The 61,878-nt window shown below is 38.7% G+C and overlaps 4 protein-coding genes across 6 annotated transcripts in view; 3 read left to right on the forward strand and 1 right to left on the reverse strand.

Annotated features, from left to right (window-relative positions):
* The window catches only part of dennd1c (DENN domain containing 1C), a 14,145-nt gene extending 13,432 nt beyond the window's left edge, over positions 1-713 (forward strand). The window contains 1 exon segment of the mRNA XM_056765876.1: positions 1-713. This exon segment is cut by the window's left edge and continues 416 nt beyond it. Within this exon segment, the coding sequence (XP_056621854.1) occupies positions 1-409 (409 nt within the window). The 3' untranslated portion in view covers positions 410-713.
* A 4,095-nt stretch (positions 714-4,808) lies between these two features.
* Positions 4,809-16,939, forward strand: LOC130435236 (complement C3-like). 2 transcript variants are annotated; one of them, XM_056765689.1, is made up of 41 exons: positions 4,809-4,967; positions 5,044-5,239; positions 5,377-5,545; positions 5,651-5,724; positions 5,818-5,906; positions 6,118-6,200; positions 6,295-6,382; positions 7,252-7,354; positions 7,469-7,589; positions 7,685-7,800; positions 7,914-8,060; positions 8,162-8,365; positions 8,759-8,950; positions 9,402-9,554; positions 9,651-9,780; positions 9,988-10,059; positions 10,177-10,374; positions 10,466-10,577; positions 10,645-10,727; positions 10,819-10,958; positions 11,111-11,323; positions 11,489-11,549; positions 11,754-11,840; positions 12,033-12,236; positions 12,322-12,397; positions 12,501-12,660; positions 12,802-12,897; positions 12,990-13,146; positions 13,806-13,969; positions 14,147-14,305; positions 14,401-14,460; positions 14,543-14,633; positions 14,711-14,759; positions 14,953-15,043; positions 15,207-15,296; positions 15,419-15,524; positions 15,614-15,703; positions 15,792-15,872; positions 16,008-16,091; positions 16,182-16,317; positions 16,431-16,939. In XM_056765689.1, exons 1-41 carry the CDS (start codon positions 4,897-4,899, stop codon positions 16,570-16,572), a joined length of 4,938 nt encoding a protein of 1,645 aa, XP_056621667.1. In that variant the 5' UTR covers positions 4,809-4,896; the 3' UTR covers positions 16,573-16,939. The 2 variants fall into 2 exon arrangements, with proteins under 2 accessions (XP_056621667.1, XP_056621658.1); XM_056765680.1 differs by having other exon boundaries at positions 9,651-10,059.
* On the reverse strand, positions 16,741-39,127 carry LOC130435230 (complement C3-like). Its single transcript, XM_056765668.1, is given in 42 exon segments — positions 16,741-17,479; positions 18,079-18,214; positions 18,294-18,377; positions 18,464-18,544; positions 18,638-18,727; positions 19,601-19,706; positions 21,850-21,939; positions 22,039-22,126; positions 22,517-22,565; positions 22,647-22,737; positions 22,815-22,874; positions 22,989-23,147; positions 25,141-25,304; positions 25,420-25,576; positions 25,675-25,770; positions 26,082-26,122; positions 26,125-26,240; positions 26,425-26,503; positions 26,611-26,814; positions 28,573-28,659; positions 28,844-28,904; positions 28,991-29,212; positions 29,315-29,454; positions 31,877-31,959; positions 32,258-32,372; positions 32,698-32,892; positions 33,269-33,340; positions 33,471-33,600; positions 33,679-33,840; positions 34,435-34,626; positions 34,723-34,926; positions 35,009-35,155; positions 35,270-35,385; positions 35,476-35,596; positions 36,140-36,242; positions 36,332-36,419; positions 36,508-36,590; positions 36,670-36,758; positions 37,176-37,246; positions 37,399-37,564; positions 38,065-38,260; positions 38,336-39,127. Coding segments are annotated over 42 exon segments (5,163 nt in total). The 5' UTR covers positions 38,407-39,127; the 3' UTR covers positions 16,741-17,121.
* Positions 37,168-60,682, forward strand: LOC130435256 (complement C3-like). 2 transcript variants are annotated; one of them, XM_056765744.1, is made up of 41 exons: positions 37,168-37,258; positions 43,008-43,203; positions 43,415-43,583; positions 43,757-43,830; positions 43,955-44,043; positions 44,153-44,235; positions 44,315-44,402; positions 44,493-44,595; positions 44,834-44,954; positions 45,060-45,175; positions 45,681-45,827; positions 45,937-46,140; positions 46,296-46,487; positions 47,257-47,409; positions 47,485-47,614; positions 48,197-48,268; positions 48,352-48,546; positions 48,666-48,780; positions 49,398-49,489; positions 49,575-49,714; positions 49,795-50,004; positions 51,547-51,610; positions 51,696-51,782; positions 51,872-52,075; positions 52,156-52,231; positions 52,317-52,473; positions 53,662-53,757; positions 54,323-54,479; positions 55,436-55,599; positions 57,598-57,753; positions 57,833-57,892; positions 57,975-58,065; positions 58,240-58,288; positions 58,453-58,543; positions 58,638-58,727; positions 58,854-58,959; positions 59,618-59,707; positions 59,801-59,881; positions 59,982-60,065; positions 60,179-60,314; positions 60,403-60,682. In XM_056765744.1, exons 3-41 carry the CDS (start codon positions 43,514-43,516, stop codon positions 60,542-60,544), a joined length of 4,575 nt encoding a protein of 1,524 aa, XP_056621722.1. In that variant the 5' UTR covers positions 37,168-37,258; positions 43,008-43,203; positions 43,415-43,513; the 3' UTR covers positions 60,545-60,682. The 2 variants fall into 2 exon arrangements, with proteins under 2 accessions (XP_056621722.1, XP_056621714.1); XM_056765736.1 differs by lacking the exon at positions 37,168-37,258 and adding an exon at positions 41,797-42,927.
* Positions 60,683-61,878: the final 1,196 nt, after the last annotated feature.

Here is a 61,878-nt window from a genome sequence, read left to right on the forward strand (position 1 = left end):
CTCAGAGCACACTGAGGCGAAACAAAAGCTGTTTCAAGAAGCCACAACTGAAAGATACTCCCCCGTATCTGTCATTGTAGAGGAGAGGTCAGATAAAACGGCAGATGATGTGAAGGTCGAACGTCCATCACCTAGCACGTCAGCTACCGTAGCTCTGTTCCAGCCGCAAGTCTCACAGTCCAGGTCCTCGACTGACTCTTCAGTGCTCCGCACTAGTTTCAGAGGACAAGATTCTTCACGAGAAACTGCTTTGAGAAGTCACAAGGTCCATGTGGCATCCAGAATGCCAGCAGCGGGCACGCACACAGATGAACAAAGTTCAAGACCACCTCCAATACAGTTGCTAGATGAAGAGCAGGACAAGGCGCCAGTTAAAGTCTCAGAGTTGAAGAAGAGATTTGAATATTAACACAACAATAAACCAAGTGTATTCGAGTGTAACGATACCACAATATAAAAAAATCTGTCATCGTTTGTTCACCCTTGTGTGGTTGAAAACCTGCAAGGGACCCTTGCTTCAGATGAAGATCAAAGAAGATATTTTGAGAAACGTCTTCAAACGTCTTTGTGTTCTGCAGCTTATGATGACGTTTCATGTTTTTCTTTGGATCAGCTTGAAGTTATGAATTGTGTGCAACTATTGGGCCGATTTTGATTTCATGCTGACATACGTTTTAAATAAACCCTGCACAAATAAAATGCGTCTAACCCCATCTGACATCGGTAATCATTTATAGAACATTTATCGGAGAGGGCAAAGCTCTCTCTATCAAAGACCGAAAACATGAAACAAACATTGACACAACAAAATCATGAGTCTGAACATTCAATCCATCCAGAAAATATAGGTCATGTACCCCAAGATGCATTTTAATGAATTATCCATTATTACACGTGACTTCACATTATCTTGATCAACATAAGCTCATAACATCACAGAAAAAAATGTATTATAGACATTACAACAACACAAACCTAATACACAACAATTTATATTCAGGAAAAGTGCAAAGCATGTATTTGTGTGTCAGTGTACTGTTTTCATCTCCATGCAGCGGTCTTTAACTTCAACATAACTGTTGACATTGAAAGAATTCAGTAAGATATATGTAAACTCTTGGAGAAGTGACACCATCAGCTGGAGGTAAAGCTGCCATGTGTGATGTGCAGACTCCTTCCAAATCCCTCTCACGTAAATTCATTAAACCAAAAAATATATACAACAAAAGTGGAAGTGGTTCTCACACAGCTGTCAGCATTCATCATATCAATGCAAACCATTTGCATTTGCCAGTAGCTTCTGGTATCTTTAGCACGTTCATGAGTTCCTTCTTTAATTCATTTTTCAGTTGGTAACTGGGTGAATGTGCAGTATTCCTTCATCTCGGTCAAAAATGCTAAATAAATACCAACCACCCTTTAAATTGTTCTCCAAGACATCCACATGAAAATCACATGACTGTTTGGTGCGTCTGCCAAAGGGATAAAGTTGTCCAGGGATTCAGAAGTGATTCACTGATTCGATCAGGTTTTAGATGTAATTCACAGGTTCAACCAGGTTCCATTTGATTCACTAATTCAGTCAGGCTTTGGATCCGATTAGTTGATCCAGACCCTTTTCAGACCTGATTCTCCGATTCTATCAGGTTTCATGTCTGATTCACTGATTCAACAAACATGTTCACGGTGATTCTGATTCAGTTATTCAATCAGGTTTCAGGTCTGATCCACTGATTCAATAAAGTTTTAGATCTATTCACTAACTCAATCGAGATTTGCCTCTAATTCACTGATTCAGCCAGGTTTCATATCCGATTCACTGATCCAATCGGGTTTAGATGTAATTCACTGATTCATCCAGATGTAACTTTTGATTTACTGATTCAGCCAGGCTTCGGATCTGATTCACTGATTCAGACGGTTTTCAGATCTGAATCACTTATTTATCCAGGTTTCAGACCCGATTAACTGATTCCGCCAGACTTCAGATATGATTCACTGATTCAACCAGGTTTCAAATTAGACTCAGTTATTCAACAGAGTTTTAGATTTAGTTCACTGATTCAGCCAGGTTTCATATCTGATTCACTGATTCAGTTAGGTTTCAGACCCGATTTACTGATTCACCCAGACTTCAGATCCAGTTCACTGATTCAAGGTTTCAAACATGAGTCACTGATTTAGGTTTTAGATCAGTCTCCCCTCTTGTGCGGTGTGGTTTTACATCAGCAGCATTCAGATCAGTCTCTCCTCTTTAGGCAGGGGCAGGGCAAGTCCAGGCTTCTCTGGTCTTTGGTTTCTGGCTTGCTTTTGCTCTGCCGCACTGGGCTGGTAGCTCCCCTCCATCTGCCTCCTCTTACGGAAAATACACGAGAACACAGCTACGACCAGAACCAGCAGAGCCACCACCGCCGCCAGCAGCGGGCTTGACGCGCTCTCCAAAGACATGATGCGCCGCTGCAGACACACAAACACAGGGCGAGAATGTCTGTGTTATTGTTTGTTCTCAGGGTGTGTTCATTAAATAGGACATGACATGTGAGCAAACACACAGGTATGAGAGGAAAGTTACCTGATTACATGCGATTACACCGATCCGTGTGCCTTTGTGTGCTCATTCTTTTACATTTTGGAAGAAAACTTTAACCTAGGCAGGAAGACATCAAGTTAGACATGCCGAACACACACAGAGATGAGAAGATAAACTGAAAGGCTTTATTGTTTCAGCTGTGCACCCAAGGGGGTTAATTATTAGTTTGGAGAAATGCCGCTGATAGAGAACTGTGGGTATTTCTCTCCAGTTTCCTCTTTACACCGTGAAACACAGCTCCCTCTCTTTAAAGCACAACACACTGTCACTATAAGACATTTTACACATGACTATAGTTATACCATAGTATCGTCTGACATGCACCACTGGTAAAAGTGTACAGATTTGTTCTTTTTAATGACACAAATGAAAGTATGAAAATTAGTATTGACCAAAAGGTCAAAAACCAGGTAAAAACTGAAAACCGACTTGTTGATGTGCAAAATGGGATGATTTAAACAGGCCACATTTACTACAGTAAACTGTAAGTCGCCTGGATACTATGGTGTCTTTAAAACTTACTACAGCAAATATTATTGTATAAGATTATTTACTACACTTACTATCAATAGTTATGAGTAGAATACTGTAGTAAACAGTGAAGTTATATATATAAATAAAGAGAAGTTATAAAGTTTCCTACAAATTTCTAAAATACTTTTTTAAAGAGTTTCTTTCCTAAAAATCACGAAAATCATTCAGTGAGATGACACAGGCCCTCTCATCTAAACACATTAAACAAGGTTTAAATCCTGGTTTTTAAAAACGTTCACGTCGAAAGCCGGTTTATCACAGGCAACAGGTGAAACTCTGCCCTGGAATGCCGGTTGTGGTGAAGCCGGTTTAGTGAGCTCCTCCGAACACCCAAAAACATTGTAAAACCATCCGATTCATCGTCTCACCTGAGAAACTGTCCTGACATCCGCGGTGGAGACGCTGGAACTGATTCTTTCATTCACAATCGATCACAACCTGAGCGTCCAAAAGACTAAACCTCGTTTCATCCGCGCGTTCATGTCGGCGACTCTCTCGCACCTGCGTCCGGTGGCGCGTGAACTCCCCGTACCTGTTCCACTCAGTGAGGCGCGCCGAAAGATCTCAACGCCCACTTTTATTTAAGTGCACATTTCAGGAGGCGTTACGGGCGTTCACACGACGCATTGTTGCGTTGCATCTGTGCGTTTTTTATGTAAAGATTTTCCTGCAAATATGAATTATCTTAAAGGCTGCATTACTCAACCCAACATCCTAGATGTTTGACTAATTTCATTCAATTATATTTGTCTGTTTTTAAGCTTTGTAATGCCATTAAAATGGGGGACATTTTTTGAAGCTCCAAAAAACTGAAACATACAACGTCATCTACAGACCTCCGGTTCAAATATGGCGGCACGTAGGCTACTTGAATGAAACTCAATGATTTTCTAAAGCACATTATTTATTTTCTATATGGTTTTGAATCTTGGTCATAAACACCTGGAATATACATTGTGTGAATTTTCTGCACTTAAAAATGTCAATATTATACACAATTGTAAATGTTAACGGAGCTCTTTTAGGATGTAAATGTAAGGTTTTTCATATGTATCTGCAACCACAGCAATATGTTTTAGCCATATTACTGTTTAATTAATCATACATTTGTCAAATTTGTATAGTAACAATATTTATAATAATATTAGTCCCAAGCCAAGACTTTACACAGAAAACATGTGTCTATACGTTCTGTGTTTAATTTATATTTTGAGCGCATTGTACGTATAAATAGAACACTATGGCCCAGATTGCATTATGGAGTACTGCGAAATACATGGATATTTTACTGATCAATAATTCTCCTGACCCCTAAAAGATCAACACAACAGCTGTCAATATCTCAAAGGTTGAATTTACACAACGGGCCATTTACTGGAAATCAGACCTGGATTTGATTTAACTCTTCACACTCCCGTGAGATGTTTTGGGTGAATGTGAAGCACAAATGTGACTTCTTTGTGTTTATTATGGAGATATTTTGTAACTGTGTGCATTATAAAATGCACTATACAAATTAAACCAAGTTAACTTTTAAATAAAAGAGTTATATAACTGTGCATTTAAACCCCTAATATTATGATAATCGTATGTCCCAAATTCAGAAATTCCAGATCCTTCCATTCCCGAAAGTGTTACCTAATCACTATGATGGGAAGGGGGCTGTCAGAAAAAGAGAGAGAAAGAGAGGGGGGACGCTGTGGTCATAGTGAGGCTGAGTATAAATTGGACAGGCAGTAGGTTACAGAAGCACACAGTCACAGACAGTCAGGATGAAGGTTCACCTGTTGTGGTCGACTGTTGTTCTTCTCTCTTCTCCGCTCCTCACATTATGTGACCCACTGTGAGTATTCAAAACACTATCAACTTATACGTTCAGTTAGATATCTGTGTCTAAAACTGTGATTTTATCTTCTCAGATTCGTTGTGTCGGCTCCTAATTTGCTGAGGGTTGGTTCCACAGAGAACGTGTTCGTGGAAGCTCAGGATTATAATGGAGGAGACCTGATAGTGAGGATCTTGGTGAAGAACCACCCGCGCAAAAATTTGGAATTTGTTTCAGAATCGGTGACACTGACAGCGGCCAACAAATACCAGTTGGTTGCAAAGATAAAGGTGATGCAAATGTGAAGAACAAGTGTGTGATTCGTTTGTTTCCAGCAACTCGTTTCAAAATGATTTCTCCTTCATTCAACATAAGAACATGAATGTGTGATTGGATCTCTCAAAATTGTGTTTTTGTTGGTGTTTAGATTCCCGATGATAAAAACTACTTCATTGATGATCCTCTGGAGAAGCAGTATGTGTATTTACAGGCTGTATTTCCGTCTAAAACCCTGGAGAAAGTGGTCATGGTGTCATTTCAGTCGGGATATATATTTGTACAAACAGACAAACCCATCTACACACCTGCTAGCACAGGTAAGATCATGACATCATTTACAACCAGATTTGATCATTCTGAACATTTGAAATAAACTAAATACAGTTGATAGTGATGAATGAATCTCATAATCCTGTCTGTAGTTCAGTACCGGGTTTTCTCTCTGACTCCAAACCTTCATCCACACAGTCAGTCTGGAGTCTCAGTGGATATCATGGTACACGCTTCAATAAGAACACGCTGTTATTCTAGACACAAATACATCACATTTTATCAATATCTCATAAGACTTCTTCTAATGTTTTTTAAGAATCCACAAGGCATCACGGTTTTATCAGAGAAGGTTTTTCCAAGTCAAGGAATGAAATCTGGAAAGTACAATATTCCTGAGGTTGCCAGGTGTGTTGATATTAATATCCTATTCACGCAACTTCATTTTTAACTGTCTATGGTGTCTACATCAGGACACCGTAGATGTATGTTCATGAAAATAGCCCCTCACTTCATCACTGTATATAGCAGTGGATGTGAAATCAGTTTTTATTTTAACTCTATTCATGATCTGACGTTTGTTTGAATGTTATCAAATCTGACATGTTTGTGTTTGAAGTCCTGGGATCTGGAAGGTGGTCACACGGTACGCAAACACCCCGCAGACGACGTTCACTTCAGACTTTGAGGTCAAAGAATATGGTGAGACGTGTGTCAACAAAGCCAGCATGTTGTGCAATATGGAGATAACTCTGAAGCCCAAAGTATGTGTTTATATGTTTGTTTTGGTTTGCAGTGCTTCCAACTTTTGAAGTCATATTAACCCCCAGCAAGTCCTTCTTTCATGTTGATGATAAGTCTCTAACAGTCGACATCACTGCCGAGTAAGAATCATTATTTTTACTTTTACATTTATACATTTGCCGGCTTTTATCCGAAGCGACTTGCAATAGTTGTGAAACAATAAAGCTTTATTCCGATCTAAAAGCAACAAAATACTGCTGTATGAGCAAGCAAAACTCTTTCAAGCTGACGTTCCTGCTTTTTTATCCGTGAGCTTTTGTATAGCAACAACCCAGCTTATAAAAATATATATAAAAATAAGAATATTTTCCCAGTGAAAATCGGGTGTCCGATTTCTGAATTGTGCATGTTTAGACAAAGTCGGACCGAATACCAAAAAAACCTTGTAGACAATCAGCAGTAAGGTGCACAGGATGGACATTAGTCGAGCCGAGCGCTGACGAAAGCGAAAGATGGGGTAGGGGTGTGTTTGTTTTGGTGATTTGAACACCAACAACAGCTATGAGAAATCGAAAGCCCCACCTTTAAGTGTTCCACCAACCATGTAAGAGTTACACTTTTGGTTGCACATTTTTTGGACGTTTACCAAAAACGTATAATGTTAATTATGTTGTTTCTGTAAGAATTTATTTTTATTTTTAAGAAAACATAAGACAGACATTTCAAGTTAACATTTTACATTAACATTATACATTTATCAGAAGCTTTTAACCAAAGCAACATTCAAAGAAGGACGCATCTCATATTTCATGAAGTAACTGCACATATGCATTTTCGAGCAGATAAGCTAAACATGTGCATCAAGTAGCATCTAATGCTATTTTACTCAATGGAATTATTTTTCAATTTCACTGTATTAACCTTGACAGCATTGTTTTACCAGCCCAGGCATTTTTTATGCTGTGAATGATGAGGAAAAGCTTACTTTCAGTCATTAAAAATGTTTTAGGTATCTGTTTGGGAAGAAGGTTGAGGGACAAGCGTTTGTGGTGTTTGGTGTGATGGATGGTGAGAGTAAAACAAGTATCGCCGCCTCTCTACAAAGAATCACAGTGAGCATTACAGCCGAGCGCACAAACCTGATCTTACAAATTGAACTGTACTAAAATAAATTTAGATTACATTATACACATATTAATAAAATTCTGTGTCTGATATATAAACAGATAGAAGAAGGAAAGGGTTCAGCTGAACTGACCAGGGACATGATCATTCAGACCTTTCCAAACATCCTCCAGCTGGTTGGGAAATCACTCTTTGTTTCAGTCAGTGTTTTAACAGAGACCGGTGAGATCAACACACGCTGTTTATCTGTTGTTTATTATGTTTATCTGTTGTTTGTGTCTATATACTGTTGACATAATGGTGTGTGTGTGTTTCAGGCAGTGAAATGGTGGAAGCACAAAAGAGAGGCCTTCAGATTGTGACGTCACCGTACACCATCCACTTCAAGAGAACACCTCAATTCTTCAAACCTGGAATGCCCTTTGACGTCTCGGTATGAATCTAGACTAAGAGGGTTCAACCGTGAAGACCTTGATTATAATTCTGTGAAGATACATCACAGATATTGGATGTGTTATTTTTTCTTTTGTCTTGCTTTTCGAAAAGGTTTATGTGACAAATCCTGACCAGACGCCTGCTAAAAATGTGGCAGTTGAGGTCAACCCTGGAGGGGTCAGAGGTCAAACAAGAGCCAATGGCATTGCAAAGGTCACCGTCAATTCTCAGGGAGATTCTCCATCACTGCAGATCGACGTAAGACCTGTTTGTCATTGCTGATCTGGGATATTCCGTTAAAATGGTTGATATTTATTTATATCTGTATATACACTCTTACAGTTTTTATATATTTTCAGGCAAAGACCATAGATCCACGATTACAAGATGAACAGCAGGCAGTGAAGACGATGAAAGCTCAAGCGTACGTTCCCAAAAGCAACTCCCAAAACTACCTGCACGTCGGCATTGATGCTGCCGAGCTCGAGATCGGTGATCAGATGAAAGTCAATCTGAACACAGGAAAAAGTCCAGGAGCCAAAGATCAAGATTACACGTACATGGTGAGAGAAGTTAATGACCGTCTGTATAAGTCACATGACACAGACCACTGCTTCTGGGTTTGATCACACAATTTTTACAGATAAGTTTTTACTACTTTGGCAGTTCTGAGGTCAGTACAGACCATATCAAATTCAGCTTTTGAACACTTATAATTATAATAAATCCTAATTCCTACACTATACAGTTAGAGCCCGAAGGCTTTTAATAGTTCACAAGTGTACAGTGACTGCCTCATTTGATAGGTTGGCAAAACAAAGTAACAGATCAATTAAAAAAAACATTATGCTCGAATGAGTCATTTAATACAATAAATATACATGACAGAATAAGCTTTCTGTCGACACTGAATAAACACTCAAGTGTCTTGTTAATCATTTGTCTGTTATTTTCAGATCATCAGTAAAGGGCAGATCGTGATGGTGGACAGGTATAAGAGAAGAGGACAGTCTTTAGTCACTCTCTCTCTACCTGTGACTAAAGACATGGTGCCATCTTTCCGCTTCGTGGCATATTATCATGTGGGATCAGATGAAGTTGTGTCTGACTCCGTCTGGGTTGATGTGAAGGACACGTGCACGGGAACGGTGAGTAAACCATCACAAGAAATAATCAGCACAAAACATTCAATGATATGTAGTTTTCCACAGTTATTAAATGTTACATATTCTATATTGTATAAAACTATACTTCTTCATACACTATGTCTAGTTATGTAAAAACATGCTTAGGCATTATGGTTAGCAAAACATGCAATAGTATTGAGATATTTAGACTGTTATGGTAATGAAATTTATAAGATCTTGTTATAAAAAAATGTTTAAAGTTTGAAATGAATACTTTTAAACATGTCAGACCTTGTTATTATGTGTTCATTTGGCCACGGCAATTGCATAGTGAAAGTAATATTGTAACAGCACAAGTCATAAATGAGTTAAGGTAATGATGCGGTTTAGGGCTCTTGAATGGAACATAAAGTTATTGCTGACATGACATGACCATATTCAACACGTCTGTGTTTATTCTTTCATTCAACAGCTCAGTCTTGAGGTAAAGAACAAGGCCAACACTTATAGTCCGGGTGACGGGTTCAGCTTGAAAATAACTGGAGATCCTGGAGCTAAAGTTGGGCTGGTGGTGGTTGACAAGGCTGTGCAAGTCCTCAACAAGAACAGACTCACACAGTCGAAGGTGATGAATCTTCATCATTAAACAAACATCAGCCTACAAAAATACAAACAATGTGTTTTTTTACTATAACTTTGATAACTGGTTTGCTGTGTGTAGATTTGGGACGTGATTGAGAAACATGACACAGGTTGTACAGCGGGCAGTGGAAGAGACAGTATGGGGGTTTTCTATGACGCTGGTCTGATGTTTGATTCCAGTACCGCTGAAGGAACCAAAACCAGAACAAGTACTTTATGTTTCAGTTCTTTGAAAATTTGTAAGTTGTGTGTAAAATATTATAAGTCTATTTTGGCGATCACTGGAGATCGCAGGAACTTTTCTCAGCCCCCTATAGTTGTATGTTTGTGTGGCTTGTTCGAGTCCCATTGTTTATTGAGTTCTTATGCATTGTTACGATATGTCAATATGTTATTTTTATTTGATTCTCCTCTAGTGCCTGAGTGTCCTGCCCCGCCACAGAGAAGACGGAGAGCTGATACTATTATGCAGGTCACCACCAGACTGGGTGAGAAGTGAATGTGATTTTAATAAATCTGAATGAATCTTTTCCTAAATGTGTCCTTTTGTCCATCAATGTGTTTATTCTTCTACTCTTCTCATTCCTCTCCTGTTGTATCGTCAGCTGATAAATACTCTGGCAATCTGAAGAAGTGCTGTGATGATGGAATGAGAGAAAATAAACTCGGCTACACCTGTAAACGTAGAGCCACGTACATTGAAGACGGACAGGAATGTGTCGCGGCCTTCTTAGACTGCTGTAACGTGATGACATCCAACAGAGATCAGGCTGATCGAGAGGCAGAGATGGTTCTGGCTCGCAGTGAGTGTTGTTAGCTGCTTGCCATCCTTCTTGACCTTCTGATATGCTAACGGACGATATATTCCCTCACACTTTTTACCCGTTTACATAGGTGACGATGACGATGACTACCCAGACTCTGAAGATATTGTGTCACGGACACAGTTCCCTGAGAGCTGGCTTTGGGAGGAGGTGACTGTTCCTCAATGCAAAGATAAAACCTGGTAAGACCTGTAGGACAGAAGAGTTTCAGCTGTGTGTACAATTACTCATAATTTTCTCAAATGGCAGCGTACTATTAAAAAACAACATCTACCTGAAGGAATCCATCACAACCTGGCAAATCTTAGCCATCAGCTTGTCAGAAACAAACGGTGAGTTAAAGATCTTGAATTTATATTACGAACACAAGCAGAAGCTTTCTGTAGCTATCTAACATTCTTCGCATCTGTCTTCTTTCCAAAGGTATCTGTGTGGTGGATCCTCTGGAGATGGTGGTTTTCAAGAATTTTTTCGTCGACCTCAAGATGCCGTACTCGGCCGTACGCAACGAGCAGCTGGAAATCAAAGCCATCGTTCACAATTACACCCCAAGGAAGATGAAGGTAATGCTTTCTGCTGAACGTCTTTCCTGCTTTCTCTTCAATCTCTGTCTTCCAATGCCTTTAATGATGATTAGTTTTGTCTTCTATAAGTAACTGCTACTTTGTTCGCTCCAGAGATTTCTAAGAGATGTTCACCGTCTCATTTTCAACAGGTGCGTGTGGAGTTTATGGAGACAGAACACATTTGCAGCGCTGCCAGTAATAAGCGTAAATACAGAACAATTGTAGAAGTCGAGGGCTCTTCTAGCAGATCTGTTCCATACGTGATCATTCCCATGGAGTTGGGTGAACATGAGATTGAGGTGAAGGCTGCGGCGCCTGATTTTATCACCCCTGATGGAGTGAAGAAGACCCTGAAAGTGGTGGTAAGACTGTTAGATCATTCTGGCCATTCTAGCATTTTAAGCACTTGTCGGTCATATTTTTTTACTTTGATTATAAATAATTGTGGATTCAGACTACGTTGGATTTTATAAAAAATTCTGATAAAGATAGCAGGTTGATAACTCCTGAGTTTCTTTCTTCTTCAGTCTGAAGGTGTCCTGGTAGAGTTGATGTCAAAAATTGTGGAGCTTAATCCGGCGAATAAGGGTGAGATTCATTTATAACAAGCACAACATAAAGTTGTAAAAGTCATAAAGTCATACAAAAAGGAAAGTTAAGTTACATTGCAGTATAATGTACCATAATGAAACATGAACACCAAATATGCAATCAAATGTTCTCCGTATGATCAAACCATTCTTCAGCTTTTCCATCCGGCTTCTGTCTTTTTCTTTATCTTATTTGGAGCAGGTGGAGAACAACTTGAAGTTATAAGAACTTCTGCTCCACATGATCAGGTTCCTGGAACAGCTGCCAGCACTCTCATCTCGTTAACCGGTAATGATGAAATGAAGTAAACTGATGACGTCTTTATGTCGTTATTATTTCATCAGATCGTTTCTTATGCTGTTTAAAGAGTGGGGTGAATCCACATATGTGTTAGCATCAATACATTTCTCAATCTTTAGAACACATTCGTACTGTAAACTGAATTGAGTTCTCCACGTTATATTGTTGTCATGTCTCCAGGTGAGGAGACGACTCAAACGGTTGAGCAGGCCATCAGTGGAGATTTCATGGGTCGACTCATAGTACAGCCCAGCGGGTGTGGAGAGCAAGTTATGATCTACATGACTCTACCTCTCATTGCCACTCATTATCTGGACAGCACCAATCAGTGGGAGGCTGTCGGCATGGACCGTCGAACTGAAGCCATCAACCATATAGCCACAGGTCAGCAGATGACAACAGATTAAAAGAACACGGTAAACTTGTGTACACTTCTAAGGTAAAATTCACCCTTGTGTATTTGATTAAGGTTATCAAAGGCAGCTGGCCTACCGTAAAGCTGATGGGTCCTACGCTGCCTGGATTGATAGACAGAGCAGCACCTGGTAAAATATTTAGTTTTGAATAAAGATTCTATACAGCTTTCCTGTAACACTTATTTAATACGTTTTTTACTTTATATGTTTTATTTTATTCATTCTGTAAAAGGTTGACCGCATACGTGGCCAAAATCTTTGCTCTGGCCAATAACCTCATTACTGTAGAAGAAAATGTGCTCTGCAGCGCCCTCAAGTGGCTGGTTCTCAACAAACAACTGCCAGACGGATCTTTTAAAGAGGATGCACCTGTAGTTCATGGGGAGATGGTTGTAAGTTAAAATTTGCTATGATCTATTGAACTGCATATCGATTAGGACAAACTAAACTTACTGGCAAAGATATACTTTCCTCCTGTGCTTGCCGGTTGTGATTGACTCATTTGATAACAACCTGACGTGTATATGTTTCAGGGTGATGTTCGGGGCAAAGATTCTGAAGCTTCTCTGACTGCATTTGTTTTAATCGCCATGCAAGAAGGCAGCCAAATCTGTGCCAAATCAGTTGGTGTAAGTTCAGGTCTTTCACCATATTGTTTTTGTGAGTTTTGTTTTGCCACTGCTTATGTTGTACATCTATTCATTTTTAAATCTAATTACAGAGTCTTCATGAAAGTATGAAAAAGGCTGTTAGTTATTTGGAAGGTAAACTTCACAAACTGACAAATCCTTACTCTGTCGCTATGACGTCCTACGCCATGGCCAACGTGGAGCAGCTAAACAATGATGTGTTGATGAAGCACTCCACTAAACAGGAAGGTGAGTAGTGTTTAATAGGATCTTTTTGATAACATCTCAGCTTTTAAACAGATTAAAACAGATTTATTTAAAGAGAAAATAAAGAACCGCAGGGAACTTTTGTTTTTGGATTTATTGGAGCACAACGTGTATGTGTGTGCTCGAAATCAACCGACGCTTCGACTTCAAATCCTTCATTTCCGGCAAAATCACAACGTTAGTTTGCCTGTACATACGACAACACTTAAGGGGGTTGCACACCGGATGCATAAGCGCAGCGTCGCATCTAGGACAAATCTGCTATTAATGTGGTAGAATCGAGAGGTTTTCTGTATTAATATTGTTATTCCCAAACAGAAAAATACATCTTGCAGCTTATGGTGAAGTCAATGTGTACATTTAAGATGATTTCAGTCAAAGAACATCTAATTTAATGTTAAATGAAGCGTTAAAATGAACTCAGAACAGCGTCCTGAGCGCCACCGAGTAAACACAGTAAAGCCATTGAAGATGTTGACGTCTTCAGCTAGGACAGTCGCTCAGATCTTACAAGAGTCAAAATAAACTGAGTTGAAAAATGAAATGAAATGAAAGCTTTTCTTCTTGTTTCTGAAGTCGGTATCAGTAACATTATAAAGAATGGGAAACGCATTCCTGTACATTTTTTGTCTTTTGAACAGCTGGAACTGCTTGGATCGTCCCGGGTCAACATCATCATTCTCTAGAGGCCACAGCCTATGCCGTGCTGGCACTCGTCAAAGCAAAAGAATACGACAAAGCTGGAGAAGCCGTGCACTGGCTGGCCAAACAACAATCTCACTATGGCGGTTCTGGCACAACACAGGTAAACCAACAACTTACTTATTTCACATTGATAACGTTACATTGCATTCTGTCATTGGGTTACAAAACTTTAACATTCAAATGTAAGCTGCTTTTAAAGGAGTCAAAATGATATCATGAAAAGAAAGTTTTTGAAATTAAAACTTTTATACGTCCTTTACTTACCTGTCTGCCGTAGGCGACCATCATGGTGTTCCAGGCGGTGGCTGCATACCGCACACAGGTGAGGAAAGAGCAAAACTTCGATCTGGACGTGGAAGTGTCTGTGTCTGGAAGAAGCAAACCAATCAGATGGACTCTCAAAAAAGCTAACGTGCATGTTACACGCTCAGACAAGGTGAGAAGTCATTCAGACATCAGTCATCCGAGTACACAGTTACTGATGTGATTATTCTGATAACAAATGAAATATGTGTGTGTGTCACTCAACAGTTTGATCTCAATAAGAACTTTAACGTGACGGCTAAAGGAACTGGAACAGCCGCTCTCTCAGTGAGTTGACATGTATAGTCTTCACATTCATGTTTATTTACAGAAAGTGTGTGACGCGAGTGTTACCTGTGTCTGTTTTCAGGTGCTCATGCTTTATTATGCCAAACCTGTGGACAAGATTTCTGACTGTAAACACTTTGAACTGGAACTTAAATTTGAAAGAGAAAGTTCCGGTAGGATTGAGTTTTGCTTTGGTGAAATACTACTTTGTACTTTTATGCAGCTCATAATTTTAATTTTAATTGTGTAGTGAGTTATCCAGGGGCCGAAGAAAGTTACAAGCTCACAATGGACTTTTTGTAAGTATACAAAACATTGTGTATATTTTGATAAGCTGTACAGGGGCTGGACAAAACACCCATTGTAAAGACAAGCAGTGGTCCAACGCCTCATTAATAAAGAGATGTCACTAATGGTTTCATTATTTTGTTCAACCCCTGCATATGATCTGTATGTAATAAACTGCTGTTATTAATTGATTTATCTCAACAGCTACAAAAGTGAAACAAGAGACGCCACCATGAGTATTCTGGATGTGGGTTTACTGACAGGATTTAAAGTGGATGAAAGAGATCTCACAGAGGTACTAGCCCATTTTAGAATCAAAACATTGTGAGTTTCGTGTATATGAAATGTCTCATAATGTAAATTGTTGTAAACCGAAGAAGAATCTTAGATAGCATGAAGAAATGAGCCATGTTTGACTGTGTCGTGTGATGGCTTCTTACATGTTTTTGCTACAACAGTTGACCATGGGCAGAGACAGAGCCATTCAGAAATTTGAGATGGACAAGGAGCTCTCGGATCGAGGGTCACTCATCCTCTACGTCAATAAGGTATTCAACCCTATTTTTCAGACGTTGTTTGGTTTTCATGCTTGATACCAGGATGCCAAAATATCATGTTGAATTTGCAAATGACCGTCAGATCATTCTGTCATGATCGTCTGCCTTGATAGGTTTCTCATGCTGAAAGAGATAGAGTCGTCTTCAGAATACACAAGGTTAATAAAGTGGGTTTGCTTCAACCGGCTGCAGTCACCGTGTATGAATATTATTCACCAGGTGAGATATTAACACACTCACAGTGTTCTCTAGATGTTCTCTCAGTGTTCTCTAGATGTTCTCTTGAGTTAACTCTTGTGTTTTCTCAGACGCACGCTGCACAAAGTACTATCACCCTGATAAAGAAGACGGCGCTCTGAGCAGATTATGTCATGGAGATTTGTGTCAGTGTGCTGAAGGTAAAGTCACTCAGAAACACTTCAGAATCTACTTTAGTTACAATGAACTGTTTTTAATTACCGCTTTATATTATACATCTTGATTCAGAAAACTGCAGTTTGCAGAGGAAAACAAAAGTCAGCGACGAAGTTCGTTTTGATAAGGCTTGTGAAGCCGGCATGGATTATGGTAAACAAATTCAATTGTGTGTTTGTATTCATTTTCGGCTGTTGTGCAGATGCAAGAAAAACCTTTGACCTGAACTTGGTAAATACATTTTACAGCTCTGGGGTTGATAATGCTGTATGTTTGTATGTTTCACAGTTTATAAAGTCAAAGTGGTGGACATGAAGTTGACAAAACATTCAGACATCTATAATATGAAGGTGGAGCAGGTCCTAAAGGAAGGTTCGTCTGTGACTTCTCTAAGCATACTGCACAATTAAAAATTTGGTTGATATCTATAAAATGATTTATTTCCTCTGTACTGTCCCGCAGGCACCGATAATGCTGTGGAGGGAAAGATAAGGGAGTTTCTGGCTCATCCCAATTGCAGAACTGCTTTGGGAATCGAAAAAGACAAGATCTATCTCATCATGGGCAAATCCACTGACCTGCCGAACCTCGACGCGAGGTAGGTTTAGGCATTTCATGTTCTTTTTTGGTTTAAGTGGAAATGATTATTGTGCTTTGCAGTCTCACCACGTCACTGTGTGTTGGGCTTTGTGTTACGCTTGTTGTTTTTAGACTGCAGTACATCTTGGGTGAGCAGACGTGGATCGAGTACTGGCCCACAAGAGAGGAGAGCCAAACTCCAGAACACAGGGAGAGATATACCGGCCTCTCTACACTCGAAAGGAAGCTCTTGAAAGAGGGATGCTCCACATGATTAATCAAAGAAAGTGAAATACAACATCCACATTCAACAGTTCAACATCTTTTGCATACTCAAAATATATAACCTTGATGATGGACGAAAACTTGGATTTTCATGTTCTCCACATTTCATAATTTTTAGTCATTTTAGTAAAATCTTTACTAATACTTCATGTTTGTCCGTGGGTTTTACAGTTGTTTAACCAATAACAGGTATTAAAAATAGATTTTCAACTCACAAGATGTTTAGTTAATAAAAAAGAACCAAAAAGCAGATTTGCAGATATGAGGTTCAGCAAGAACATTTTTGAGAATATTGTTTAAATTGTCACTAAACTTTACTTTGTTTTAATTGCAAAATAAAGGTTCTATTAATAGAATCATTGTGTTATTATTTGATATGCATCGCCTTGTAAAAGTATCCGGGCCATTACATTCCTTTTTCTGAAGCACAAATAATCATAATGAATGAAAAAAATACTCTAAAATCAAAGACTATACACAGATGAAACCCTAATAATTAGAATATCGTGCAAAAGTTAATTTATTTCACTAATGTAACTTAAAAGGTAGGGGGGCACAGTGGCTTAGTGGTTAGCACGTTCGCCTCACACCTCCAGGGTTGGGTGTTCGATACCCGCTTCCGAATTGTGTGTGTGGAGTTTGCATGTTCTCCCCGTGCCTCGGGGGTTTCCTCCGGGTATTCCGGTTTCCTCCCCTGGTCCAAAGACATGCATGGTAGGTTGATTGGCATCTCTGGAAAAATTGTCCGGAGTGAGTGAGTGTGTGTGCCCTGCGATGGGTTGGCACTCCATCCAGGGTGTATCCTGCCTTGATGCCCGATGACTCCTGAGATAAGCGCAGGCTGCCCGTGACCCGAGGTACTTCGGATAAGCGGTAGAAAATGGAATGGAATGGAACTTAAAAGGTGAAACTAATATATGAGATAGACTCATTACATGCAAAAAAAAGTAGTTCAAGCCGTGATTTGTCATAAATGTGATGATCACGGTTTACAGCTCATGAAAACCCCAAATCCACAATCTCAGAAAATTAGAATATTGTGAAAAGGTGCAATATTCTAGGCTCAAAGTGTCCCACTCTAATCAGCTAAGTAAGCCATAACACCTGCATTTTGTAAAAATATATAATTTTTTTACTGTGTGCCTAGTTAGTAACACACTTGAGCACAGGTTCCCTGCATGACATTATATTAATTTTGGACAGCTAAACATGGCTAAATATGAATAATATATAGCAATTTAAATATATTATTGTCACTTATACCATTTTTGTATCTCATCCACATTACCCATTTTACTGTGGTCATTTTACAATACTACGTGGCAAATTCCAGCTTTACATCTTTAGGCATTTTTAGGAATAAAATACTAATGGGCCTAAAAATATGGTACATTTGTAAATATATATGTATATTTTATAATTAAAAACTTCCAAACAGTAGCCACGGCAATACATCGGTCTATCACTTACAAACATACTAGTGTGCTACACTTACCTGTTCCCTATTATCGGTACATCTATGAATTTGCCCATGATGAGATATGTCTTGTCTTTTTGAAGTCCCAACTCTTCTCTACAGTTGGGATGATTCATAAAGATTCTCTCCCCCCCTTCAACACCTGCATCAGTCCCTAGAAGATCAAATTGTCATTAGACAAACTTTGTGTTGTGGTGTCATTTTGTTATTATTTGAATATTTCAGATCCGTACCTTCTTTTAGGACTATCAGCACTTTCATTTTATAGACGTCCGAGTGTACTGACAGATTCATACGCTCCACTTTGACTTTATAAACTGGAAAACGTACAAACGTGTTTCAAGTGGCTACACCAAAGAACAAAACTTTCCATAAGGGGTGAGAAACTCTAGTACGTGTTTACCGTAATCCATGCCAGCTTCACAAGCTTTTTCCCATCGAGTATCTTCGGGGACGTTGTTTTTTTTCTGGTAACTGCATTTTTCTGTGTATATGCGAGATCACACACACTTGTAAGTGACCCCCATCCCTATTTATGAGTATATTAAATGAGGCCGTACACAGTTGAAAGCAATACCTTCAGCACACTGGCATACGTCTCCCTGACACAGTCTGAGCAGAGTGCCATCTTGTCTTTCAGGGTGGTAGTACTTTGTACAGCGTGAGTCTGAGAAAAAAAACAATAGTTAAATAAAAGAGCTCTCTCTCTCTCTCTCTCTCTCTCTCTCTCTCTCTCTCTCGCTCTCTCTCTCTCTCTCTCTCTCTCTCTCTCTCTCTCTCCCTCTTGCTCTCTCTTTCTTTCTCTCTCTGTCCCTCTCTCTCTCTCTCTCTCTCTCTCGCTCTCCCTCTCTCTCTCGCTCTCTCCCTCTTGCTCTCTCTTTCTTTCTCTCTCTTTCCCTCACGCTCTCTCTTGCTCTCTCTCTCACCCTCTCTCTCTTTATCTCTCTGTCCCTCTCGCTCTCCCTCTCTCTTTCTCTCTCTCTCTCTCTCTCTCTCTCTCTCTCTCTCTCTCTCTCTCTCTCTCTCTCTCTCTCTCTCTTTCTCTCTCTGTCCCTCTCGCTCTCTATTTCCCTCTCGCTCTCGCTCTCTTGCTCTGTCTCTGTCTCTCTCTCTCGCGCTCTCTCCCTCTTGCTCTCTCTCACCCTCTCCCTCTTGCGCTCCCTCTATCTCACACTCTCTCCCTCTTGCTCTCTCTCACCCTCTCCCTCTTGCGCTCCCTCTATCTCACACTCTCTCCCTCTTGCTCTCTCTCTCACCCTCTCTCTCTCTCTGTACCTCCCGCTCTCTCTCTCTCTCTCTCTCTCGCTCTATCTCTCTCTCTCTCTCTCTCTCTCTCCCTCTCGCTCTCTCTCTCATTCTCACTCTCTCTTTCTCTCTCTTTCTCTCGCTCTCTCTCGCTCTCTCTCGCTCTCTCTCGCTCTCTCTCGCTCTCTCTCGCTCTCTCTCGCTCTCTCTCGCTCTCTCTCGCTCTCTCTCGCTCTCTCTCGCTCTCTCTCGCTCTCTCTCGCTCTCTCTCGCTCTGTGTGTGTCCATATCTCACCTGGTGAATAATATTGGTAGACGGTGACTCCAGCAGGCTGCAGCAAACCTACTTGATTCATCTTGTGCATTCTGAAGACAATTCTTTCGATTTCTTTATAAGAAACCTTGGGACACAAGTTTTTAAAATGATTGAAGAATATACTGAAAAGTAAATATGTGTTCAGAGATGTATGAAGACTTCACACAATTAAGCCTTATGTTTTTATTGTCTTAGAATTAGCTCCCTATTTCTATCTACACATACCGAAGGTCCCCTTGCGTATCATTTCTACCGTAGCCATAACTGGACAAACTGCTCTACAGAAATTGTAGACTCAAATATTCATTTTGCATCCATTCGCATCTTTGCGACTTTTTGTGAAATTTACACTACCAAGACTATCGGCTTTTAAAAACAGTTAAAAAAATTCAAAATATAATTTATTTTTATATGGGTATGCAAAAATGAAAACGATATTGCTCCTGGCACGTTTGGTCGACTCTATGGACTTTCCATTTATTTGAACGTTCGAGAGATATGGTATATGGTAAAGTGGCAAGGAGTTCTTCATATGTGTAAAGTTTTGAAAACATATACAGTTGAAAGAAAAAGCATGTGAACCCTTTGGGCTTACTTGGATTTCTTCATAAATTGGTCATAAAATGTGTTCTGATCTTCATCTAAGTCACAACAATAGAGAAACACAGTCTGCTTAAACTAATACCGCACAAACATTATACGTTTTCATGTTTTTATTGAACACAACATGTAAACATTCATAGAGCAGGGTGGAAAAAGTATGTGAACCTTTGGGTTTAATAACTGATTTCATATACTGTAGTTGCAGATCAGACCTGCACAACGGTCAGGAGAAATTTTGGACCATTCCTCTTTACAAAAGTGTTTCAGTTCAGCAATATTCTTGGGATGTCTGGGTTGAATCGCTCTCTTGAGGTCATGCCACAGCATCTCAATCGGGTTGAGGTCAGGACTCTGACTGGGCCACTCCAGCAGGCGTATTTTCTTCTGTTGTTGATTTACTTCTATGCTTTGGGTCGTTGTCCTGTTGCATCGTCCATCCTCTGTTAAGCTTCAGTTGGCGGACGGATGGTCTTAAGTTTTCCTGCAAAATGTCTTGATAAACTTTGGAATTCCTTTTTCCATCGATGACAGTAATCCATTCAGGGCCTGAGGCAGCAAAGCAGCCCCAAACCATGATGCCCCCTCCACCATATTTCACAGTTGGGATGAGGTTTTGATGTTGGTATGCTGTGCCTTTTGTTCTCCACACATAGCGTTGTGTGTTCTTTCCAAACAACTCAATTTTGGTTTCATCTGTCCACAGAATGTTCTGCCAGTAGTGCTGTGGAACATCCAGGTGCTCTTTTGCAAACTTCAAACGTGCTGCAATGTTTTTTTTTGGACAGCAGTGGCTTCCTCCGTGGTGTCCTCCCATGAAGTCCATTCTTGTTTAATGTTTTCCCTATTGTAGATTTGTCAACAAAAATGTTAGCATGTGCCAGAGATTTCTGTAAGTATTTAGCTGACACTCTAGGATTCTTCTTCACCTCATTGAGCATTCTGCGCTGTGCTCTTGCAGTCATCTTTACAGGACGACCACGCCTAGGGAGTGAAGCAACAGTGCTGAACTTTCTCCATTTGTAGACAATCTGTCTTACCGTGGACACATGGACATTTAGGCTTTTAGATATACTTTTGTAGCCCTTTCCTGCTTTATGTAAGTCAACAATTCTTGATCCTAGGTCTTCTGAGAGCTCTTTTGTGCGAGGCATGGTTCACATCAGACAACGCTCCTTCAGAACAGCAAACTCAAAACTGTTGTGTGTTTTTTATTGGACAGGCCAGCTTTAATCAACACATCCAATCTCATCACATTGATTGGACCCCAGGTTGGCTGACTCCTGGCTCCAATTAGCTCCTGGAGAAGTCATTAGCCTAGGGTTTCACATACTTTTTCCACCCTGCACTATGAATGTTTACATGTTGTGTTCAATAAAAACATGGAAACGTATAATGTTTGTGCGGTATTAGTTTAAGCAGACTGTGTTTCTCTATTGTTGTGACTTAGATGAAGATCAGAACACATTTTATGACCAATTTATGAAGAAATCCAAGTAAGCCCAAAGGGTTCACATACTTTTTCTTTCAACTGTATGTATAATATGTATTTAAATTTGGGCATAAACCAAAACACATGGTTTCTATTCAAAAAAGAAATGTCGTTTTCAACAGTAGAAGTGAGATACCTTATTCAAGTAGATGATGAGAGATCCTTTTTCTGAGAGCTTCTTGTCTATCTCAAATTTTTGAATAACTCTGTCCTTACTTAAGACTAACTGAAATATAAGAAATATTCAACACAAAACATACTTATAAACTGCTTTAAAGGAATTGTGTGTACAGCTGCAGATCATCACTGTTCTTCATGAAAGTACCTCTGTGAGATCTCTTTCATCCGCTATGAACCCTGTCAGTAAACCCACATCCAGAATACTCATGGTGGCGTCTGATTTCCCTTGGTAGCTGTAAAGAAAAAGAAAAAGGGGATCTAAGGATGCAACGAAAATTTGGTCGATAGCTATAACTCATCATTCTCTATGTTGGAAGTCGATAACTGGTATATTGGCCTATATACAGTGTCTTAAATTATTTTAATTTAGCAACGTCCACCTTAAGTGGTTCAACCAGATGAAATGATTCATCCTTTATCGGCTTTAAAACATCGCCCTGCCTTTAATGATCGGACCTATACCGATTAATCGGCTACTACGGATAATAAATCGTGTATCTCTACTAAAATAATTCTGTCGAAACAATAACATAATTGTACATTTTATTAAAATTAAGCAAATTTACATCACACAGATTTTATTTTTTATGTAACTTAATAGATATTTCAATGTGTTTACTTACAAGAATTCCAAAGTAAGTGTGTAACTTTCAAGGGCTCCGACGTAACTTACTGTATAGAATAAAGACAGGAAAATTCTGAAAGGCTTTATAAATATAAATGTATGAAATGTTCATTCTTTGTCAAACCTACCTTGACGATCTTGTGCGATTTTAACAGTTAGATCAAACAGGTTACAGTTGTTAACATTGTCAGCAGGTTTGGCATAGTACAGCCTGAGCACCTGAAAACAGACACAGGTAACACTCGCGTCACACACTCATATGAACATTTATGTGATGACTATACATGTCAACTCACTGAGAGTGTGGCTGTTCCAGTTCCTTTAGCCGTTATGTTGAAGTTCTTGTTGAGATCGGTCTGTTTAGTGTAGACGGACAGTTATATATATAAAGATAGCTTTTTGATATAAATATAAACAGAATTAGACTCTGGACAGAAAAGACAGCTGGGGTTAGTCAGGTGAATTCTCACCTTGTCTGACCGCGTCACATGCACATTGTGTTGACTGAAACTCCATCTGATCGAGTTGATTCTTTCAGCCAAAGCCAGCTCTACGTCCAGTCTGAAATCTTGACTTTTCCTCACTTGTGTGCGGTATTCTGCTATCGCCTGGAACACCATGATGGTTGCCTACAACAGACAAATGTATATGTATCAGTGTGTATAGTTGGGTTTTGCCCTGATAGCACACTACATCTGGCAGATGCCTATTTGTCGTCTGCAATTACATCTGCAATACAAAGTTTGGTCAGCTGCAATAAGTCTCGGAGACGTATGCTGTCAGATGTCGTAGAGACATCTTCGTCTGTAAGATGTATGATTTAGAATGGATGTAAAACTGCTGTTTCTAAGATGTTTTCCAGATCTTTAGCAGATATATTACATACGTATGTGGGGCTGCAACAACGAATCGATTAAATCGATAAAAATCGATTACTAAAAGAGTTGGCAACGATTTTCATAATCGATTCGTTGTGTCGCGCGACACGGAGACGTTTGATTATAAAAAAAAAAACTTTATTTGAGCGCGGAGCGGAGTGAACACACTCGGTCTCTCGCGCACTGATGCTAGCAGAGTTCGGCGCCTCATAGACATGGCGGAGCAAAAAAAAAAAAACGAGGAAAGATACATGACGGAGGCAGAGAAATCCGCGCGACCCAAGTCATCCAAGGTGCGGGAGCATTTCACACTAAATTAACAGAAAAAGTGTGTTAACTTCAAAATATGCTAAAGCGACATGGCATTGCACAGGAGCAACACGGCAATGATCCAGCACCTGAAACGTGTTGGACTCTTTGATGAGGAGGAAGGGAGTTCAACAGCAGGTTAAGTCATTACGTAATCGTACTTTTGTTCCGTTTTGAATTGAGGAACGTAATGTCCGTGGTGCTGGTGTTTACTCGTTATCCAGCTTGACAAGCATGACAAGTTAGCGTTAGCTCGTTAATAACAGAAGTAAAGCAGGGGTGGTGTAGTTACTTTGCGCTTTGCATTGCAAGACTAAAGACACGTTTTTATTCACTCGCCAATCTGTTGTCATGTATAGCTACACTGCAAAAACAGCTTTTCTTACTTAGTAATTTATTTCTCGTTTCCAGTCCAAGTATCTAAAAAAAATCAAGATTACTAGACAAGAAAAATGGCATGAGAAAATTAATTGATGCTTAAAACTTTTGTTTGAAATTATATCTCATTAAGATTATTTTTCGTACCCCATTGGCAGATGATTTTGCTTGATTTCAGCAAACAATCACTTCATTTTGAGGTGTTTTTTCAGAAGACAAGACATCATTTCTTATGCTATTTCATGTGTCTAGTAAATGTATCTTGATTTAAGATTTTTTTGATATTTGGACTACATATGTTTGGACAACAGGACAAAACTACTAAATTAGAAAAGCAATGTTTGCAGTGTATATTCTGTGCTTTGTCCCATATAGGTTATTATTGACAAATATATTTGTGTGTGTTGTACTTTCTTATTTAATTTTAAAGTTCTTTTATAGCAATCGGTCATCTTAAGCTTTGTTAAAATGTGGTGTATAAATGAACCTTGCACTTACTACAATGATGGTCATAATTTAATGAATAAGCTTCAAGTGAATTTGAGAGAGACTGTGTGTCAGTGTGAGAGTTTATGAGTGTGTGCGTCTGCAAAAGTGTGTGCGTCTGCGAGTGTGTGCATCTGCGAGTGTCTGTCTGCAGTGTAGTGTAGAGAAAAAGTTCTGACATTCAAACAAATCCTGTTAAATTTTCTGATTTGTATTTTCTTTATTTTTTATAAATTATTTATTGTCCTGGCAGCTCAGGTGGCACTTTATCTAAAAAAAAGTCTATATATTTGGCAGATGTAAAGCATACATGTGTATGTTTTTTGTGTTAGTCCATTTTTATTTTATTATTATTATAACAGCTGATGTTCAAGGAGCAACATGTTGGTGCAGTTTCTAAAGATTTTAGTTCTGTTTTTGAATAAAGGGTTGGAAATTAATGCTTTTCTTGGTTTATGCTTTTATCCGATTCATCGATTAATCGAAAAAAAAACAATCTACAGATTAATCGATTATTAAAATAATCGTTAGTTGCAGCCCTATACGTATGCTTGCTAGCTGTTTGGTTCACCTGTGTGGTGTTATAACCGCCATAGTGAGATTGTTGTCTGGCCAGCCAGTGGACGGCTTCTCCTGCTGTGTCGTATTCTTTTGCTTTGACGAGGGCCAGCACGGCATAAGCTGTAGCCTCTAGAGAATGATAATGTTGACCCGGGACGATCCAAGCGGTGCCGTCTGTTTGGAAGATGCAGAAAATATTACTGTTATTGCAAGAAATGTCAGAGCAGAAATGCGTTTGATGAATTAAAAAACACTTCCTAATTTGGGAGCTTGTTGTAACACTACTGACCGTTTTGTAGAGTTGAGTGCTTCATCAACTCATCTTTATCGAGTTTCTTCGTGTTGGCCAAGGCGTAGGATGTCATAGCAACAGCGTAAGGATTGGTCAATGATTTAAGTTTACCTTCCAGATAGCCAACAGACTTTCTCATACTGTTAAGCATACTCTGAATAAAGAGGTGAAAATGAACAGATTTAAAGGTTAATACCAGTGTACTGAATTACTTTTCCCCAAAAGTGCACGTGGTGAAAGACTTGAACATACCCCAACTGATCTGTTACAAATCTCGCTGCCCTCTTGCATGGCGATCAGAACAAACGCAGTCAGAGAAACGTCTCCATCTTTCCCTTGTACGTCACCCTGAATCAAATCACACAAATCAACTGTGTGTGTGTGTTTTCTTACTTCATCATAGCACACAATTTTTTTCTGAGGTTTGTTGAAATCAAATGTGAATTTGGCTTTCACTCTTCAGGAAATCTGTAATCACTCTTCAGCAATACAGAATATAAAACTTCCACACAAATTCAAGACATTTAAAGACGTGAATGCAAGAAAGTTTAGTGACTATATCACATTTCATGTTCAGAATTTCTTTGTGTACTTAAAAGAAAATTTTGCGCATCTAAAAAACAAAACATAAGGTCCACCAGTGATAAAGTTCAACTCACGCCCATGTCTATTGTGAATATAGGCTGATCATCTTTGAAGATCCGTCTGGCAGCTGTTTGTTGAGGACCAGCCACTTGAGGGCGCTGCAGAGCTGGTCGTCTTTTATAGTAATATAGTCTCTGGCCATAGCAAAAACCTTGGCCACATATGCCGTCAACCTTTAACAGAGAGACAAAAACAGATGCTAATGCAGAATAAAATAATATTAAACACAGAATAATGTTATAAAACTCATTGACAGCAACACGGGGGAGTGACGGTCATGATCGTTCATCATATCGCTTTAACAAGTAAACAAACATAGGTGCCATGATGGTTTTTGTTAGTAAAATTATGTTTTACCATGTGCCGCTCTTTGAATGTGACCAGGCACCAAATGACCCATCCTCAGGTTTACGGTAACTTAACTGCTGCTGATAACCTTATGCCGAAAAAAGACAAATAAGTGCAGAAACATCTAATCATCCGAGATCTTGAAAAACGTCAACTTTTAATTTCAGGTTTCAGATTGTTTATTCGTTATGGGACCTGTGTTGATGTGTTGAATGGCTTTTGCGCGGCGCTCCGGGCCGACCTTGTCCCACTGATGGGTGCTGTCCAGATAATGAGTGGCAATGAGAGGTAGAGTCATGTGCATGACGTTCTGCTCTCCGCACCCGCCAGGCTGGTAAATGAGTCGACCCATGAAATCTCCACTGATGGCCTGCTCTACCGTCTGAGTGATCTCATCCCCTGGCGGCAAGACAAGACTACACTGAAAAAATTATTCTTGACGTAAGTAAATGTTACCCATGCAAATCAGTTAAATTGTATTTACATATGCTAGGTAGCAATGTAAACTACATGCAAACTTACTGAATCTACTCAATAAACTTGAGACAAGGATTTCCACTCAATTAGATTGAGTAGATTTTATTCTATGTTTTTAAGTAAAGAGTACCTAAATTTAACAGATATGAGTCATGACAGACTATAAGATATTAGATAAAGTCTACCTTATATTTCTCAATATGAATTATTCATAAAAATGGAGTAATATTCACGGTGGCTTAGTGGTTAGCACGTTCGCCTCACACCTCCAGGTTTGGGGGTTCGATTCCCGCTTCCGACTTGTGTGTGTGGAGTTTGCATGTTCTCCCCGTGCTTCGGGGGTTTCCTGCGGGTACTCCGGTTTCCTCCCCTGGTCCAAAGACATGCATGGTAGGTTGATTGGCATCTCTGGAAAAATTGTCCGTAGGGTGTGAGTGCGTTAGTGAATGAGTGAGTGTGTGTGCCCTGCGATGGGTTGGCACTCCATCCAGGGTGTATCCTGCCTTGATGCCCGATGACTCCTGAGATAGGCGCAGGCTCCCCGTGACCCGAGGTAGTTCGGATAAGCGGTAGAAAATGGAATGGAGTAATATTAGTTTTATATAACTGACAACAGTTCATCTACTTATTATGAATGATACATATTGAATAATTAAACACTAAATATGACTTATTCTGAGAAGCTTGAATTGATATAAAAATGGTCAGAAACAGGAGATCACATCAATTGCTTTTATTGATCGAATAACAATCATCTACAAAAGCCCTTTGTGACAATGAACACAAGATTAATTTGATGTCATCATTATTGTGATCATTGATTACTTTCTTTGAGATCTAGACTCTTGCAGGTAGCAAACATATTTCTCTTTTATCAGTCACAGCTGTGTTTCACGTGCCACACTTTTATGTTACTAACAAAAGAGTTTGTTACAGTAGTATAATATGATAAATAATATAAGTTAATGCATTTTACATATTTAGGTGTTAATTAAAAAGTTTGTGGGTTTGAGAATGATTCTTCAATGAAATGACAAAGAGAAAAGTTACCACGACATGTTCCATGTAGAAATTTGTGTGTTCAGATTACGCTTAGATTTAATATGATGCAATTTAAGATTCAAGAGATCAACTAATGTAAACACTGATCACAATAATGGTGACATCAAATGAATCTTCTATTCATTGTCACAAAGGGCTTTTGTAGACTTTTGTTATTTGATCAATAAAAGCAATTGATGAGATCTCCTGTTTCTGACCATTTTTAGGTCAATTCAAGCTTCTCTGAATAAGTCATATTTAGTGTTTAATTATTCAATATTTATCATTCATAATAAGTAATTCATATTAAGAAATATTAGGTAGACTTTATCTAATATATTTTAGTGTGTCATGACTTATATCTGATAAATTTAGGTACTCTTTGCTTAAAAACATAGAATAAAATCTACTCAATCTAATTGAGTGAAAATCCGTGCCTCAATTTTATTGAGTAGATTAAGGAAGTTTGCATTTAGTTTACATTGCTACCTAGTATATGAGTAAAATTAAACTGATTTGCTTGGGTAATATTTACTAATCTTCAAGAATCATTTTTCGGTGTACATGCAAAGAATTCGATCCAACGGAACAAACCGTTTTATAAAATCAACAGTGAACAAATGTTACATTTTTCATTACCAGATACTGAGACAAACACCTTAGCAGGTGTGTCTGGAATCCAATCCGATGGCTTGTCAGATCTGATTTGCACGTGTTGTATTCCACCTGTTCCAAATGAGACCAAGATGACTCGTGTACCAATCACAGGAAGGACATCTTTGTCTGTTATTCTTAAATGTAACTCATTTCATTTTGTACTAGCTAGCCAGCGAGATGCTTCAGCAAGGAATCATCAGCATTATAATCTTGACTGGCTGGAAATATTTATGTGATTCACTATAATTCTCACCCGTATTGGCAGGATTGAGCTCAATATTTTTCACTGTGTCATTGCGTAGCACACCTTCAGACTGAATGAAAACAGAAAGAGTTATCAGTAGGCCAAATCTCATCCATGACCTAAACAAAACTGAAACACAATTGCAGCCAGACTTACCACCACCTTCAGTTCTTTTTTCACTCCATCGGAAAATCCCATTGTGGCAGCCTTCACCTCGATCATGTAAATGTCTTTCTCGCCGCTCAACTTCATGGGAATGATCACATATGAAACGGATCTGGTAGAAAAGGGTCTGACTTCGACCATTGTTTTGTATTTACCCTTCTTACTGGCAGCGCTGCAAACATCTACTGTCTCTACAAACTCAACACGCACTTTCTGAAAAAAAGACGATGGAGGAAAACTATTAGATGTAATTCAAATGAGATATGTTTGAAGTCACAATTTCACTTGTGCATAGACTGTTGCCTATGAAATAACCTTCATGTTCACAGGGGTGTAATTGTGAATGATGGCTTTGACTTCCAGCTGCTCGTTACGAACGGCCGAGTACGGCACTTTGAGGTCAATGAAAAACTTCTTAAAAACGACCATCTCCACAGGATCTGCCACACAGATACCTTCAGGGAGAAGAAGCAAGCAGAGGATGTTATAATGTGCACTGTTAGCCCTTACCTGCTATGTCTACAGTAGTACATTGTCAACACTGTAACAGCTAGTTACTGTAGAACATACATCTGCAAAAGCTCTTATTGAGGTTAAATTTGTAAGTCAGCATTAGTGTGATCAGTTTCTATTTTAGTTGGGCTGTTGGCTCTCATAGTTTTGAATGTTTTTCCTGAACTGTATACATGAAAATGTTTGTATTAGAAAAGGACAAAAGTGACCATACTGTGAGCAATTTATATGAAGTGATGTGAACCAGTAAAAGAAAGTGTAGTGTTTCAATTTCCAAAAGTGCTCCCACTATATTTAGTCAAAATATCTAGAACAGGGTTGAGCAATCCTGCTACTGGAGTGCCGCAGCTCTGCAGAGTTTAGATCCAACCCTCATCAAACCTTGTAGGTTGTGGGGATTTCATATGTTGGGGTTGTGTGGGTCTGGTCTTGTTTTGTGGTCGATGTTGGACAACAGAGGAATAAAGTTGCATTATGCCTTTACTATATTCCCTGGTTGTTCCTTTGTTTTCTGGTGACGCTAGCGGAGTGGGAGCGGGTTGGACCTGCACGGTTTTGGCGAGTGGGAATTCCTGGGTAGCTGGTGGTGGGGTCTCCTTCTTCTTCGTGGATGTTTGCTTGGTAGCAATTGATTTCTCCCGAGGTTTTTCCTTCTCCATTAATCAATCATTGTAGTTTGGGTTCCTTGCCACAGCAGTGCAGTGTTGGCTTGCTCACTGGGAGACTGCATTTATTTATTAGATATTATTTATTAGAATGATCTTGCTTGTTCTATAAACCACATGCACTGGGCTGTGTTTTCCCGTTCTGTGATTTTCTTATTTGCTCCTGTAAAGCTGCTTTGGAACAATTGACATTGTAAAAAAGCGCGATATAAATAAACTTGAATTGGATCAAACACAGCTAATCCAGCTAATCAAGACCTTCAGGAGCAGTGTTTCCAAATCCTGGTCCTCAGGGCACGACTCCCAGAATGTTTTAAACTCATCTGTTTACCATCCGGCAGAATGTCTGGAATGTCTATGAACACACTGATGAGCTGAAACAGGTGTTTTATATACACTGAAAAACTGTGGAGTAGGAATTACTTGAAAAAAGATAGAAACATAAAAAGAGTTTGTTTTAAAAGAGCTGTCGTGAACAACTATCTGTAGCTTTCACTAGACATTCTCAGGCAGTTTTATTTTGTCGATTGTCACCATTGTTGAGTTTCAAACACTGATTCTTCATGTCTTTCACCTCAAGTTACGCAGAATGATTGAATATGTTCAAGGGTTGTGCATCAAGGAATCACATACTGATTAGATCACTACTTCGAAAACTCATGAATCTCTGGAAACCTACACAGCTCAGTGTTCATTAACACACCAACTGCACTTCTACACGTTGTCGTAATATTCAAGAAAAACCTTTCATTAGAGTCAAGAGCACAACAAAAACAAACACTGATCACAGCCATGGTGGTTTTTGATGGTGGATGTCTACTATCACAATATAAAAGTAGTCTTTACCTGAGAAGTTTTAATGAAAGCTTCAGATAAATTGTGTTTAACTTTAACATGACAGCTCATTCAAAATGAACTCTAATTTCTGAGTGAAAATTTTGTAAATCCCAAATCAAGTAAATCCTACTCCACATAGATTTCAGTGTCTGTGAAACACCTGATTCAATCATCAGCTTGTTAGTATGTTCATAAGAGAAACATTTCAAACATTCTGTCAGAAGACTGATGAGTTGAATCTGATGTTTTATATAGAGACACATGTACAACTTTCTGGGAGGGGATCCCCGAGGACCAGGATTGGGAAACACTGATCACGATTCCTAGAAACTTCTTTCTGATGTATTTTCAAGAACTAGTTATTGCATAAGTGTACATAACAAAGTACGTATCCAACCACCGTAAATGAGTCAAGAGTCCAACTAAACCAAACACTGATCACTATTAAAACATAATGAAACCACTATAATGAACTAGATTTATATTTTTGTTAATTCTCAATAAGATGATAGACATAAAGTGAAAGTTGTGTCTGTAATAAATTAAGATGTTAATGATGTTTGTGTTTAATTCTCCTCTGGTGAGATCTTGACAGACTTCTTGTGTTCATCTATTATTTACACTTAATGTTCATTCAAGACTTTGTTACTTCAGTGAGTTAATAGATTATTTTAATGATGTATCTTCAAACAGTCATTACAGTAGTTTACTGTAAAACGCCTACAGTATTTACCTGGCAACAGTATTGCCCATAAATTACTGAAGAAATGACAGGTAAGAGATAACACTGTGGCGGAATCGTTTTTGCCCACAAGCTCGGGCTGTTTTACAGTCTATCGCAAAATCAAGATCTTCAACTCACCGTGCGTGTCTGACATGCTGATGGCTAAGATTTGCCAGGTAGTGATGGAGTCTTTCAGATGCATGGTCTTTTTTGGTGTTACGCTACAATGTGAGGAAATGACACACATTTAAATATTCCCTCATAGCTCAGTAACTTAGTTTTGTTTTTAAATAATGCTTCTAAAAAAAAATTGTTTCCAGACTCTAAGGCTGTTAAATGATTAATCATGATAAAACACACCCAGAACTAAAACATACCTGTTTATATTTAGGAAATACCTGCATGAATATTTTACGGTGTAGATAATTTAAATGATATGCCTGTGTAATAGCTGGAGAGATACTGGTTGACATAAAATTAAGTTAATTTGCTTGATGGAAGTTCTTTTGGCCAACTCACCAGGTTTTGCTTCCACATCGTGGCACCTCCACCTCATCCCAAAACCAACTTTCAGGAAAGACTGACCTTGTAACAATATCATCAGAATCGGTAATATAATTATCATCTTCATCACCTGTTAAAAGTTTAAACAGAGATGTGCAATTACGATTGTTTAATGTTACTTTATTCAATGTAGAAATTACATGTTTTATTGTGTTATGGGATTCATGGGTGCATACACCTTGGAAATGTATTTGGTGTTATATTTTTAAATGATTAATTAAACAATTCATCAAATATGCCTCTAGGGGGTTAAGCCCTACAAAGACTAAAACATTTTTGAAAACATAGGCAAAAGCATTTAGAAGACAATATTCTTCGGGGCTTGACTGCTTAGTATATGAGAGAGGTCAATATGTCAGGGCTTTGCAACTAAAAGCAGGCTTCATGTAACTTACTGCGAGCCAGAACCATCTCTGCCTCTCCAAACTTCTCTCTGCTGTTTTTCGCCTCATTGCAGCAGTGTAGAAAGGCTTGGACACACTCCTGTCTGTCTTCAATGTATGTGGCTCTTCGTTCACAGGTGTAGCCGAGTTTATTGTCTCTCATTCCATCTACACAGCATTTCTTCAGAGGGCCCGGGTATTTACCAGCTGACAACACAACAGCAGAGCAATGAAAAGAGTAGAAGAATAAATACACCGATAGCCAAAAATATCTTACATTCAAGATCCTCTAGAAGCCACTAACATCAATTTGGAAAAGGAACATGTATAAAGCTAAATGTACTAATGAAGATAAACATAAACATGTGGAATGTATAAAGACAACTATGTGTTCTAAATTTGAAATGTAAATGAAAAGGGAACGCAATGATTGAAAGTTTTCACCATAGGAGACCAATTTTGAATGTTTTTCCATTCGTCTCAGGTATGCAAATCATTGCATTCTGTTTTGTATACACTTCACCATCTCTAAGGTAAAATCTGATGAAATGTATGTGTCCATTGTGTAAGTCAAGCTCCTTACACAGTGTACTGGTGACCTGCAAAAGATCCACAGCTCTCCGTCTTCTCTGTGGAGTGGCGGGACAATCCAGCACTAGAGGATGATGTAATACAGTTTCACACAAAGAAAACACAAGACCTTATTGGTGATGAGAAGAAAGAGAGAAGAAAAACAGAACAGGCTGGTGCTTGTATATATTGAAAGAGCTGAACCATTCAGATACATTTTCTGGTGTTGGTTCCTCCAGCGGTGCTGGACTCAAACATCAGACCAGCGTCATAGAAAACCCCCATACTGTCTCTTCCACTCCCTGCTGTACAACCTGTGTCATGTTTCTCAATCACGTCCCAGATCTACACACAGCAAAACATTTATGAAAGTTATTGAAAAAAAAATCAATTTTTTTATTTGGCCTGATGATGATTTGTTACCTTCGACTGTGTGAGTCTGTTCTTGTTGAGGACATGCACAGCCTTGTCAACCACCACCAGCCCAACTTTAGCTCCGGGGTCTCCAGTTATTTCCATGTTGACCAAGTCATGTGGACTTTTATAATCCTGGTTGTAACTCTCGTCTTTTAGCTGAAGTTTAAGCTGTTATGAGACACAGAGGAAGAGATCGAATCAATTGCTAAAAAAGACACTCAGACTTGAGAAAAATAATGCAAGAAATGACATAACAATCAACGAAAACCTTTGAATATGTGTTCCTTAATTCACCAGATCACAGTACACCTAAATTTATTTAATTCAGTGGCGACGATTAAAGTGATATTTTATATTATACTTATATAATTCATAATTCTAATAATAGTAGAAAATTGTGTTATCGTTTACCTACACTCTTGTCATTTCAAACTTGTATGACTTTCTTTTCTGCAGAACACAGAAGAAGATATTAAAAAAAATGTTTGTAACTGAACAACAGCTCTACCCATTCATCAGTTAACCACATTCTTCAAAATATCTTATTTTGTGTTGTCCAGAGGAAAGAAAGACAAGAGGGTGAGTAAAGGATGACAGAGTTTTCGTTTTTGCTTTCATTCTGGATTCGATTACTCGTTGAACAGGCCTATATAAAATACTCTGAGCAAACAAAAAATAAAAACTTAAACTGTATATAACTTGTATTGTGCAAAAACTGGCAATAAAAGTAATGCTCTCGTTGTTTGGTGATGGTTTGCTCACCGTTCCCATGCACGTGTCCTTCACATCCACCCAGACGGAGTCAGACACCACCTCATCCGATCCAACGTGATAATAAGCCACGATGCGAAAAGATGGAACCATGTCTTTGGTCACAGTTAGAGGCACAACGATTAGAGACCTTCCTTGTCTCATCTCTCTTCCTACCCTTACAATTTGCCCCTTACTGAAGATCTAAAAGTACGATGAGTAACAAAACACATGAGCATTCAGTCTCAAACGCAAAATTGTAACAGCGCTTGTGCGTTAACGTGCTGTTACTTCTCTCACCATGTATGTGTAATCGTGATTTTTGATAGTTGAACCTGTCGGTACAATCAGACTAATTTTTCCTTGGTCACCGATCTCCAACTCGGCAGCATCGATGCCGATGTGCAGGTAGTTTTGAGAGTTGCCCTTGGGTTTGTAGGTGTGAGCCACCATCTTTTTCACCGCCTGCTGTTTATCTTCTAATTTTGAATCTTTGGTCTTCACCTGGAAAAAAACATCCAACAAACAACTGTAAATATTCAGTTGATTTTTTAGGGGTTTTTTCAGTTGGACTGGCAGGTCTTACTGTGATGTCCAGCGTCGAAGAATCTCCCTTAACCTCTACGGGGATCTTCGCAATGCCATTGGCTTTTGTTTGACTTCTGAACCCTCCAGGGTTGACCTCCACAGGGACATTTTCCGCAGGCGTCTGGTCAGGATTTGTCACGTAAACCTTTTTGAAGTTTTTTGAAATGAGCAATGAAAACACATCTAATAACTGTGATGTAACTTCACAGAATTATAATCAAGGTCTTAACGGTAGAACCCTTTTAGTCTAGATTCATACCGAGACGTCAAAGGGCATTCCAGGTTTGAAGAATTGAGGTGTTCTCTTGAAGTGGATGGTGTACGGTGACGTCACAATCTGAATGCCTCTCTTTTGTGCTTCAACCATTTCACTGCCTGAAACACACACACACCATTATGTCAACAGTATATATACAAACACATAAACATAATAAACAACAGATAAAAAGCGTGTGTTGATCTCACCGGTCTCTGTTAAAACGCTGACTGAAACAAAGAGTGATTTCCCAACCAGCTGGAGGATGTTTGGAAAGGTTTCTAGAATCATTTCCTTGGTCAGAGTAGCACTTCCTTCACCTTCATCTATCTGAAAAAGATATTTGAGTTATAATGTAAACACACACAAACCAAACGGACAGTGCATGTTTATCGGAAAGATCTAATGAATGCGTCGCAATGACATGGTGTTCAATTTAAGGAATTTATGGCATTGTTTACAAGAGGGCGACTTTAATTTGACCTACATTGGAACTTTTTATTCAAATAGCTAACGAAGTGGTTCTCAACAGGGGGGCCGGGGCCCACAAGGGGACCCTAGCTGACTTCGACGGGAGCCTCAAGGTGACCAATATTTTCAAATTAGAGTAAATTAGCGTTGAAATGCATTTAAAAACAAGATATTTCTTATGAACATTTTTCCAGTTAATGTTAAAATACCTTATTGGGAAGAAATTGGGTAGAGGGGGCCTTTAAATATTGTTGAATACAATGGGGGGCCTTGGAGTCAAAAAGGTTGAGAACCCATGAGCTAACGTGAATTTGTTTTGCTTTAACTGTCCATCACGGCTTGTTCGATCAGCTTTATGAATGAATTAGGCAAAACCTATTGTTGTTATTGAGAGAAACTCACCGGAACCCTCTGCAGTGAGTCAGGGATGCTCAACTTTCTCTCTTCGTCCATGATGCCAAAGACCACATATGCTTGTCCCTCTACATTCTGCCCAAACAGGTACCTACACAAAAAATTAAGCTTCCATCTCACGTCACAGGTTTTGGTTGTTCATTCGGTATCTTGATGTTTACAAAGACAAATTCCTTTTACTTGGCAAGAATCTTGACTGTAAGACTTTCTTCACCCACATAGAAGTACGATTTGCTGAGTGATAATGTGGCTTCGATAGTTGGAAGCACTACAAACCAAAACCATTCACACATTATTTGGGGTTTTCAAAGTTATCTTATTGCAAAACACGCTGGTTTTGTTGAAACACGTCTCACCGTATTCTTTGACCTCAAAGTCTGCAGTGAAGGTCTTTTGTGGGGTTTTCGCGTACCGTGTGACCACCTTCCAGATCCCAGGACTAAAATCATAAACATTTGGGATATTATAACATAAAAAAACATCAGATCATACTGTAAATGGTGAAAGAGTCAACACACCTGGCAATCTCAGGGATTTGGTACATTTTAGGCTTCATTCCACTCACTGGAAAAACCTTATCTGAATGAATGGTGATACCTTGTGGATTCTTAAAACATATGGACAGAAACTAATCTGAAAACACAATCTTAACAGAGAATAGAGCTTCATTGATTTAAGAAATGAAAATACATGAATACAACATGATGCTGCAAATGAATCTCTTGATAGAAGTGTTCTAAAAAACATACTGTATATTCTGTTTACCCGAAACAAAACAAAGCCCTTTGTGTGCTCGAAGCTGCATTATTTTTAAAGATTCAAAATGGCATTACAAGCCAGACAAGGATAATAGTGGTATACTTTTTAATACTTATTCTTAATATCAGATCTTTTTTGTTTGTCCAACATTTTATGTTTTACCGCTTTAAACTAAAAACCAAAAAAATTGATTAAAGACAGAATCTGGAGGAGATAAATAACTCTCGGTTTACTCAGTGGCTCAGTGTTTTGTAATCGCCAGTACCATGATTTCCACTGATATTTCTGATGCGCTGAGACGCAGGCTTGGAGTCAGAGAGAAGATCCTGTATTTAACTGCAAAAGAGAGTAAGATGAGTTTTTTTATTTGTTTAATTTTGTGCAGTGTAATTTGTAATATGTTTAGCATAAGATGAGACACGTTTCAAGTTCATGTGCGTAAATGCTCGGTCCAATTGCTATAAATCTGAAGATTATCTGTATCTAACCTGTGCTAGCAGGTGTGTAAATGGGTTTGTCAGTTTGTATAAATATGTATCCAGATTGAAATGACACCATGACCACTTTCTCCAGCAGTTTAGAAGGAAATTGAGCCTGTAAATACACATACTGCTTCTCCACATCTTTTAGGAAAATATTTTCCTCGACAGGAATCTACACGGAAAAGGGCAAACAATTTTAACAAAAGCATTTTAAAAGTTGAACATCATTTACAAACTTGTTTTAGTGCCGTGACAAACACTGACCATGTTTATATTTGTGACAAAACCAGTCACAGGTAGCACTGGAATGTTTTGGGTCATACTTATTGATTTTTCCTTTATGCCCAAAATCATTTGGATATTCAGTAAAATTCAGTGATTATTCAGTGATTATATTTTGCAAATGTCCTACCGTGTATATTTTAAAATATCGCAGTAATATGCTATGCTAAGGATAACTTTACATGTGATTTTCCTAATGTTTTTATTTTTTGCCACCCTCAGATTCTAGAGTTTTAAGTAGTTGTATCGAGGCCAAATATTGTCCGATCCTGACAAATCATACATCTAGGGCTTATTTATTCAGCTTTCAGATGATAAATCTCAAATAAAAAAAATTGACCCCTAAGACTGGTTTTGTTTGCAGAAGTACACTTAAAAGAGACCTGTCACCTTTATGTCTGTAAGGACCTGGAAGTTATTTTTCCTTGTCAGGATCACAGTTTTGTGCAGCAGATCATTGCTTTTGGTTGGGAAGTTTTTCACCATGATGTTCACACTCAAATCTCCTCCATTATAATCCTGAGCCTCCACAAACACGTTCTCTGAGGAACCAGCCCTCAGCAAATTAGGAGCCGACAGAATGTATCTGAAAAGCAAAAATATATATTTTTTTAAATTATTATTTCTATAATCTATAAATCATATTGTTTTGAATACTCACAGCGGGTCACATAATGTGAGGAGAGGAGAAGATAGAAGAACAAGAGTCGACCAAAGCAAATCCACATTCATCTTGACTTACATGTACGTCTGTCTGTTCCTGCAGCTTGTTGAATTTATACTCTCTCGCTCTCTCTCTTACTCTCTCTCGCTCAACCATCTTTTCATAATATTCATAAAATGTGGAGATCTTTCGAAATAATCAGAATAACGGCATCATTAACAGAGAACTGAACTGAGCTGTCACATTTTTTGGGGTCTGGAGAAAAAGAATGACCTTTAATATCCAGTATACTTGCGCAAGATAAGTGAACAAGAATATGAAGACATGTTTAACATAAATGAAATAATACACTTTTAAACCACAAGTTCAAAACTTGAGGAATGCCTTAGAGAAACTATCTACGAAAGAAATACCTCATACTCATGTACTGTGCATCAACGAGAAGAGGAAAATGCAACTTTTATTACGAATACATTTTAAATACTTAAAAAAAGCAAAATGATAGAAACATTTTCTGCTATTTTGTGAATCATAAATAGTTTATGAGAATGTGAAGAGTTTGAATGCAGTCAAATTCACATTTCCAGTAAATGACCTGCAAAAACATGTTGTGTAAATTTACCCTTTGATCATCTGGCAATGGCTGTATTGATCAAACTTTTGGGGGGCAAGAGAATTATTAATCGGCAGCCTACATTAAGAAAATGTGTAGGTTTTAGCGACAAATGAACAAACTTGGTGTTCAGCGTTTGCTTCATGCAGCAAAAAAACCTGCAGGTAACAGCATGTGGAAGATGATTGATTTAAATAATGCTATATTTTGCTTATGAAGCCATTCAGTAGTTAAAATTCATATCTATATTTACATATGTTTTAAAATGTTATATGCTACTGAAGAAAGAAACAGCCCACGCGCCGCCAAGTCCAAACCGGCCCACATCCGAGTGTGACGTAAGAGGCCACTCCCATGTCCAACTCGCCATCGTCACTGTTCCGCCCCTGAAACCTGGGCTGTTTTTCAATATGCATTCTTTAGCGGTCGTATGTCCTTGTGTTCTCGCTCTATGTCATCAAAAACCGTCAGAGTCCGGTTCAAATACTCAGAGAACGCATGAACAGAGAACTAATGCTGCGTCCAAATACCCCCACTTGCGGTCTTCCACTTGACAACTTTCATGATGCATTTCCTGTTTTTGCCCTAATGTTCTAGTGTTCGTCAGGATCCGATGCGACACACTTAGCAAGTGCAAACACGTAACGTTAACTAATGGGGTGTTTCTAATTATGAGATAAAAAGCAGTTTTAATTCACCAATAAAATACGTAACACTACGTTTTACTATGAAATTATATATAATATATAATTATATAGTGAAGTCAAGTCAGATTTATTTGCATAGCGCTTCATTATCAAAGCAGCTGTACACAAAAAACAAAACACATGTTAGCCAAGCGTAGATTAAATAAAGATATAACCTTAAAAAGCAGTAGCATAAGCATACACTTGAAAGCTTTTCGCAACATCTCGCGAGACCCGAGCAAAAAGTCTCATGATTCATATCCAGAACAAGATGCATGATGGGATACGCTTAGCCTTAATACAACTCCAAAGTGGTATTCAAGCTGGTGTGGGTTTAGCGTGCGTTAAACGCACTGCCATTTGGCATTTTAAAGACGTTGGACACACACGCTCTCAAGTGGCCAAAACTGGAAGTGGGGGTATTTGGATGCAGCAAAGGACACATGAAGTTACCTTATGTGATCTCGATATCAAGGATGCATCGAATGCAGCCTTGCGCACATAGGAACCCTCTTGAAGTCACTGTGGCCTGTCCATCCAAGTTGGATCTTCTGAGTCTGCCTCGCAATACTGTTTTCCACGAGAACACAAGTCCGTCCTGTTCATTCTTGGAATTGAGTAACGGTCTTGGTTTTATGTACGCCTGTGCAACAATGGCGCTACTTCCTGACCTGTCAGCAGTCTGGGAATCTTAATAAAATGTTCTATTACATTTTACTAATACGATTTTAATGATGTAAAGGATGTCTAGGCGAAATGTAATTTCGGGGTGTAACCCACCCCTATTTGGTAAAGAATTTCCAACATGCTTAGCTAGTTTCCTCATCGAACAGAACTCTTGTATTGATTTAAATACCCTATCCAAACATGTTTTAAATGTTATGTGAACACTTACGTTTTTGTATTCTAAAAGTCATGCTTAACATATTTCATTCATTTTTTTCATAACTGATTTCCTTTTTTATTCATATTTTCCATTTACTAAAGGCTTAACATTTAAATGATATGCTCAACAATTCTATACAAGCATAATAGAGAAATAGCTTGTTTTTATATATTAAATACATTTGGGAACATAGCATTGACCTTCTGGCCTTGTTCAATAACACAACATGATATGAAATGTGTCCAGGTCTCCCAGATACTTAAAGATAAATAAAAGACATGCTTCATTGGGTATTTTTTTGTATTTATTATTTTACAAAAATAATTGAATCTGATTAAAAGACGTCACACCGACGGACCAGTGGCTAAACGTTTGATGCATAAGGCACGATTTTCTGGAAACTCTTCAGCACGTTCAAAGTCGCCATCGGTTCACTTTTAGTTGAATTGGTTGAATTTCCATTTCACATGAAAGATGTTGTTCTTTAAAAACACCACGAAGCCGTCCGATCTAAGAAGTAAGCTGTCGTCTTTACAACGGTTGCTATAAGAATTCATCACGATCGACTAAAAGCTTCATTCTTAATAGTTTGCGAGATTCACGGCATAAACTTATAATCATTTTGTTGCTGTTAACTTTTGACATGTTCGTCAATGTTTACCGGTCTGTTACTGTAGGGACATTACTCCTAAAACATGACGTGGCACAAAATAAAATGTGCTTGGTTGACTTGCCTGTCAGTCATATGGTCTCTTGGGTGGGCCTTAGGCAAAGAAAGCGGTGATAAGTTCTAGACCAGGAGTCGGCAAGTTTGGCATCGGACACACTGCAAAAAATGACTTTCTTGCTCAGACTTTTTTTCTTGTTTTCAAGTAAAAATGTCTAAAAATTCTTGAATCAAGAAGCATTTTCTTGATGAGTATACGGACCTAAGAAAATAAATCTTGTTTTTAGTAAAAATATATGAAATTTCATAGAATTTTTGTTAAAAACAAGCAAAAAAATCTGCCAATGGGGTAAGAAAGATAATCTTGAATTGAGCGACTAAGAAAAAGGTCAACCTTAATTCAAGATTATTTTTCTTACCCCATTGGCAGATTTTTCTGCTTGTTTAAAGCACCAATTCACTGAAATTTCATATTTTTCCCCAAAAACAACACTTATTTTCTCAGGTCATTTTACTCATCGAGAAAATGTATCTTGATTTAAGAATTTGTAGACATTTTAACTTGAAAACAAGAAAGTCATTTTTTGCAGTGCAACAAAACCAATTAGCCGCTAGATGGCGGGACAGAACAAAGTCAAAGGATCATTTAAGAAATGAATTGTTGAAAATGCAACTAGAATGGCAGACTTTAAAAAATATAGTCGTCATATAATTATTTGACATGCAATGTTTTGTCCTCTGGGGTGTGCAGACTAGTGATGTTAACATTTAAGCTAGCAAATGGCACTATAAAAGAGTCTAAAGATGAAAGTTGACAGCGAGAATAGTGCATAAAAAGAGGAATGGAAAGACAACTATGCATTCATCCTATACCTAGTTTTATGAATGCAAAGCCGTTGTGTTTTATCTGCAACGCAGTTGTTACTAATGGCAAAGAATGTAATATTAGACGGCACCACGAGAGGAAGCATGGCACCTTCAAAGTGGGAAGCTGAATTTGCTTTGTCAATGTTCACGTGTTGGTGCTGAGGCCCCGGGTTATATAAGCCATTGTTTCAATGCTTCACTGTTAGTTTTTTCATACCCCATATTGTTTCATGACACCTATTTTAGAGCACACTGCACAGCTCTTCACTGCGCTGGCCTCCGTAACACTAGCGCGGGTACTGAGGATGTTTGGCCCTCACAAATATAGCTTAACCAGTAAACTAATGAATACAACACAGGTAGATTTTGTCTGGTTGTGGTCTCTCTATTAAGCCAACATGAAATTTAACATAAAACGTTTTCAAAATATTGTCTCTTTTGTTATGTTCAGTCAAATTGTATACAACAGAGGTTTGGAATGACATGATATTTAATTGTCTATATTTTAATGGTAAAATATTTTATGGTTTATTTTTATTTCAAGTTTTTCTTATAATTCAGTATAAATGAGCGGTGTTGAGTTATTGGGTGGAGAACATTTTAGGCAACCATAAACAGTTTAATACTATATTACGCAAAAGTAACATACGGCAATAGCAGTTGTTTTGCATAATCATACTTTAGTTACGACATTCTAGTTTCTCAATAATCAGCTCTAAGGAAAAAGGAAGAAACAAAAAGCAGATAAAAGTAGATTAAGCTCCTCTTCTAGTTACAAGTAAGCGAGCAGGTACACGTGATGGATGTACGTGTGGTGTCGTTGGCAGCTGTTATTCTTTCCTTTCCTTTGCTAATGTCATGTGAGCCACTGTAAGTATAAATTCATTCTCAGATTATCATTTATATTTGTTTTTTTAATAATAATATTTGTGTTGCTTTTGGAAACGCAGATATGTTCTGTTGGCCCCTAACTTGCTGAGGGTGGGTTCCTCCGAGAACGTGTTTGTGGAGGCTCAGGACTATTCCGGAGAAGACCTAAACGTGAAGATCGTGGTCAAGAACTATCCACGCAAAAACTTAGAGCTGGTCTCCAAATGGGCGAAATTGACGAAGAACGATCATTTTCAGCTCCTTACGGACATAAAGGCTAGAGCTACTTTTTTTATTATAGCAATACTGTAGTTGACCAAAACATCCCGCTTTTGTCCTTTGTTTGATTTTAAGTGAAATAGAAAAAAGACGTAAGAGAACTTAAGCTTTATAAGTTGTATGCAGAAGAAAAAGATTCAGATTAGTACCTACAAAATGTAACTTTTGTATAATCAGATGTAACGGTAACATTTTATATATGGTTTAGATTCCCGCTGATAAAAACTTCTTCTCCGATGATCCTCTGGAGAAGCAGTATGTGGTTCTGCAGGCACACTTTCCAGTCAACGTTCTGGAGAAAGTGGTCATGGTGTCATTCCAGTCCGGATATATATTTGTCCAAACAGACAAACCTATCTACACACCTGCCAGCAAAGGTAAGATCAAAAGATGTGTGCTGTGTGAAGACACCAAACTCACAAAACTCTCTTTCATCAAATACTGCTGAAGTGAATCTTGCACACATTGCTTTGACGTTTGTGCTCGTCCGTTTGATTTTATGTGAAGTAAAAATTGTTATTTGAAGGTTAGTGATGTATTTAATTTCCAGTTAACTACAGGATCTTCTCCTTAACTCCTGACCAGCATCTGCTAGACGGCACCCCCATCACAGTTGATATCATGGTACTCAAACGCAAAGTTTCATTTACGCAAAACTCATCTCACTGTAGCAGCTGGTGTTTAGTTACACACACTAAGAATCTCGCTCATTGTCTCACCTTTGAATTCCTGTTGCATTTTTCCAAAGAATCCACAGGGCATTACCATTCAAAGCGATACCTTTTTCCCATCTGAAGGAATGAAGAGCAATTCTTATCCGCTACCTGAAATCGTCAGGTCGGTTCGTTGGTGCAAAGTGCCCCATTTTGTTTTCGTCTAATCTGACGGTATAAATGAGTCTCTTTTAGTAAATAAAGCTTAACATTCTGCATGCTGTGTGTTGAAGCTTCGGGGTTTGGAAATTTGTTTCGAAATACAAGAACACGCCACAGAAGAACTTTACCACAGAGTTTGAAGTTACCGAGTATGGTAAGGTCCTCGTCTTCTCTTTAGAATAAGTGTTTCATTTGCTAAAACTGTTTTGAATATAACGACTATTATTTTGAAGTGTTGCCGAGCTTTGAAGTGACTTTGAAGCCAAGCAAACCATTCTTCTATGTGAACGAGGACCTCCTGACCGTCGATATAGCAGCGAAGTACGACAGGCCAAAGTGTTCCAATATTTTACTAAGATATAACTTTTTTATTGAATATTACATGTTTATTGTTCTTTCATGGGTATGTAGGTACCTGTTTGGTAATAAGGTGACAGGAAATGCATTTGTAGTGTTTGGTGTCCTAGAAGATGAGAGGAAGTTGAGCATTGCTGCCTCACTTCAGAGGGTTCAGGTGAGCATTCATTTTCACGGAATAAAGTCTTAGGGCTTATTTCATTCATTCATCCACACATGGTTCAAAATCGATGTATGGCATTGTGGAACATAAAAAATATACTTTTAGGAATGTCTCGGTGGGTTTGTGTCCACACAATGGAAGTCGACCTTCTTCAAAATATGCTGTGTTCTGCAAAAGAAAGAAAGAAAGTAAGTTACGAGTCTGTAATAATTTGAGATTTTTTTCTGAGTAGATATCTAATGGAGAAGGACAAGCCGAGCTGACGAGACGCATGATTCTGGACACTTTCCCAGACATCAAGCCACTTGTTGGGAAATCCATCTACGTTTCAGTCAGTGTTTTAACAGAAACTGGTGAGAGACTTGAGGTTCTGAAAATGTGGCTTTTATCGTCGTTTATTTTGTTCGCATGACAGCCTGTTTGTAATAATGGTCATGTGTTGACTGTGTGTGTTTCAGGCAGTGAAATGGTTGAAGCACACAGAAGAGGCATTCAGATTGTGACGTCACCGTATACCATCCACTTCAAGAGAACACCTCAATTCTTCAAACCTGGAATGCCCTTTGACGTCTCGGTACGAAACTGTGGTAGAGTAGGCGGGGCGAGACCGTGGTTCGAGTCCGGTGCGCGCACCACTGGCACTAATTCACAATTACTCACCGGCCTCGAACCACGGTCTCGCCCCGCCTACTCTACTACAGAAACGTATTCTCGAAAGTTGAATATTTGAACGAAATAAAGATGCTTACAGTAAACCATGGTTTGTTTTAATATTCGGTTTGGATTGGCTGGACCGTGTGCAATAAACCCCTTTAATTCACCATTAGTTCCAGGCAGTTTGATCGACATTTGAAATGAAATGACAAAAATAAAGGATTTTAATGCATTTCCACATCGCCTCAGATGGTTCTTGGCCTCCACGTCGTGCATTTAAATCCTTTAATGCACAACTATCCGTGGATTATCCCTTACTAAACCAATGTAGCGCAAATGATATTTTAAAAAAATATAATTATCTTTTAGAATGTTGTTGTTTATTGTGTTTTTATGGTTTCTTATTTTATGCTCTGGGTCTTCAGGTTTACGTGACCAATCCTGACCAGACGCCTGCAGTAAATTTGCAAGTGGAGGTCAACCCTGGAGGGGTCGGAGGTCAAACAAAAGCCAACGGCATTGCGAAGGTCACCGTAAATTCTCAGGGAGATTCACTGACGCTGGAGATCACCGTAAGACCTGCCTTTTAACTTTTCAACGGTAAACCAGTATCGGAGATCACATGGACAACTGTTTCAAAGTACAGATACTTTTTCAAATCAGGTTTTAATTGTGTTTCAGCTCAAGACCAAAGTTCCACAGTTAGAAGACGATCAGCAGGCGGTAAAGAAGATGACGGCTCACGCCTACAAACCCAAAGCCGGCTCCAACAACTACTTGCACATCGGCATTAATGCTGCAGAGCTGGAGATTGGTGATCAGATGAGGGTCGATCTGAATCTTGGGAAGAGTAAAGCGGTCCAAAACCAGGATTTCAGCTATATGGTGTGTGCATTGATAACAGATTAATATGCAGTTTATTATGTTGTACATGTATATCTGTTTAAGTTATAAAACAAATCGCTTTAAATGCCTGGTATTTATCAATGCGTGGTTGTGGAAATGTATTAATGAATTATCTCTTTGGTTTGCTTGAACAGATCCTAAGTAAAGGACAGATCGTAAAAGTTGGCAGGTATAAGAGAAGAGGACACCTTTTAGATACTCTCTCTCTACCTGTGACTAAAGACATGGTGCCATCTTTCCGTTTCGTGGCGTATTATCATGTGGGCTCAGATGAGGTGGTGTCCGACTCCATCTGGGTTGATGTGAAGGACACGTGCATGGGAAAGGTTGGTCCACTGTAAAAGCCTAAAAAACTGAAAGATGCAAAATTCATTGGAAAGTCCTCATTGTGTTGGAATATGTACAGTATAATTCAATTACACTGAAAGGGAAAAGTGTGAAAGATGATTTAACTGTAGCTTATGTGGTTAAGTTATAAATGGATTGTTGAATAATATTTTGTGATACTGTTCAATATACTATGCTGTTTTAACCTTCAGCTGGATAATTTTTAGGCTAATTTGAAATGAAGTTCAACCATGGGTTAAAAAAGAGGCGATAACTTGTAAGAGTGTAGTATGTTGGATTTTAGGGGTGTCCCAATATACCGGTACGATCAATAACCGTGATAAAAAACAACCACGAAACTATTGATCTCCTGTAAATTCCATACATATTGCAATACCTCAATCTTTAATATCGGCTGATTCAACTTCGAACGCAAACAAAGGGTAAGTGGCGATCTATACTCCGAGTGTTAGGTGATGATTGGTTATTGGTCTATACGTAGTAAGTGACGTGAGATTGAGTCTTCCCGGCAGAACTTTCGCTGAAGCTTACATTATCATTAATTCTTGTGGCCACAATAACCATGTCGTAAAAAAAATACTAACTTAAATTTTGACCTTTTACAATCACTACAAAAATCAATACTTTTCCAAGTACCGCTTGAAACTTGCTCGCACAAACTCTGTTCTGTGGGTCTCCCTTCTGGCGAGTGCATTAATATAGAAATCATCGTCATCTTTACATTCTCTGTGCTGTTTTCAATCCCAGCTGAAAATAGAGGTGATGGATAAGGGACCGTACGGCCCAGGTGACGAGTTCAGCATGAAAATATCTGGAGATCCTGGAGCTAAAGTCGGGCTAGTAGCTGTAGATAAGGGTGTGTACGTCCTTAATAACAGGAACAGACTCACTCAGACGAAGGTAACACATGTCTAAGTCTAGCATTTTTCAGGACTTTGTTTCACTTTGTTCATCTCAGTCTGATGTTTCCTGTAGATCTGGGACGTGATTGAGAAACATGACACAGGTTGTACAGCGGGCAGTGGAAGAGACAGTATGGGGGTTTTCTATGACTCTGGTCTGATGTTTGAGTCCAGCACCGCTGGAGGAACCAAAACCAGAACAAGTACTTGAATGCTTCATTTGTAAATTGAATAGAATTGTTCAGATATATATATGGCATAAACTTTTTGGACACCCAAACACCATGTGGATGTTAGCTTGGAGCAGGCCACTCGACATCTTTAACTTGCAGGGATGTTACAATATACTGGGACAATAACTGTTATATAAAACAAAACGCAATTACCATTATTGACTCACACAATATTGTAAACTATGAAAAACTTTTAATTTTGTGTTATACAAACTGTCGTGAAATTACAGTTTTTAATGCGATTTTCTTCAAAGCAAATTTAAACATTTGCCTCAAAAGTAACACCTTACAATTGTAATTTAAGTCTGATTTCATGATCAACTAAAAGTCAAAACACAAAATATAACAAATAAAAAAGAATTTCACCGATAGCATCACTTATTTATTTAAAATAAGTTTTTAGTTATCACGATAATAGTGGTGTCATGAACTTCTTTGGTCTCTATATGACAGTATAGTAAAAATCTGTTTGCCTGTACTAGTGTACTGTACATAAATCTCATTATGCTTTACATTTGTTTACATTTATTCTGATTTGCCGCCATCTTGCAGCAAATGAGTGCGCTGGCCCATCTGAGAGAAGAAGGAGAGGCTTGAGTCGTCACCAGCTCTACAATACACTGAGTAAGAAGCTGAGAATAATAAACCCAATGCAGAAAAAAGACATCTTTTTGATTCGGTTTCATCATTTCTCTTATTGTGTTTAGTGGATAAATACTCGACACACAATTTAAGGATGTGCTGTATAGACGGAATGTACTTGGATCAATTGCAACTTAACTCCTGTGGGACGCGAGCCAGATTCATAATAGACGGAGAAGAATGCGTCAAGGCCTTCCTGCACTGTTGCAAGGCATACAGAGAGCAGAAAGTGGACCCACTCGATCTCTTCCTGTCGCGCAGTGAGAACTTTCCCTCGGCCAAATTTATCTTTAATTCGCAGAAATAGCAGTAAAAAGTTAAGTAAATGCTTTCAAGCTCACCAGCAGTTTTGGTAAAAGACGTTTTTAATTTTGTGCAGGTGAGGAAGACGAGTTTGAGGAAGACAAAGAGGACATTTTGGTACGTAAATGGTTTCCCGAAAGCTGGCTTTGGGATGAGATCAAACTACCGGCCTGTCCTGCAAACCGGATGTGGTGAGTGAAGGATGAGGTTTATACATATGCAGTAATCACATTCAATGTGTTTAAATCTTCTATTGTTTATTATTATAATTTTGTTTATTTTCATTTATTATTTTTTGACATTTATTTTGTTTGTTTTAGTTAAAAAATGTCTAAGCTAATATTTTTATCGCTTCATTTTTTGCTTTTTAATGAAATATTGATTTTGATCAAATAATATTTAGGTAATGTTTTATTTGATTTCAGTTTTAATCATTTTAATTGAGACAAAGAAATACATTGACGCCACATGAGATTTTTACATGAGATTTTTGATTTTGCACTGCATTGAGTGTTTTGGCCTGTTGCTGCGATGTGCCAATGCCACCACCAAATGGGAATGGGCTATAAACAATTATTCCTTTTTTTACAAATTTTTTTTTTTAAAACCCATACATGTGTATGGGAAGCATTTTCTCAACCAATGTCACTTGTAATAAAACATATTAATGGAGAAAATAATTTATGTAATCCACGTGTAAACCATTGAAATCAGTTGAGCTTGCTCTCCCCAATTTGACGACATTCACTTGGCAGCTACATGGAGTTAATGGTCAAACACAAAAACTTATTTTTCCGTTTATGCCTAGCGATGAAACATCTGTCTTGAGAAACAGGCTCAACCTGAAAGACTCAATCACCACCTGGGAAATCACAGCCATCAGTCTGTCTAGCACCAATGGTAGGATATTCTCTCTGTGGTCTATTCGTGTTATATTCTTGCTCCTTTTCATTCTGTTTCTTAGCATTGTTTTTTTCCTTTGCAGGAATATGCGTGACAAATCCCTACGAGATTATCGTTAAGAAAGACTTCTTTATTGATCTGAGAATGCCGTATTCATCTGTGCAGAATGAGCAGCTGGAAATAAAGGCTATTTTGCACAACTATAGTAACCAAAAGCTGAAGGTAACGACCAGCATTGTGCTCTGTCGTTCAGTTGATGTGGTGCACACGATCGGTCTGACCTCAAAATTCTCTTCTTACAGCAGGTGTATGTAAGCTTTCAAACGTCAGACGGTGTTTGCAGCAGTGCCAATAGAAAACGCAAACACCGGGTAAAGGTTGCCTTGGACTCCATGTCTTCAAAAGCCGTCCCTTTCATCATCATTCCCATGGAGAGAGATGATCAGTGGATTCAAGTGGAAGCTTACAGCTCCAATCGCAATGATAGGGTCAAGAAGAACCTGAGGGTGGTTGTGAGTCCGCGACATTTCAATTAGATTTGATCGAGTTCTATCTTTCTTTCTCTCTTATTCTCTTCTATTCTACAAGTCACTTAGGCCCAATCCCATTTCTACCCCTTACCCCTACACTTTTAGCGCATTCGCGTGAAGGGGTTGGAGCCATATAGCCCTTCAAACAAAGATTTTTTGGGACCTTACTTCAAACGAAGCGGTGTGACATTTTCCAACATGGATGGTCATGTGAATATAATACAAGCCTTAATTTTTGTCTTAAATAAGGGTTGAAACAACAAATAATCATCTCGTTTATGTTAAATCAAAATGTTGTGTTCAGTTTCTTGTCTTGTCTTGAAGTCGCTAGAATTTGCTAACGTAACATATTACTGATTGCACGATAGAACCGCAACATATACATCTGTGAAAAAGTAATTGTAACCTCTTGAAACCGCACTCCGGAGACGGCAAACGGAGGGATGTGTGGTGAGCTGCTTATGACGAAAAAGTTCAGGTCACTTTTTAGGCTGTCCACGAAACTGATATGACTACAGCTGACGACAGCATCTTTGAGGTTTGTTATGAACACTGCCGCATCTCCGTAGGATCAGTGACGTATTGGAATGAGGTATGACAGTGTAGTAGTAGTGTCCCATTTCTTAGGGGAATGTTTTTAGCCCTTCCCATTGCCACTCTAGGCCTTAATCTCTCTCTTTCATATTCATTTATGTACTCTTGAAACACAAATTATGATTTGTGACAGTTTCATCAGACACACACGCCTGGCCCCAAGTTGACTTCCGGTCTATGTTTGTTTATCTGTCTGGCTAGTCGCTAGTAAAACAACATTGATATTACATTTCTTAATATCAATATACATTTATATTTTACTGCATGTAAATTATTTGTTTTAGATTTATTGTATTGAATAAACTATTTGTTGAACGGGTCGTGTACCTCTGTCGCATTTAGGTTTAGCCAAGTAACGTTTTTTCTACTGGTAACCCCAAATAATACTGAATAGACAAACTTTGAACTTGCTAGCTAATGTTATTTATTTGTTATTCCTTGCTTGTTTAAAAAAAAAATCTACAGGGACTCTATTCTTTGTACTGGGACACAGTAACTTCTGTGTATGTTGTTGCGTTGAAACAGTCTATAGCTTTGCTTTGCTCACATTTGTCTTCGAAATTAGCGTTATTTCAAGGTGACATCAGGTGACGCACTACTAGTAACTGCTCACGGCCCTGGACTGGGGATTATGAGTTTCTATTGTAACAACTGCCGTTCCTATGTGGTTCCGCACCTGGTTGAAGTGATCAGGTGCAACTTAATCATAATTCTTAGACAGTTTCCAGCCTGCAAGTTGTTATTGCAAGATTTACGAGGATGCGAATGCGCTTTACACGTTGAATTACAGGAATGTTGACATGCCGTGAACGCACTTTTAGTGCAAAATTTATAAAAAGTAAAATATAAAAATAAGTTATTGCAAGATTTGCACTAAAAACAGTATAAAGTAACAGCATAAAAGTACTGAAGTAAATTTTTCTCTCTCAGCCTGAAGGAGTGCTGACTGAAGTTGAGGAGAGAGTTGTGGAGCTGAACCCGTCCAAATATCCAGGTTTGTGATCATCAAAAAAGTGCGCTAAACTCAGACAGATCAAAACATTTTACAAGCATTACCGGATTTCTTTTCAATTGAACAGACGGCCTGCAGACGGTTTCCATGAGGAGTGACATTCCAATGCGAAAGATCCCCAACACACCTGCGACCACGTTCATCACTGTAAGAGGTGAATGTCCGATTCTCTGTATCAAATCGTACATGACTAAATTAACCGGGTGAATCACTGGCCGTCTCTTCCTCATTCTTTGCTTCCAGGTGATGACATCACTCAAACAGTCGAGCAGGCCATCAATGGAGATTTCATGGGTCGACTTATTGCCCAGCCCCACGGCTGTGGAGAGCAAACTATGATCTACATGACTCTACCTCTTATTGCCACTCATTATCTGGACAGCACCAATCAGTGGGAGGCTGTCGGCATGGACCGTCGCAATGAAGCCATCAACCACATCAACACAGGTCAGCAGATCCTCACGCTAATATAAAAAAATCACATTTGCTGTAACGCTAGGATTTTATAATTGTAATTGCTTGTGAAGGTTATCAGAGGGAATTGACCTTCCGGAAACCTGATGGGTCATACGCTGCCTGGATAAACAGACCCAGCAGCACATGGTACAAGCAAAATATTGACAAATATATTTTCCCTGTTTGATTTCTATTACACTTGTGCCTGATTCCTGTCTTTCATCTTTGACAGGCTCACAGCATACGTGGCTAAAATCTTCGCCATGGCCAATGATTTGATCGTCATAGAGGAGAATGTGCTCTGCAAAGCCCTCAGCTGGTTAGTTACTAAACAAGAGGATAACGGCACATTTACAGAGACCGCCCCAGTGTACCACAGCGAGATGGTTGTAAGTTAGGTTTATATTGTGTTGTCTTGGATGTTTTTGAAAATATACTAGTTATTTAAGCTTTTACATTTTTATGTATTTTTATTATAATATCTTTCATATATGTTTACAAATACAACATATTTTACATACAATTATTTTTTGTCTATGTTTTAATGTGCTTATGTGATTTTATTATTGGTAATATTGCTGTCAAGATACAATTTGTTGTGTATTTCGATTTACTTAAATTTTAGTTTTTATTTATATCCAGTGAAGAAATTTAGTGCCTTCACCATAACTTAACTAAGTTTATTGCTAAGGCAACATTTCAAATTTTTTCTTAGTTTACCTTTTTTCAAATAATATATGTGTTAATTCATTTTAATCTACAAAAGTATTTATTAATTAGATTTTTAATAAAGGGAGGAGACAGTTACGCCAAGAGCGAACTGAAATATTTGCTAAAAATTTGTTAAAAAACGAGTTGGACGTACGACGTAGTATTTCTGTGCTTGATACACTCCCCCAGCACTCAAACTTGTTTCAGAAAGTTTATCCCTGTGTCATCAATGTGATCCTATTCCTTTTATTGGCCTCTTTCCCGGAAAAGCACAGCAAAACGAAAGAAAGAGCCCGCCCACGAACCAACCGACGAGCAAGACCCTCTTACCGTTAAGATTACCGTTACTTTTGCGATAGTGAAGTTGAGGTGTGTCTGTTTGTACACAGCATTTCAGTGATGAATGTTATATGAACGGTGGATATAAAGCTGGATTCGGAGATCGTTTGAAACTGATAGATGCAGCGGTCCCAATGCTAAAAGATGCCGGACGAAGTCGAACTTAGTCATACGTCTGTGTTTTGTTGGCAATCGTCGTGTACATGCATAATGTACAAACACAAAGAGATACATGTGATGTGTTGCTTGCTCGTGCTTTAGTTCCTGCCGACTCTACCCACTAGTCCAACTCTAGCAGCTTGTGTTTTTCCAAAAATAATCGTAAAGCTGTATCTCTCTTTTAAAAATTTGATCAAACTGAATACTCTTCGACGATTAATATGAGATTGGCAGAAACTGCCTGTGATAGCTTTGTTTAAAATAATACATACTTGAAGTAACGAGCCAGTTTCTTAAGAAATCTTGTTTATTTAATTTATATAAATATAATTTGACAGGGTTTCACGTATTTCTTTGTTTTGATTCAGGGTGGTGTACAGGGTAAAGACGCTGACGCCTCTCTGACTGCGTTCATCCTGATCGCCATGCAGGAAGGCAATAAGATTTGTGCTCGATCTCTTCCTGTGAGTCCTGCACACAGCCCTGTGATGTCACAGGTTTAACACCTCAGCGTCTCTTACACCATGTCTACATCGGACAAGACAGGCGTGATGCGACATACACACAGCTGGTTATGATGTTTTATTAACAAAGTTCGGGAGGAGCATGTGCAGATAACTATCCCGGCTGTCTTGCTATGATCAATTTCACCAATCAAATTATTAACCAGGCTGGATTTCAATGACTAATGTCACAATTTCAGAAAACTATCCCGGCTGATTACCAATATCACCAATCATCCTTTAAGCAAATAGACAAGACGCCTTACAATCATTCTCTCCACATTTTCCCAACATCTCTGCTCCTCCCCAACTCTTCACCATCAGCCCGTTTTTACCGCAGCATAACAGGGGGAAGGACCCGAATCAGGGCACATATTGGGCCCGGTGCCCCCTCGCCGACAAGGGGGGCACTCAGAGTTCAATTTTCTTAAATTATAATGAGCACTTATGTGTTTTATTGTTGCATCGCGCCGTGCAGCGTCCGGTGCAGACACTGTGTTAATCTGTGTTTGTGTTTCAAAAACAGAATCTGAAGGACAGTATTAACCGAGCCATTCAGTACCTGATGCTCAGAGTTCACAATCTGACCAATCCTTACGCTGTTGCCGTGACCTTTTACGCTTTGGCTCACACTGACAAACTCAACAAAAACATCTTGATGCGGCACTCCAGACAAAGCAAAGGTCAGAAACTTTACACTTAACACAACAGATCCTGTACATACAGTGTTTAGCATTTGTGTCCGTTTTACTAATTCAAAAGCAAATTTCATCAACCTTAAAAGTAAAGGCCTACATTTTGCAGCTAAATAGAGAAACTTTTTATTGTTTACTAATATTTTGTGTCACTGTTTAAATCAGGTTTTCCCAAAGTAGGGGTCGGGTCACAAGGCTGCGAGGGCGGGTTCGAGAAATGATTAAGAATAGCGTAAAATAAGTGTGACAAAATATAAACGAATATTAAGTGCATGTGTGCAGTTGGGCGCAATGTTTGTATACTTTACCCACCTACGAGGATACTGTGGGGGTCTCGAGTGTCATGAATTGATGAGCTGTACGGACAGAGGACAAAAACTCAGACAGCGGGTATGGGGTTAACACAAGGCTTTAATAGACAATAATAAAAAGACAAAACAAAAACCCACGAGGGAGTAAAACAAGAACAAGGGTATAACAGGACATGAGAACAGGAACAAGTACTAACTACAACTTACAAGACAGAAAATATACTTTAACATATTTTACAAAAGACTACCTAAACAACACTAAACTGTACTACACTAAGACAAGAACTCACCCACATGAATCAATTGACAATTAACCAGCACAGGACAGAAAACACAGGGGCATTTAGTAATGGGCGAGGAGGGGACAGCAGTGTGGCATGAAATCATAATGAGCACTAACAAAGAAACAAAAGGGCAGGAACAATGACGAGACCGGAGAGAGAGTATGACAGGCCATAAATGCCGAAATACTCTCTCTCCACATAAAACATGGGGTTTTGTCATGATCCCGGCACTATGTCAAGAGAATAATGACATGATGCGGCAGAATCATTATTTTGGGGGCCGCAGACTGTAGAGATTGGGAACCACTGGTTTAGACAAAAAAATAACTTTTGTATCGTACAATTTTAGTTGGAAGGTTTTGGGAGGTTCCTGGGAAGCACTATCACTCTCTGGAAGCCACAGGTTATGCTGTGCTCGCCCTGGTGAAGGTGAAGGATTTCGAGAGTGCCGGACAGGCCGTGCGCTGGTTGGGCAAACAGCAAACTCACTACGGAGGTTACGGCACTACACAGGTTTGATTTTCACATGATAAAACAGAGTGATGAGAAAGTAAGACATAAAACATGTCTATAGTGCATTTCATTTCTGTCCAAAGTTTTTCAGACGTCTGGTATCGAAACATGCAAGCTGAGCTCATTCTGTCCGGACGTTAGACACAAATGTTGTAAATTCAAAGAATTTTCGACACTAAAATCTTGTTAACCAAGATAATTTTAACTTTAAGTGAGCTTCTTTAGTTCTTATAGTACTGTAAAAATGCACTTTTGTTTTCTGCGAGCACACATCATGCTTATAGTCCACGTGAAACGAAAGTTGTGATCATTTTTTATTCCATATTCATGATGCATTTCCGTGTGAAACGGAATTTAGAATGAGAAAAATAGTGGCCGTTTCTTTTTTTTTAATTGCAATTGCATTGGATGTATAAAAACTAGTGGTGGGCCGTTACGCAGTGAGACTCTTATCGCGCGATAAAAAAAACGTCGCCGTTAATCTATTCTCAAAGTTGGGTTGGGAGCTGGGTCTATACTACGCAAGCTATGATGACTTTCACCTTGATATTTTAGCGCGCATGTATACCAGCTTAGCTGCACTGTACGGGGCGAGAACGAGATTTTTTAACTTGCGTGATTCGCGTCATTCTCGCCGCCTCATCATCTCATAACCAGGGCTTCATTCGCGCGATTCGCGCAGCAAGTAGGTCTATTGGCTCTTTGGATTAACATATAAATCACTCGCGCTTGACACGCCATTCGCGTTTGGTCTGAACACAACATAACGTTACTGTGAAATGACCACATCAAACGTGACGTGCTAACATGGATGCAGCTATGAAGCCGCCGGGTTTGCTTCAGGGAATATTAATTTTTAAGAAGCTTCCCAATGGAAACATCGACAAGACTAAGGTTGTTTGCACCTTGTGCAATGCGGAATTGGTTTAAAAAAAACACTTTCTCTCAACAGGTAGTGGTCTAGCTTTAGTTGAAACCAGTAACTTTGTATTGAGATCTAATGTATTATGGCTCCTGTATGAAATATTGCTTGTTGCTCCCTCACTCTTTGTAAGTCGCTTTGGATAAAAGCGTCCGCTAAATGACTAAATGTAAATGTGAATGTACTGTAGGAGCTCTTCCAGTCTCAAGTACCACCTAAACGCAAAGCATCCCTTAGCTAATGCGGAAGTAAACACAAGTACATCTTATTGAACATAACTTATTTTCATCACCAATTATCATAGTAGAACAGCTTTCTCAAGCAGTTTGTGACGCATTTTGGAAACAGGAGATGAGCCCCTGGTCTAATGCGCCACCTGGCTTGAGAAACCCGTTCTCAAAGACTTATATTCTGAATGCCTTCGGCAGAATTCAAATGAGCCATTTTAATCTAGATTAATTCCAAGATTAATCTAGATTAAAAAAATGAATCTATGCCCACCACTAATAAAAACAGATGTTGCATTTTGAAATGGAACTGGCCGCAGACTGACAGTTGAAGGGGAGGAGTTAACAGACGCTCCGCCCAAGTCATCTAACATACGTCATTTTAGACGGATGGTCATGAGAGGGCTGAAGTACATTTTTCAGATTTGTATTGAAGGTTATGAGGACGCATGAAATTTAAAAAGAAAGTGACCCACACTGATAAGCTATTTACGCTGCAGAATTTCATGAAAATAAATTCAATTGTAATTTTTAGTTTCTCTGGGACTTTAAAGTGATAGTTCACCTGTGTGGTTGTCTTTCTTCTGTAAAACACAAAAGAAGATCATGTTGGTTACCATTGGTCCCCATTGACTTCTATTGTATGAACACAAAGCCAATCGGGACCAACAGTCTTCTGTTACCAGCATTTTTCTAAACGAAGAAAGTCGTACATTTTTGAAATGACAATGAGCTCAGAATTTTCATTTGAAGTTGAACTATCCCTGAAAGTAAATGCAATATATTGTCTTTGTTGTATGTATGATCACAGAAACAAATCTTTCTTTTCTCGTCTCATGAACTTTTTAGGCGACGGTCATGGTGTTCCAGGCTGTGGCCGAGTACCGTGCTCAGGTGAAGAAGAAGGACATTAACTTGAACCTGGCGCTTTCTGTTCAGGAGAGGAGCAGTCAAGTCAGATGGACCCTCAGAAACTCCAACAATCACATTACACACTCGGATAAGGTGCGTGGTTCTTCTGCTGCAAACAAAGCGTGCCTAAAATGTAGTTTACCTTTCTTTGCCTCTCTCTGTTTGTCAACAGTTTGATATCAGCAGGAGCTTCAACATTACGGCTCAAGGAACGGGTGTGGCCACTCTTTCTGTGAGCATCCACACTCTTTAATTAACGCTTTTAACAGCTTTTAACAGTATTGCTTTTTTGACGTATCGCTCTCGTCTCGCAGGTGTTCTCTCTGTATTACGCCCTGCCTGAGGAGAAAGCCAACGACTGTGAAATGTATGATCTCAGCGTGCAGATGGAAAGAGAGCTGCTAGGTATGATTCAGCATCAGGCTTAGCACATTACACCATCACGAGGAAACCTCTTAAAAGGACAGTTCACCCCCCCAAAAAACATTCGGTCATCATTTGTTAACCCTCATGTTGTTTTAAGCAAATGAATGAAATGACCAAATATGACATAATTCTAATGCTGCTGTCTGTGTGTAGTGTCATATCAAGGGGCCATTGAAAGTTACAGGTTTTCCATTGAATACATGTGAGTCCATAACTTACCCACAGTACATGTTTTCTGTTTGTTTTTTGTTTATACTGTATTTTGTCAGTACACCAAAAAATCGAAATAAAAGGTCTGATTTAGTTAAATATACTGTATCTAAAATATATTTACAATGATGTATCATATTGTATATGAATCTGCAGTTATAAGGACCATAACAGAGATTCTACCATGAGTATTTTTGACATCAGCCTGCTGACTGGGTTTAAAGTGGACGAGCGAGATCTAAAAAGAGTAAAAATTCATTGTTTTAATGCTTTTAAATCAGATATTATTGGCACTTTGCATACTTTGCTAATAGGCCTGCTGTAACGCTGTTTATCTTCAGTTATCCAGTAGGAAAGATAAGTACATTCAGAGCTTTGAGCTGGACCGAGAGCTTTCAGAGAGAGGATCCATGATCATATATGTAGACACGGTACGCTTTTAGTTCTCTTTCTGTGCCTAGAAAACTTTTACACCTCCCAGCTGTCCGCCATTTGATTATAGTGCATACAATTTGAAACTGAAATGTTACAATTTTTTTGGTTACATTACTCATTAGATATCTCACAAAGAGAGAGAAGGGATTGCTTTCCGAATTCATAAGATGAATGAAGTTGGCATGTTGCAGCCCGCCGGAGTCACTCTATATGAATACAACTCTCCAGGTACACTGATGTTACATGAACAACACACTAAAGAATGTATGAACGTAAACTAAATCGAACAATATCTGTTGTCAACATCGTAGTATAGTGTCGCTGGTTCACTCTTTCAAACGTGACTCAGCAGTGTTTACTAAACTGGCAGTAGAATGAATATAAAAGCTAATTTTGCAAACGGATACTGAATAAATGGTTTAGGGACCGTGTAAAAATTTCAGACGTTCCTATAAACGAACCAGTTTGCTTGTTCTCATGACATTTTTCTTCCAGCTAGAGGATGCTTTAAAACGTAACTACAGGTCGTAATCGGCTGCTTACACAAATCGCTATTGTATTAGAAAATAAACAGATCATTTTTTTATTATTCTGCACAAGTTCAGTTTTACCTGAAAATCCTGAAAAGAATCATTAAAAAATATTAGCTTTGTATACTGCGCTTATGCTTTTTGTTGTCCTTATGTTGTGCTAACTGCTTCCATTGTTTACCTCATTTGTAAGTCCCTTGAAATTGAATGTAAAATTTGAAGTCCATAAACCCAGTGTCGGTAAATGTAACATCTTTGTTATCAGTCAGCATCCTCTGCCTAACCTTATAGAACGGTATAGCGTAGGATGTTTTTTATACACTTTAGAGCTTTATATACCTCGCCTGTTTTCACAGATAAACGCTGTGTGAAGTTCTACCATCCTCAGAAGAAAGACGGTGCTCTGAATCAACTCTGCAGCAAGTCGCTGTGTCAGTGTGCAGAAGGCACGTATACTTGCTGTTTACCCACACATGCTTTCAAAACACGAATAAATAGTCATTCATGAGAAAGTGTGACACAAGTCTTTCTTCTAACAGAAAACTGCAGTCTGCAAAAGAAAGGACATATCAACGAGGACAAGCGTGAAGAACAGGCATGTGTGCCTGAAATTGAGTACGGTAAATAACCAGAACCCTGCGTGATGTGTGTTATAACATTCAGTGGTTTTGTAAATGATGATGAGGAGGATGACGATGACAAAACATATTTGTTTCGTAGTTTATAAAGCTAGAGTAAAAAACATGGACTTCTCGCAGCATTCGGACATCTATAACATGACCATTGAAAAAGTGCTAAAGAAAGGTATGACTAGTCATCTTTATATATGCATTTTATTGTAAAGATAACATGTTAGATGTTACACGTTACGTCCAAATTAAATCATAACAGATCATTTGTGTTTGTGTTTTCTTTAGGCACTGATAGGGCTGTAGAAGGTAACGTGAGGTCTTTTCTGGCTCATCCTCACTGTAGAGACTTTCTGAAATTCGAAGAAGGCAAGACATACCTGATCATGGGCCAAACCAAAGCTCTTCCCCGCAACAGTGGAAGGTGAGGTCTACATAAAGATACTCGGGTTCATTTAGATTGTATTGAAGCCATATTTGAAGTGATGTTAACATCTGTGTGAATGCGTCAGATTGAGGTACCACGTGGGTGAGGACACCTGGATTGAATACTGGCCAACTGTCGAGGAGGGGCAGATGGCATCATACAGACACAAATACATCGCCATATCCTCACTCGCCTACAAGCTTGTTCGCTTCGGATGTACCACCTAAACATGAGGCTCTGACGGCTTTGAATGCCCGGAGGACCAAACTGGGCTTTAAATTCTGATGTCTGTCAGCTTTTCACAACATTTTTGTAAACTTAATGCAAGTCAACTTGTCAAATTAAATTAGCACATACAAAAAGCCTATGTTCTTCTTCTTTTCTGCGCATCGCTAAATTAATAGCCAAGAAATCTACAATGGAAAGAGATTCATAATCATTTTGCACTAAAAACTCTTACTGTAGAGTTATTTGACAGCTCAGTGTTTATCACAATATACAACATAAAAGAGTGCTGCAGAAGAAGCCAAATGCAACAATGAGCTTTAGGGGAAAAAAATGACAGTAATGTAAAATAATCTTAGAGAAAAGTAGATGAAGACAAGAAAAGTTAAAAAACGACATGAACTGGTAATGCTACACAATACAGAATACAATTACATAAATATATAAATAAACATGCCATCATATGAACCATTGGCTTTCGTTAGAGGAAACTATAGCAATTTCTTGGTGTTCTGACAAAAGATTTTTGTAAGTAGTCATCACCTCATCACAAGTAGTCATCACACATTCAGAACATGTAAAAAATGCTACAAATAAGCTAGAAAATATCACATTTGAGGGTGTACACATTCAACAGTTTACTGGATACAGAATAGGGAAAATTATCTCATATAAAGTGTGTACTGTTATTATACTGTATGTTTACTGTTAGTATAAAGCCCTGTAGATGATTCTGGGATGCACAATTACTTGTGCTTGTTTGTACAAGTTGTACTGTTTACGGGCTGCATTTTTAAAGTATGCACATATGCAACGAGATAAAAAGTGAAGTGAAAGTCTATCTACACATGTGAAATGAAACACAATCATTAAAGAAGTTCATGATGGGTAGAGCAGATAACACGAAGCAACTATTCTTGACACAGTTTCATAAAAGTAAATGTAGTGTGTTTTCCGACCTAGATCAATATAGCGGCAACAAATTGACCAAAGGTTGAATTTGCACAACAGGTTTATGGTCACGTGATTTATGGAAAATCTCACTGCAGTCAGCCTTTAACAAATAAACATTCATGCAGTTGAATTATTTAAGATTAATATGAGCGCACTCCACACATGACAATAAAGGTTAATTATTTAATTAAAGGAGTAGTTCTTTTTATATTTAATAATTCAAACGAATTTATAATTCACTCACCCACATGTCCGTGTGTTTATTTCTTCCGTTGAAAACGAATTGAGGCTTTTGAGGAAAGGTTTCCGGGGTTCATCTGCATGTAATTGACTTCAACGCGGGGGCTGTTGTTTAAGGTCCAAAGCAGCTTTAAAAGGCTCT

Source organism: Triplophysa dalaica, chromosome 2, assembly GCF_015846415.1.
Source record: "Triplophysa dalaica isolate WHDGS20190420 chromosome 2, ASM1584641v1, whole genome shotgun sequence".
In the NCBI taxonomy this organism is placed as follows: Eukaryota; Metazoa; Chordata; class Actinopteri; order Cypriniformes; family Nemacheilidae; genus Triplophysa; species Triplophysa dalaica.

Coding starts and splice junctions, on each gene's coding strand:
- LOC130435236 (XM_056765680.1), top strand. CDS start 4,897: ATGAAGGTTCACCTGTTGTGGTCGACTGTTGTTCTTCTCTCTTCTCCG. Junction 6,201..6,294: donor CTTTGAGGTCAAAGAATATG/GTGAGACGTGTG, acceptor TTTGGTTTGCAG/TGCTTCCAACTTTTGAAGTC. Junction 10,728..10,818: donor CAGCTTGTCAGAAACAAACG/GTGAGTTAAAGA, acceptor TTCTTTCCAAAG/GTATCTGTGTGGTGGATCCT.
- LOC130435256 (XM_056765736.1), top strand. CDS start 42,857: ATGGATGTACGTGTGGTGTCGTTGGCAGCTGTTATTCTTTCCTTTCCT. Junction 44,236..44,314: donor GTTTGAAGTTACCGAGTATG/GTAAGGTCCTCG, acceptor ATTATTTTGAAG/TGTTGCCGAGCTTTGAAGTG. Junction 52,076..52,155: donor CATCAACCACATCAACACAG/GTCAGCAGATCC, acceptor TTGCTTGTGAAG/GTTATCAGAGGGAATTGACC.